This window comes from Microtus pennsylvanicus, chromosome 3, assembly GCF_037038515.1.
Source record: "Microtus pennsylvanicus isolate mMicPen1 chromosome 3, mMicPen1.hap1, whole genome shotgun sequence".
Classification (NCBI taxonomy): domain Eukaryota; kingdom Metazoa; phylum Chordata; class Mammalia; order Rodentia; family Cricetidae; genus Microtus; species Microtus pennsylvanicus.
The window spans coordinates 2,089,191-2,161,279 of NC_134581.1; the positions used below are offsets into that span (position 1 = coordinate 2,089,191).

The 72,089-nt window shown below is 46.7% G+C and overlaps 1 protein-coding gene across 3 annotated transcripts; it reads right to left on the reverse strand.

Moving 5' to 3' along the window:
* Positions 1-6,322: 6,322 nt before the first annotated feature.
* Positions 6,323-54,307, reverse strand: Snrk (SNF related kinase). 3 transcript variants are annotated; one of them, XM_075964072.1, is made up of 7 exons: positions 54,189-54,307; positions 39,002-39,059; positions 34,979-35,672; positions 16,368-16,509; positions 13,838-14,050; positions 11,622-11,756; positions 6,323-9,648 (listed from the first exon to the last, which is right to left on the reverse strand). In XM_075964072.1, exons 3-7 carry the CDS (start codon positions 35,565-35,567, stop codon positions 8,481-8,483), a joined length of 2,247 nt encoding a protein of 748 aa, XP_075820187.1. In that variant the 5' UTR covers positions 35,568-35,672; positions 39,002-39,059; positions 54,189-54,307; the 3' UTR covers positions 6,323-8,480. The 3 variants fall into 3 exon arrangements, with proteins under 3 accessions (XP_075820187.1, XP_075820188.1, XP_075820189.1); XM_075964073.1 differs by having other exon boundaries at positions 54,087-54,216; XM_075964074.1 differs by lacking the exon at positions 39,002-39,059 and having other exon boundaries at positions 54,189-54,276.
* Between the last annotated feature and the right edge of the window lie 17,782 nt (positions 54,308-72,089).

Genomic DNA, 72,089 nt, shown 5'->3' on the forward strand with positions numbered 1-72,089 from the left:
TGACAGACTGGCCGGGCTGTAAGTGTCCCCAGGACTGAGCACATGGGTGGCCTGTTGTACACAACAGCCATTCGAGACACTGTGGTTTGAATGAAAGGTGTGGGTGACCCTCTAGCTGTTCCCCATCCTGGTGTCTTTGTCTGGGAAGGTGCTGTCCCACCCTGTACCCTGCCCCGCCCCTTCCCGCCCCACCAGGCCACGCCCTCTTGACCCTTCACCCACTTCACCTCATTCCCCGCTAATGTCCTGGTCACTGATCCACCAGCCTATTCATTGCTGGTGTCACTCAGCCCTCAGACGAGCCATGGCATTGTCCTGTGAGCCTGGGGGTCCCTACCCCACTCCACTTGCCACCCTAAGTCCCCATGATGACTCACCCCAGGAGAAACCGTCCCATCTGCCATTCTCCTGGCTGCTGAGGAGCCCTTGGGTGGTCACCCTCTGCTTCCAGTTTCTTGACCATCCTGATTACCAAGAGCTGTGGGACTCCAGCTCTTCTCAACTGCTCAGACGACGTGATGTCGGCCCCCGCCTGGCGGGCTAAGGAGTACCGTGAGTCAGTGCCCAGGGCAGTGGTGGCTACCAGGGATGGGCCTATAAAGGCCAGAATAGAATTCAAACCATTTTCCTCAGAGCAGGGTGGTTGAGGCCCAAGGAGGAAAAGGGGAAGCTCCACCCTGGGAAATGAGAGGAGCCTTTGGACACCACACCTGGTCTTCTCCTCACCATCCAGAGGCTTCCACAAAGGTCACTGGGAGGCACACTGCATAGGCCAATCGTGGGAAAAGAACCTTGGCTTCAAGAGCCTCAGGCCCGAGGGAGCCAAGTGTCAGCCCAGTCTCTCACACAAGCCTGGTCCCACAGGCCCTGCTGGAAGGCTTCCCAGCAAGACAGACATAAAGCATGACATGGAGCTGAGCCTGGGTGCAGCCCTCACCAGGAAAAAGGCACTCCAGGGGCAGCTACCCAGTATTCAAGTCCTCGTACCAGCAGCTTCCAGAAGCGGCCAGGGCTGTATCCAGGGTTCCAGGCTCAGGGAGACCTAACCTACGTCCCAGAGGCTGTTGAGCCTGGGCCTCACTTTGCCATAGGAAGATTTGGAGGGCTGGTTCCTCCCTCCAGTGCAAGATACAACTGCCACCAAGTCCCACTGGTCAGAACTGGAGGGCAATGGGGTTGGCCCTAGGCCCAGTCACTCACAGTCAAACTCCATAGCCTGAGGTACAAGGCCAGCTCTAGTTCTGAGCCACAGACACCCTGGGCACCGCCCTCACACCCTTCCCTGGAGCTCCAGTGGGCGTTCCAATGCAAGCCAGAGCACCCCATGGTGGCTCCAAGGCAGACAATACCTGTGCCGGCAGCCCCAGGCGGCCCTAGGGCGGGAAGGGTGTCAGGTGGGGTGTCCCCACCCCCTTTTCCATTTGTATCTGTCTGTCTATGGCACACTATTAACCCCTCCTAGCAGCTAAGTATCTCAGACTCAGAACAAACTTGGAAAGAAACCCAGGCAGGCTTCAAAGTAGAAATTCAGCCCCCCCCCCCACTTCCCTTACACTGGCTCCATTCGATGGGCAAGGAAGCAGGTACACAGACCTTGAAAGACCCGCCCTTTGCCAGCTACCAGGATGGTGCCTTGCCCATAGCCCCCCACCTTACAGATCTCCTTCCCAGCAAAGGCCTGCAGCTCCTGCCTGCCTCCTTCCAGCAGGAAACAAGTATCAGGGCTAAAGATCACAGGATGAAGGCCAGACAGGCCTGGAGTTTACAAACCCTGCAGCCTCTGAGGACCATGCCTAGTGCAGTGTTTCCACCAGTGAGCTGATGGCATGGGCCCTGGGGGACTCCATGCTCCACTCAAGGGAGCCTCTGCCAGGCCAGCCATGTCCTCGGGTAAGGGGGCAACGTGGAACAGGTGAGCTGATAGAGGACAGGGAAGGATGGGGCGAAGAACCAACTGAGGTGCGGGACACCCAAAGGTGCTCACAGAACATTTACCAAGTCTTATACATTTCCAAAGACTGAAGCGATGGCATTCTGATGAAAAGACAGAATCCAGCTAGAAAATTCAGCAGGGCCTGTCATGGGAAATCCCCATACTTGAAAATTAAGCACTTCATAAAACATCACAGTTTAAAGATTTATTTTTATGTGTATTTGCCTACATGTGTTTCTTCACACCATGTGGGTGTCTTATCCAAGGAGGCCAGAAGGGAATGTTGGGTCCTCTAGAATTGGAGTCACTGATGGTTGAGAACCACCGTGTACCGGGTGCTAGGAACCCAGTCGTCTGCAAGAGCAGTCAGTGCCCCTAACCACAGTGTCATTTCTCCATCCCCGTGGTTTAGTTTAAAAGGATCTCACATTTCTGAGTAGAGAAAAAAACAAGAGAAATAGAAACCTGAAGGAACTGTCAGGGTGACGGTGGAGTCACAGACCTGAGCGACCCCAAAGGGCGAGAGCATCACACATTCATGGTATGCGGGATGATAGAGGCGTGTGATGGTATTGGTTTTTTGTTTTGTTTTTTATTGAGAAAAGGAAAAAAAAACAAGTTTCCGCCTCTTCCCAGCCTCCTATTTCCCTCTCCCTCCTCCCACCCTTCTCCCCCTCCCCCCACTCCTCTCCCCCTCCCTCTCCAGTCCAAAGAGCAGTCAGGGTTCCCTGCCCTGTGGTAAGTCCTAGGTCCTCCCCCCTCCGTCCATATCTTGGAAGGTGAACATCCAAACCTGCTAGGCTCCCACAAAGCCAGCACATTACGTAGGATCAAAACCCCATGCCATTGTCCTTGGCTTCTCATCAGCCCTCATTGTTCGCCATGTTCAGAGAGTCCAGTTTTATCCCATGCTTTTTCAGTCACAGTCCAGCTGGCCTTGGTGAGCTCCCAATAGATCAGCTCCACTGTCTCAGTGGGTGGGTGCACCCCTCGTGGTCCCAGCTTCTTTGCTCATGTTCTCCCTATCCCTCTATGATAAAAGTATTGGAGAGATTAGGGATACAAGGGTCATACCTAAACATAATAAAAGCTATATACAGCAAGCCGACAGCTAACATCAAATTAAACGGAGAGAAACTCAAAGCCATCCCACTAAACTCAGGAACATGACAAGGCTGTCCACTCTCGCCATACCTCTTCAATATAGTGCTTGAAGTTCTAGCAATAGCAATAAGACAACATAAGGGGATCAAGGGGATTCGAATTGGAAAGGAAGAAGTTAAACTTTCGTTATTCGCAGATGATATGATAGTGTACATAAGCGACCCCCAAAACTCCACCAAAGAACTTTTACAGCTGATAAACACCTTTAGTAATGTGGCAGGATACAAGATCAACTCCAAAAAATCAGTCGCCCTCTTATACACAAAGGATATGGAAGCAGAGAGGGAAATCAGAGAAGCTTCACCTTTTACGATAGCCACAAACAGCATAAAATATCTTGGGGTAACTCTAACCAAGGAAGTGAAAGATCTATTTGACAAGAACTTTAAGGCATTGAAGAAAGAAATTGAGGAGGATACCAGAAAATGGAAGGACCTTCCTTGCTCTTGGATTGGGAGGATCAACATAGTAAAAATGGCAATTCTACCAAAAGCAATCTATAGATTCAATGCAATCCCCATCAAGGTGTGATGGTATTGTTATGGGATGCGGGATGACAGAGGCGTGTGATGTAATTGATTGTTATGGGATGCGGGATGAAAGAGAGGCGTGTGATGTAATTGATTGTTATGGGATGCGGGATGACAGAGGCGTGTGATGTAACTGATTGTTATGGGATGCGGGATGACAGAGCCGTGTGATGTAACTGATTGTTAACACAGTCTAGGATCCGGAGGAGCCTAGAGAGCAATGAATGCCAGGTGACTACAGAAAACCAGGGCTGAGAAGTGGGCTTGTTGCTACGGTCCACCTGACAGTGTGCCGCTTAGGTTTCTGGGACTGCTCTGTGAGAGGAAGGCGAGTCTGGAACTTTGGGCCAGGAAATTCTGTAGGCAGAGATCAACGGGCTATTCTGGAAGGAACCTGGAAGACAGGCATACTGAGGGCATGTGGAGGCCCCTTCATGAGGCTCCAGAGGGACAAGGACTCTTAGGAACGGGGCTGGAGACCGATCAAATTATATTCTAGCAAAGCGTTCATTCTTGCTCTGTCCATCTCCCCAGATGTGCAGTGTGGGTAAGGATACGGACTGATGTGTTTGATGTGCAGTGTGGGTAAGGACATGGACTGATGTGTTTGATGTGCAGTGTGGGTAAGGACACGGACTGATGCGTTTGATGGAGGAAAGGTCAAGAACGTAGAGCACTCAGGCTATGGCCTGGCAGCTTTACCACTGTTAATGCAGACCCAGAGTGAAAAACCAGTACAAACTAGGCAAAAAGGTTTTAAAGATTCAGTTTGATGGGGAAAAATTCGGGCAAATTTAAAAGTCTCAGAGAAGAGCACGCACAGACAGAGCAACAGTGCTGGAGTCGAGTCCCACAGAGAAACTCGTGCTCCAGGTAAGGAGCCCTGGAGAGAGAGTGTAAGCTCAGGATCTCAGGATGCCCCTGGAGGAGGGGTTCCCTGCTCAGGTCCAGGGGCCCAAGCTGTGTACCTAGCTGGCAGCAGAACCTGGCACCATTGTCCGCACTGCACACCGAGGCCAGGTAGTCTGGCAGTCAATGGCCCTGAAAGCAGGCCCTGAAAGGCTGCTATGTGAAGCTGTGAAGATGAAACCCAAGGATGTTAGTTCAGAAGCAGAGCTGCTGCTGAGGAAGAGTGGAGGAATGGGATGGAGCCTGAGAGAGGCTGTCTGTCTGTGCAGCAGGGGCAGAGCAGGAGGCTCCTTGGAGCCCAGAGATTCCATCACAAGCCCCACTGCCAGGCATGGAGCTGCAGGACCCACGACCAGCCCCAGGCTTCTCTTCAGGTATGGGGACGTTCACTGGGAACCACTGTATGTCGGAAGCACGTAGTTGGTTTATAGGCACTCACAGCTAAGATACTTTGAGCCTCAGGTAAGACAGCTCTGAACTTTTGAATAATGTTGGAACTGTTAAAGACTAGGGGACTCCTGAAGTTGGACTCATTATTTTGCATTGAGATAGCCATGAACCAATGGAAAGGGCTAAGAGGCTGTGGCTTTAAATTCCTGTTTGGAGATCAAGTTGGCAGGGGGTAGACCCGTCATGTCAGAGTGACAGCATCCACTGTCACCTAGGAGACAGTCCTGTCCATACCTGAGAGGACTGTCTATACTTAGCCTTTGGGGAGGTCTGTGAGGAATTATGGGCTAGCTGAGGCAAACCCCTTCCCCAACTGTGGACAAATAAAAGGGGAGCTGAGCCCAGCATTCAACTCTGCTCCCTGGTTGTAGACGTGCATGACCAGTCACCTTGAGCTCCTGCCTCCATGCCCTCCCTGCCATGGTGGACTTTAGCCCTGAACCAAAATAAAGCCCGCCTTCCTCAGGCTGCCAGCCAGGTATTTTGTTGCTGGGTGAGACAGGTCTCTGATGCAGGCAGTTACCAAGAATCCTGGTTCACAGAACTTCTGCGACTGCCATCTGATGGGCAGGAGGCATTTCAAGGACAAGTCTGGGGCCTGGAGACTGATTCTCTCTGGATGTATCTAGGTGTTCAGTCGAAGAGGAGACTAAAATATGTCCCTGGCAGAGAGGTGGGTGTGTCTGGAAGACTGGCTGCGTGTGGTTTGAAGCCTGCATGAGTTGGCAAAAGTGAATATTGAGGCAGGGAGGAGTAAAGGTCTAGCTAGAAAATGGGGCTTTTCCAGCTTGAAGAGCCCAGCCACCATTCTCACAGGGATGAAGCCTGGGCCCCGGATGGTGACAGCCTAGGCCAGCGGGAAGGCTAAGGAAAAGGATATTGAAAAAAGACCTTTTTGGATGTGTAAAAATGGATTATGGAAATGGTGACACAAACCACTGAATGCTCGAAGACCCACTGAACTGTGTGAATGTCAAACAGGGCACCATGACAGGAGCTCCCTGGGTTCTGCAAGCGGAGGTGACTCAAGAGAGTCGCCTGTCCAGGACCCGGCGTGTCACCAGTGAGAGGGAGGGCTGCGGAACACAAAGGCTGACCCACTGAGCAAAGGGAAAGGGCAGACCTGGAACCATGAAGACTGCAGGGGCTTGTGGTTGGCGAAGTTGGGGACGAGCCAGGTGAGGAAAGCAGGTGAGGTAGTTACAGCTCTGTTCTCTTTCTGTCCAGGCAGTGTTAAAGGAAAGGCTGCCGTCCTGACACTGCGGCCAGGACCATGGTTTCAGCCCGCCCCAAGGACAGAGCGACACTCACGAGAAAACCACACAGACTCGGCGACTATTGCTGAACACCGTATGTCACTTTATTATTGATCACGTCCCGTCTGTCACACAAGGAGAAAGACTGGTCAGAACTAGAGGCAATGACCAATCAGCCAACGAGTTTGTGTTCTCAGTGCACACCAACTCTGACTCGGTAGGACATCTTTGTTCAGTCTCATGACTATTAAAATTGGTGTCAAGATTGTCACATCTTTAAATACAGATAGAATTCCAGAAGTACATAATTATATATATATACACAGAAAAATACAAGACTAACTTTTCCCACAATTTTTAATTTATACACTACTGTAACTCTAGGTGACTTCTGAAGACAGGTTAGGGGACAAGTCACTGGTTAGAGCAAGAAGTAGTTTGGTCCACTATTGGTGTGATGGTGTTCTGCTCCCGCCCCGTGACAACATCCCAGGACATAAGACACATGCACAGACATCCACTTGTCAACGAATGGGTAGACACCACTCAACAGACATGTATGTGCCCAGAGGGTCACCAACCACACACAACTAATAAGGCTATGATACAGCTCTGCAGCATAAATGGCCAACACTGCTGATCTAAAGTGAGCACCGTATATACACCTGAATATAAAACCACTGGAGACGAGGCGCCACTCCGAGGCTGGACATGACCACAGAGGAGTATGTACATTACTTGGAAAACAGCTGCGACAGAGTTTATTGCAATGCCCCTACAAACGTCTCTCCTTGCTCACACAGACACGGCTCTCACGGTCTCTGTGAACCACACTGGTTTCTGGCCCTTTGAAGATCCCTGCTTAAGAATTTCAAGCAAATATGTTCTATGGCTTCACCCACACATCTCTCTTCATCACTTTCAACTACATAAATGTCACACTGAATGGGACTGTAGCTTAAAGCACAAGCAGTTAGCCTAGGTCTAGGAAGTATCTTAAGTATCGCTTTTACTTAGCATAGTCAGGTTATACTGTGAAGTTTGGAGTAATATACATTAACCCTAAAGGAGCTGACTGAGTCTGAGCACTGACGAAAGTGACTGGCCTGTGCCCTGCCCGCTCTGAATTACACGGTCACTCAAGTCAGGAAAGAAAGTGGCAGAGTGTGTGGGAAGGACCCTGGGCCCAGTGACACACATCCCACAGGTCCCTTATGTACTGCTTTCAAAACCCCTAGGGCACAGTGTGAAAAACAAAACCAAACCAGCATCTGGGCTTCCCGAGATTAGGGAAGATGTGCATCGAGAAGATGCCTGGGGAGATGATTATCAGTCGGGACCAGAACTCTGGTCAGTGTGCGGCAGGAAGGCGGCTTGGAGCACTACCCTTTCCTGAGAAGTTCTCGTCAGCATGGAGAAACCAGAGGCCACCTAACCACCAGGCTCCTGAAAAACAATTCCAGGAAGCTGTTTTACTGTTGTTGACTCTGCTGCCATCTGTGGGCGCTGTGACCACTGCAGCGGGAACTCCAGTGTCTCCTCTCCACACAGGTTTGAAGGAAACCCCGCTGCGTCCTGCAGGGGGACTTACAGAGCCGCTTTTTGATCTGTCAGACAGACAGACATACACTCTAAGAGTTAAGACGAGAGTTCACCTCATCACCTCACAAAAGATTGTCTCCTTGTAATTCTACAGGGGAAGCTGCCTCACAAAGCTAAGTAGCTGATCTCACCTACTACAAACAAGAACATCTTTGTCAATGAAAACATAAGAGCCCCAACTGTTTTCACACTATCGCTTAAGACAAACAGGTGTGGGCGCTCAGACCGTGGCTCGGTTCTTGGTGCACAGGCCCTGGGGGGCTGGCAGCGGCTGTTGCTCCGCCCAGGCCTGTGGGCATCACCACGTTATTGCTTTGGTTCTGTCTCAGGCACCAGCGTGCCTCAGAGCATGGAGTTTCCCTATCACCGGAGGTCAGGACAGGAATTTGGGCTTTTCACAAGGAAACGAAAGCATTTTCCCTCCAGGTTAAGTGCAGAACATGAATTTCTAAGCACTCCGTTTACGTTGGGTTCCAGATAGACAATTTCATCCTGGTCATCCACACTGAAATCATGAATGTAAAATCACACAGTAGACTTTTCGGCTGGAAAAGAAAAGTAGCGTGTAGCAGCATGCACAAAGACCATGCATTGTCACGTCAGAACAAATGAAGTGAGCAGAGCGCGCTTTACAGGTCAGATGACGTGGCAGCAACTGGCGGGGCTGGAGGCGCAGAGCAGCCCTTCCTTGCGGCTGCGCTGGATGTTCACGGAGATGGTCTTTTCGCACAGAGGTAGCTGGAGCACGTTGTTCCGCAGCTTCTTGGTCCTCACGGGGTCCAGGTCAGCAGCGGGGCCAGGGCCTGGGGTGCTGATGCACATCTTCCACGTGGACTTCTCCTGCACCTTCACGCTGGAAAACAAGGCTTTCTGTGGGTCTAGAATGTACTTGGCGCCGTGCAGCTGGGAGCCTAGGCACAGGCTCACAAGTTTGAGGCTCTGCACAAGCTCCGCACCACGTGGAGCAGCGGAGGCCGAGGCTGGGGAGGATGAGGAGGAGTCGGGGCCTGCACAGCGCCGCGAGGAGCCTGCTGCACCTGATGGGGTCCCGCCTGAGCCACTCTGGCCGCCACCGCCCGTGCCCTGCTCGCCCGGGCTGGTCTTGTCCACCCCACCACCACTGCTAGGCTTGCTCTGGCCGCTGCCGTCACCCTCACTGCCCGGCGGCCCCTCGCTGCTGTCACGCCGGTGCCATGAGTAAGCAAAGCCGCTGTCCTTGTCCAGCCGCCTGCGGCTCTCAGAGTCATCATCGCTGGTCTCAGAGCTGCTGCAGCTAGAGCCACGGCCCTGGCTTTTCCTGCGGTGGTAGCGCTTGTGCACCGTGCCCGGCGAGGCGATGTTCATCTTCAGCCGGCTCAGCTTGGGCGGCAGGTTCTCGTCCATGTCGAACTCATCGTCGGACTCGCCCTCTTCGAAGATCTGGTTGAGCACCGGGGCACTCTTGCGGGATGTCAGGCGGTTCGTGACTGACGGCTTCCGGCGCAGCACCACCTGCGTGGACAGAGACACAGGCTTCTTGTCTTCCTCCTCCTCCTCCTCATCTTCTTCCACCCTGAACAGACACTTCCGCCCACTGGCAGCAGGCGCCAGGCTCGCGGGCGGCACAGTGGGCAGTGCTGGCCCAGCCAGCTCCGGGAGCTCGTCTTTCTTGGCCGAGTCACACAGGCCTTTGCTCCTGTGGCCATTAAGAACATTGTCAGCAGCCCGAGCAGGAGACTGTGGGACTGTGGCGTGTGACAAAGGCGTGGCAGTGAGGTCGTCCTCAAGGTCTTGGGGCACATCGATTTTTGTTGGCCATGACTGCCTGTGTGACAGAGGAAAGACAATCGTCATGTAGTAGCTGGCCTGTCCTGGAGAGACAAATAGCTCAGTGGGGAGTGTTGGCTGCCCAGGTGTGAGGACCTGGCCACCCATGGCACGTCAGATGTGACAGGCTGAGCCATCACAAGGTGGTGGACGGAGACTGGATTAGTTCCAGAATCATCGGCCAGCAATCCCTGCACACACGGCAGAGAAAACCTTGTTTCAGACAAGATGAAGATGAGGACCAAAACCTAAGGTATCCTTAACCTCCACACCCAGCCATAGCACGCAGGCCCTCACACACACAGAGCTAGAATGAAACCCACAGATGTAAAAAGCAGTCAGGTCCATCAGCAAGGATACCAGAGGGACATGTGGCAACTTCATCACACCACAGCCCCCAGAAAAGAACATGAGGTTCTCCCTAAACCTCAACACCACACACGTCTACACATACACCCATGTACACCTACACACACGCTCACACACACCCAGACACACATATATGCACAGCTGCATATATGATCTCACACACACGTATACCTTCAAACAAGCTCATCTACACACATGCACATACAAACATGTTCACATGCATGTGCTATCATCTACACATATACACATGTACACCTACATACAAATATCCAGTATACTCTCACAAATAAACACATGGACAGACTCATATGCACACATGTTCATCACATGTACTATCTACATATGTACATGTACACACATGCGCGCGTACACACACACAGACACACACACACACACACACAGACACACACACACACACACACACAAACTCTGTCTGGCTCTCATAGTGCAGATGAGATTCACCTAGTATAAATCCCCATACAGCATACTGGAGAGCAAAACTGTTAAACACTGTCTTTCAATCTGGAGGTCCCATGTGGGAGGCTGTAGAGGGCCTGAGTTCCTGACCGTCCTCTGCTGAGGATGTAAGATGTCGAGGGCATTCGCGATAGCTATTTTCATAGTGACATCTGCATTTCATACCAATTAAAACTGCAGTTGTAAAATATCTCAGCAACTTCACGGGAGGAAAAACTACTACTTGCCCCGGCCACTGCTGGAGGTGCAGAGCAGGCAGGTTTTCAGTGGGCACCAAGTGAGAAAAGAACCAGCCAGAGAGCACTGAGCGAGGCCCAGGGTAGGAGCTAAGGCACAGGACCTGCAGTCGGGCCATGGAGAAGGAGGAGCAGCATGGCAGGATGCAGGCTCAGCTCTTCTCCATCAGCTTAAAGCAAAACCCACTGAGTAGCCACACTCAGGGGTGGCCTTGGCAAATACCTGGTGAACAGTCCCACCCATGGCTGACACAGTTCGGCGTCTCACCTTTCCTGAGCATGTGACACTGGACTCACCTGTCCAAATGGTGACAACCGGGAGAGTCCAACAAGGGAAGAGCACATGTTAATGGGAGAGAAGGAAATGCTAGCGAGCACTGCAGGTGGAGCGGGAGTGTGTGTGTGCACAGAGGGGGCTGATTCCAACCCATGGCTGCTGACCCTCAGGGCGGGCTTCACTCCACCAACCAAGCCCGAGGGTCAACTTCAGGGAAGGCTCTGGTCAGTGGCCCCAACAAGAGTCCACCCTCCTCACCTCGGGAGGTCAACAGTGGTACTCGACCAAATCAGAGCTATGTGTTCCTGAGATTCCAATAGCTAATCAATCAACTGAAGTAGCTCTCTAATCTCTGAAACCCTAAATGCCCCATTTAAAAGTCTTCCAAGTAACTAAGGGAAATTCACACTGCTCTCGGGAGGAAATCTTTAAGGACCTAAGAGGTGAGGCACAGCCAGCACACAGCAGAGGAGCCTGGCGTTACCTCTGTGGAGGAAACTGTCATGGCCATGAGGGTGAGGAACCTCCTCCCTGCAGAATTATGAAGCATCAACAGACAGCTCCCTATTTCAAAACATTAACTTACTAATATCAGTGAAGGTATTTTCTCACCTAAACTGGGCCTTGATGTTGCTGGGGCTTGCAGACCTGGTCTGTATTTCCTTCTCTTGCTTTTCTCTCAGGATTCTTTCAGCGAGTAAGAAGTAAGTGGCTGTGATGTGGTTGTATCTGTTGGTTTCCAGGGCTCTGGAGAAACAAATCAAGAGTGATCAGAAGTTAAGCAGCTAAGTTTTTACAAGATTTTTTTTTTAAGTATAACCTAATGAAATCCAGTATCTGGGAAGCTTTTAAAATGAGACAAAAACACAAACTAGAGAGAACTAAACCCTGTAGTTTCTTAGGTTATTATCCAAAAGAAGCAACTGAACAAAAATGTGCGGATCAGTGAGAAAAGAGCAAACTGCAGTGTAGCTGGACTGGTATCAGCATCCAGACATAAGAGGAGGCAACAAGCGTCTAAGAGTGTGTGTATTTTCTGGAAACATGGCTGGTATGTGGAGCTGGTTTTTGCTGAGGAGGATCCTTTGCTTTCATGAGAAGAATGGACTAAAGACAAGGCCCATGCTACCTGGACAGTCCGTGAGCCAGGGTCAATCAGAATGGTGGGAAGCGTTTTTTACTTTTGCACGTACTGGCAGTTGAGGCACCGGACAGCAATGAGTGCAATCTAGAGGGTGCCGCTCTCATCCTGCGCTTGTTCATCCATTCAAACAACAAGCTCCAGGATACCACGTCAGGCCAGGCACCACGGTGGCCCTGCCACCTCCTGCAGCTGGCTGTCATGGGAAAACATCACATGACTTAGGAACACACAGCTCTGGTTTCTGGAAGCCTCTGGCTTTGTGAAACTACAGCGTGTGTGAAAAATGGTTCAAGATCACTCTGACGCATACAGGGCAGCTGGTGAGGTGAGAAACAGGGCTCGGGATCACTCTGACGCATACAGGGCAGTTGGTGAGGTGGGACAGCCTGGGGTCAAACCCAGGGAAGGGTGGGTTCTCGAGAAAGCCCCTGTCTGTGTTCAGGGGAGACCCTTTAAGACACTTAGGCCTTTAAACTCAGGAACTGCTCTCAGAATAAGCAGATTTCCGAGCATGAGCAGTCAACAAGAAGTATGAGTGGCTGGGAGCCATGTGCTTGGCAAGCTGCAGTCACCAGGGGTTTGCAAAGAGTGCAGGTCTGATACCACAGCACACGCGGCGACACACGCAACTCCAAAAATGAAAAAAAAAATAACGCTTCCTACACATCCTGACAGCGTCTGCAGAACCGGCAAGTGTCCTGCACTTGCTCAGGTTGTGGAGGTGGTGGACACCAACCAGGGGACACTCAGAAGCACCTGGGATCCTGCAGGAAACACCAAGATTAAAAGTCTGGCTTTATTTCTTCAAATCTTTATTTTTACTGTACTAAAACTACTCTAAAGGGGCGTGTCCTTTTTACAGATATGTTCTTCCCCAGAGACCAGAGCTCCCACCGGACATGTCTGCTAATAGACAACACACAAGGCCTCCATGTCAAGCCTGTGCCCACCTCTTTCCCAGGCCAGGGAACTGCGATCCACATGGTTACCTCTTTCTTGCTTCCCTGAGCTGGGGCATCTGTTTCATGAACACATTAAGTAACCTGTGGAAGGGCTCTACTATTTCCAGACAGACTGGTCCTGACTGACAGACTGTTCTGAGTTCCTGAGCAAACATGTACCGCGCAGGTTCCAGGACGCTGCAGAGGCCCCGGGGAGTAGACAACGACCGTCCTGGTGCGTACAGTGCAGCCAGAGGGACACACAGCTAAAGGATCCCACTGGAGCCACACGCACAGAGGTTGCCTGAGCCTGTCGTCATGCCCTGATCTCTGCACTTACAGGGGGACACTTCTACAGACACCAGATCCTGAGACGCTAACCATCCTATTCCATCCCACTTCTACAGTGCCTATCCACTGACACCGCCTGGCAACGGCCTACCTGTCCCCTAGAATAAAAGAAAACATGTTCGATCACGTGTGGATCCTGGAGGACAATGGCTGCCAACTGGGAAGTCCGTCTGTGCTGTGGCTTAAGTGTGGACTGTCCCCAGTGTCCTGTTCACCGTGTGCTTCCTCGGCTCCTGACCCTACCACCATGCCTTCCCCACCAGAGGTAACCACATCCCCTACACTAAAGCCCAGAATTAACTCCTTCCTCCCTGAAAATGCCTTTTGTCAGCACTCAGTCACAGTGACGAGAAAACTAAGCAGCCTGCTAGTGTCAGGAAGCCCAGACGTACTCTACAATGGCGTCCCGGTCTGCAATGTCCCCGAGAACCATGCGCTGGATGATGCTGTTGTGCTCCTCTTCTGAGAGGTTCTTGTAGGACACGAGGGGGATGTTGTACTTGGTGGCTGGTGAGGGGTCCACTCCCTGGAGCCAAGGGTGGCTCTCAATCTCTTCTAGAGAGGCTCTCCTTTTCGGGTCTCTCTGCAGCATCCGTGTGATCAGGCTGCGAAGGAAGGAAGCCCGTTACTGAAGCAAACTGTGTGCAAGGACCAGTAATGACGGAACGTCACCAACAAGCACTGTTTCTCACAGTCACAGCCATTTCCGGGTTCACTGACAAATGAGCATCTGGTGCCACTGTATTTGTAAAGCAAAACAACCTTAGCCTCCTGGTGTCCTGGTGAAGAACAGCTCCTACGATCAGATAACTGGAGATGTCAGCCTAACAACCTCAGCCTGCTGGTGTCCTCTGGTGAGGAACAGCTCCTGTGGTCAGATACTGGAGATGTCAGCCTAACAACCTCAGCCTGCTGGTGTCCTCTGGTGAGGAACAGCTCCTGTGGTCAGATACTGGAGATGTCAGCCTAACAACCTCAGCCTGCTGGTGTCCTGGTGAGGAGCAGCTCCTGTGGTCGGATACTGGAGATGTCAGCCTAACAACCTCAGCCTGCTGGTGTCCTGGTGAAGAACAGCTCCTACGATCAGATAACTGGAGATGTCAGCCTAACAACCTCAGCCTGCTGGTGTCCTGGTGAGGAACAGCTCCTGTGGTCAGATACTGGAGATGTCAGCCTAACAACCTCAGCCTGCTGGTGTCCTCTGGTGAGGAACAGCTCCTGTGGTCAGATACTGGAGATGTCAGCCTAACAACCTCAGCCTGCTGGTGTCCTGGTGAGGAGCAGCTCCTGTGGTCGGATACTGGAGATGTCAGCCTAACAACCTCAGCCTGCTGGTGTCCTGGTGAGGAGCAGCTCCTGTGGTCGGATACTGGAGATGTCAGCCTAACAACCTCAGCCTGCTGGTGTCCTGGTGAAGAACAGCTCCTACGATCAGATAACTGGAGATGTCAGCCTAACAACCTCAGCCTGCTGGTGTCCTGGTGAGGAACAGCTCCTGTGGTCAGATACTGGAGATGTCAGCCTAACAACCTCAGCCTGCTGGTGTCCTCTGGTGAGGAGCAGCTCCTGTGGTCAGATACTGGAGATGTCAGCCTAACAACCTCAGCCTGCTGGTATCCTGGTGGAAGTACAGGGATTAAAGGCATGTGCCACTTCCACCACCACCCAATGTTTTGTTTCTTATTTGAACACTCTTATAATTATTAAAAACAATCCTCCTGGGAGGGAGACATGGAGGCAACATCTCAGATCTTGGGAAAAGAAGCATCCATGTTGATTCTATAACCTGCAGGCTTTCAAATGATGTAAAATGAGACTTGTTTTTGTTTTTTAACCTGCACTTGGTGTACACCTGCTTCCTAGGGGGAATAGTAAGATCAAGAACCTAAAACCACTCCACACACACACAGAGAGCTTCCCTTGTCCTATAGTACGAAATCACCTACACATACAGCCCCCCATTTTTGACAGCCAAAAGTCAATACCACCACAACACATACAGCTTCACGTGTGCTCCAACCTAAAATCACCAGAGACATCAATATACCTCCAACCAAATATCACCACTAACACATACACACACACAGAGCCTCCTATGTGCTACAATCTACCATCACCACGACCGACACACAGCCTCCCCATGCTCCAGTCTAAACTGCACGCTCTACACCATCACTTCCTGTCATCCCACAGTAACCTGTTGAGTACACTGTGCCAAACTCACACGAGAAGTCAGCAGGAAAGCCAGGATTTGAGTACACAGGGTTGAATGCCCAAGCTGGACTCCACCTGGAAGAGACCCCTCCATCTGCCATCGCTTTCTTACAGCTGACAGGAAAAACTCAATTTATCTGGTAACTACAATCTCATGTATTTATTTAAAAATATCCTAATTTCAAACAGCCCTTTTCCACAACTGCACCTCTCACTGCACAGGCGATGGCACCATAATCCTGAAAACCCCAAGGGAGAAACCCCAGAGTGAGTCAGTGCTGGCTTCCCACGGCGGCGCACACCACAGCACAGGCTCTCCTCGGCTGCGGCAGGACGTGAGAATACAAGACAGTCAGGAGGAACCCTGCAATGCCATGCTCCTGCCAAGGACAGCCCAACCCTTTTCTAGAAACTCAAACAGTTCCAAATGGTCTTGCTTTTGCCACTGAAGAAAAAGGCAGCTGCCAGGAAAGGTCTTAACCATCACTTCTAGAGGCTGAAAAGGCAAAACGGATTTCTTGAAAATATGTGTAAGAAATAAGCAAGACTGTTTGGTGCTCTTCTGTTTGATTTCTTATCAAATATTACTGGGTGGCCCCAAACAATAACAGCAGAACAGTAATCTCATAAATTAAATGAACTCAAATCACTGCACGCTGAAGGCGTGTCAGGTGTTGGATTCGTGCTACGTGCCCATGCTTTACTTACTCCCTGCACCCTGCAGACACACGGGGCGGCACAGTGTACTTGCAGTCCATGATCATGGTCAGTGTCTCGCTGTCGTTGGCCTCTTGGAAGGGCGGCTGCCCACACACCAGCATGAAAAGGATCACACCCAGGCTCCATATGTCTACAAACGAAAGACAGCATTTAAATACTGGAGTATCTAGAAAACCAGGGAGGCTAACAAGTATTTTGTCCTTAAAGTAAAAATATACAAAACAGACTGCAAAACCTCAACAGAGCAGAGGGGTCAGTCTGACTAACAGGAGAACTAGGCCATCAGTGCCCAGGCTTCTGAGTCAAGGGACAAGGTCTGCTTTCCCCAAGACTACAGCACACCCAGCATTAAACACATTAAAGCTGTGAGTCTGGAAGGGTCAGCCTGTGGTCAGCATCATCTCCATTGTTTTCTCCTCACGCTGGGGTGGTAACTGGTCACACAGCCCGAGAGGTAAGGATGAGAAAAGTGAAGCTCAGAGACAAGAAATACGGCTGTCACACAAGCCAAGCAAGAGCCCACACTGGGTCTGACCACATTACATGGTGGAGCTGCGTCCAAGATTTAAGTTCTTAGTCTGCAAACAGTAAGAGCTGCTCCACAGAAGGGTAAGACATGGGGGCTGACAGCCTTCTATAACTCCAGCCCCAGGGGATGTGATGCCCCCTTTTGGCCTCCGAGGACAGTGCACTAATGTGCACACCCAACACACATTATTCAAAAAGTAAAACAAACTTTTTTTTTTTTTAAAGAAGAAGGAGTAAATTTGTCATTAGTATCCCAGGATTGCCCAGCTTTAGACAAACTGCTGTCCTGGCAGGACCCTGCCCATGTGAAGCTGCAAGAACTGACACCTGAGGACTCACAACAGCAAACAACTTCCTACCTCTTGTTTTTAAATAAAATACAAGCCTTTTAATTAGAAAAAAAAGTGATTTTTTTTTGGAATTTTTTTTTCAGATCAAAAAAAGGATTTAAGAAGGGCATCACAAATTAATTCATTCTAAAAATGAAAATGTACATGTGGTAATATTCTCTCTCTCTCTCTCTCTCTCTCTCTCACACACACACACACACACACACACACACACACACACACACGCACGCACACCACTTGAGGCAGCGCTCTGGATACACAGGCTCAGAGGAGAACTGACCCCACAGGGTCTGCCAAGCCATCACACCTGCTAACAGGCAGCTGCTGCTTTCATGTAAGCCTAAAACACCTAAAATAATGGAAGTTCCAACCTAAGAAAATTAAAATTTGTTAATCAAATACTATTTCCTTGGTTCAAAGGAAAAAGAAGGGCAACAAGTGAGACGCCACCATTCCTCACAACGTGGCTTTCTGGGTGTGTGGCACACTTTGCTGTGGGTGTCCTTGTGAAAAGCCACTGCAGTGAAGGCACTCACAAACATGCCTGGCCCTGCTCTCAACACGGCTGCCCTGATTTTGGGCCTCAGAGGTCTCTACTCAGATAACTTCAGTAACAGCAGTCGATTATACTTGTTCTTTAAATAGTCATTGAGAAGTATTGAAAATCTCGATTGTAATCAGACCTGAAGGTCTTTAAGGAAAATGTATGTAACTGATTTTAACTTAAACTCTGCTTGTACAACTTTTAAAAGATTTATGTGGATGTGTATGAGTGTCTTACCTGTATGTATGTATGCCACATGCATGCAGTGCCGTGGAGGTCAGAAGAGTGTGCTGGATCCCCTGGAACTGAAGTTACAAACAGCTGGGTGCCATGGCAGTCATGGAATCAGCCTCTAAACTGTCACCCACAATAAATCCTTTCTCCTCTAAGCTGCCTTGGTTGCCACGTCTCAGGACAGGCAGAAGCGTAACTAAGGCAAGGGTCATCTCCTCCAGCAAATGAACACTGTCCGTCGGCATGGTCAGAGGGGCAATGAAGGAGGAGATGGACACGAAGAGGAGACCCCACAGTCTGGCTAGAGCTCACACACGTTAGAGATGGTCATGAGCCTTGGGAAGCCAGGAGAAGCCCTAAGGCTTCAATCTGTACCGTCCCCCACTGGCATGTTTTGAGCACTTGGTCCTTAGCTTATAGTGCTATTTTAAAGGCTGTGGCACCTTTAGGAGGTTAAGTCTGGCAAAAGTTAAGTCAGTAGGAGCAGGCCTTCAAGGAGTACACCTGGCCCTGCTTTTAGGCTTACTCCCTCTGCTCTGAGCTCCACCACTGTGAGGAGCTCGTCCTGAAAGCACGACCTACAGAGATGACAGAATATAAAGGTCCCCAGGAGCAGACGTCTGGCGTGAAGGCCACTAAGGATGACACCAGGAAAATCACCTCTCACAAGTTGGAGAGGGAAGTGACATTATCTTAATAAGAATTCATTTCAGTACTATTTTGTGTTTTTCATTAAAAATTTTTATACATCTACACTATCAAGATGCAGATGACAGCCTGAGCTGAGGGGTTGGCACTCAAGGACCCACCATCCAGGGCCAGACACAGAAAGGACTCACTAGTGGGATTTTGTGCAGATTTGTCAAATAGCAAACATCCAACCAACCAAACCTAAAGATATTACTACTTCAAGGGACATTTTGACTTCAGATCCAGCTATAAAGGCTCTTGGCTAATAAACATGGAAAAATATGTGTTCATTTAGTAAATAGAAAAAAAAACCTTTCAATTCATGGTAACACATGAAAAGTGGACAGGTCTTAGTCTGATGTTACAGAGGATGGGAGTCCCACTGGCTGCTCTAAGGAGAACTAGAAATACAATTTCCAAATGAGTCCTGAAGTCTCCATGCTATACACACAGTAGGACTATCAGTCACAACACAGATAAAGGATGCTGATTCTCAGGCTGGTGTAGAGTTTATATTAGAAAGACTTTTTTAGGCAGGCTACCAAAAGATCAAAATGAAAACAAGAACAACAAAAGAACACACTAATTTTTAAAAAAATCATATCTAAAATAAAGACTAGAAAGTAATAAAAATGGGAAGAATGGAAGGTTTAAGGTAAAAACCTCTATTTTTCTCAAGCTTTCTTTTAACAGAATCAGTCACGAGTCAATAAATCAACAGAACCAGAATGGTCTACACCACTGTCAGTGAGACAGCAGCACCCACACCACCACCCACAGCAGCTGAGAGCTACACCCTTCTGACCAGTGTCAAAGACACCCAGGGCTCTTTTCAGAACTCTGTGGATCCTGGGGGCCTACGATAAATGCCAGGTCCCTTGTTTCTCGTATGATAATCTGCAACCTACCTGCCTGTGATTTACCACACTGAATTCCTATTTACCCAGCAAGAACTACTGGTCTGCATCCAAAATCACCTGGAGTGCTGGTTACTGAAGACTCTTTCCTACTCCAAACAAGGTTTGTGGTTAGTCCCAAGGATACCAGGGCTAGCGCACACATCAACTATCGGGTTATTTCAACAGATTGCTAAGAGTTAAGCTGAGTCAGGGCCGCAGCTCAGGGGTAAGGTACCAGGCATATGCAAAGCCCTGGGTTTGATCCCCAGCACCAAAGGCAAAGTCAAAGAGGGTGGAGGAACCCAGACAGGCTCTTCACAAAGTCAATAATCTGTCTCTGTCCCCTTAGTTTCGGCCATTCTCTAGTCTGAAGATGGTTTCAGGGGGAAACAGAGCCAAAAAGAATGTGTCCATTCCAGCCTGCTTCTCCATATCTCCTTTCCAGCAAGACCTGAATGCACAGAAATGCTCCTTAAAACTAAAAACCAGTGCCACCTGAGCTAAGCTAAGGACTTTGCCCCAAACTGTCCCCATCTGCAGCCCGGCCTCTCTCACGGCACTTCTACCTGGGTCTAAGCTTAGCAAACAGCACTGACCACTACTCTACAAGTCTGCTACCTGCTTAAATTCTCAAAGTGCTCCCCCATCTTCCCTGAGGTCCCTCACACTGCCCTCCAGCCTGGAGACCTAGCACCAGGAAATCTCAGCTATGGGTTGCCATTACAGTTTTCTACCACTGTGCTGAGGGCTCTGAATACAGGACACATCCCCTGCACCTAGCTGAGCCTGCTACTGGGGTGAACCTAAGATCATGGACAAGACAGTTCTGCAAATACTGTGGGAAAGGTAGTCCCAGACTGCAGGGGCAGGCAGTACCTATTCCTAGCCTCCAAAAAACACCAAAGAGAAGGAGTCTAAGAAGTCTGCAGCAGATGGAGGGGGGTGAAGTTTGCTGTGGTCAGCTGCTTACTGCCTTGTGCAAACTTGTTTGCTCAACTGAAATGGAAAAGTTCAAGAAGCCAAAGAGTTATCAGCCACACTGTGAGCACATGTGCGTGCACACACACACACGTGCACATACACACACACACAACGCACACTCACGCACACACATACACACCCCTACACCAGGCAGGCAGCAGATACCAACTCAGCATCCCCTCACACCCACTTTACAACCTACTGCTGTCAGGAAACAACTCCATAAAATGAAGATGAGATTGCTAGCCCTAAAACAAAAACAAAACCACAGCTCAGTTATTGCTTTTCGTATGGCTTCACGAGAGGAATGCGCTGCCAGGGCAACTTATCCAGCTTTCTGAGCCTAATCCTTCCTTCCACCACTTCTCTGGTAAGTTCTTGGTGAGATCAGCTGCCCCTGGCTACAGAGCAGAACTGGGGGTGCGGGTGACAATCTCTACAGAAATGAAAGGGGTAAAGAAGGCAGCCTCAACATAGTCTGTGTTCTTGGAGACGGGGAGTCTCTACTTGTGATGGGGCAATCTGTAGGATCCCCTCAAGGGACTCACAGATCAATTTCTCCATAACAAGAGAAATAAGAATTATTTCAAATTTTAAAGCAAGTAATTGCTTCAAAGATTAAGAAAACTCAGATGAGAAAAACAGCTATTTTCTACAAAAATATAATTATAAAACATTTTTTAAATCCAGGATAACGGACCATCTTTGTATGTATGTGTGTGTGTGTGTGATACTACCATGTGGAGGGAACTGATCCCATGCTCATGAACCAGGAAGGAGTCAGGTAGTGCTGGTGGCTGTTCTGACTACTCTCATTCCCCTTCTTCAAAGGAGACAGCAAAGTTAGAGCAAACACAGGCCACCCAGGTACATCACCGGACAAAGTCCACCCGAACGCCTGATCATCTCCAATTCTTTAACTCACCAGAACAACTCCTCACGGTACTCCTAAAGACTATGGTGAAGAATCAGTTAGTTACAAATTCATACCTTACAAAATTAGATCTTTGAGGGCTGAAGAGATGGCTCAGGGGTTAAAAGCACTGACTGCTCTTCCAGAGGTGTTGAGTTCAATTCCCAGCAACCACATGGTGGCTCACAATCACCTATAATGAAATCTGGTGCCCTCTTCTGGCCTGCAGGCAGGATACTGTATAAATAAATAAATAAGTCTTTAAAAAAAATCTAAATCTTCGATGACTACGTCCCTTTTACTAGCCCTAGGGGAAAATATCTAGCTACCACTCAATGTTGTTGTAGAACTGATCTCCAAAGTCTAAGGTGCCGATATTCATGGAAGTAAAAAGCATGAGCCAAGGGCACGGGCACATGCCTTTCACGGTGTGTCAGTGTGGATGCTCTCCAGGGAGGAACCACTGCAGAACGCTGTCGTCACACAGTGACTTCAAACCCCCACAGTGCACTGCAACATAACCGAAGCACACAAAACCGCCCTTTCAAGAGCATGAAGCAGGCTGCCATTTCTGCGGGGCAGGCAAAATTGGCCGTCAAGAGTGCCATGCTAGGTGGGTGTGGACTCTTAATGAGACAGGCCGCCATTTCCAAAGAGGTACCTTGATTCTATGGTTCCACCAAAAATGAGTTTGGGTTGTCCCATTCAACTGAACTTACAATATGAGTATCCCTGTCAGTTCTTGCTATTCTCAGTTTAAAAAAATGACAGCCAACCTAATAGGTGTGGTTTTCAGCTTGAATTTCCTGAGTGGCAATGGAACAGAGTACCTAGGTGTGTTCGCCTGGCATCAACTCTGGTTTGTTTGTTTGTTTGTTTGTTTGTTTTTAGATACAGGGTTTCTCTGTGTAGCTCTGGCTATACTAGAACTCACTCTGTAGCTCAGTCTGGCCTTAAACTCAGACCCGTCTGCTTTGCCTCCCAAGTGCTAGGATTAAAGGTGGTGGTGCCTTTAGCCATTTTTAAGTTAGGCTGCCTTTTATTACTGTCATAGTTTTGAGCCAAAATGTTCCTGTATAGCCCAGACTGGCCTCCAGCTCATGGTCCCCTGCTTCAGACACCATGCCCAACTGGGCTGAGAGTGTCTGATACATTCTGGAAACAAGTTCTTTAATAGATAAGTGACTTTTTCTCTTACTCATGCTTTTTGTTGTGACATCTAAACACCTCTAGCTAAGCTGAGCCTGCAAACATCTCCATGTTCCTTCTAGGAGTTCTCTAGGTTGACATTTGGTCTCTGAGCTGAGCTTACACAGACGGTGTCTGCAACCATACTGAGAAATTATCTTTCTCCACTGACTGACACCTTTCTTCCTGGAAAGCAGCTGACTATGTGTGTGTCGTGTCGTTTATGGACGCTCCACTCTCTCCTGTCACTGTGTTTTCCTTCACAGTCTTCATCACTAAAGCTTTATACTACATCCTGAATACTACGATCAATTGTAAGATTAAATGTTCTCTTCTACTATGCCCATTACATAAGTTAATGAGGTCCTTTTCATCTGCTCAGAAAGGCCAAGTATACATTAATGCTCACCTTCCCCTTAAATCTTCATATACAAACCCTTAGTTGAACTAGAATTCATTTGACAGACTGCAAACCAAGGGGGTCTGTCATCCCTTATTCCCCAAATAAACTATCCTTACAGTCAGCTTTTGCAGGATATTTGATCACACTGTGTGAAGGACACCTTCTGACTGTGTTAGTAAGATGTTAAATGGTCAACAGCTTGGCAGAAAGTAATAGGCAGCACTTCTGATGAAAGAGAAGAACTCTGGGAAGAAGAGAGTGGAGAGAGATGCAAAACAAGTCGAATATACAGAATGGAAAAAAGGTAAAATCCATGTGGCAAAATATAGATTAATAGAAACAGGTTAATTTAAGTTATAGGAGATAGCTGGGAACATGCCTAAGCTAAAGGCCAAGCTCTCATAATTAATAATAAATCTGTGTCATTATTGGGGAGCTGGCAGTCCCAGTCTGACTACATTTGGTATTCCAACACTTGGCATGACCTCACAGAAGAAGTCACACCAGCCAGCACCACAGTCACAGCCTGGGCCTCTCCACAAGCATGACAGGTGGCTGTGGCTCACAGGGACTCTGGAAAGTGGGTTCAGCAACTTCCCAGAGTTGGGATGGCTAGATCCAGCTAGGACGGTTAGGTGTGGCGACCACTGGTGCCCATGAACCTTAAGGGGGCAGAGTGCCTAAACAGCTCATGCTTAGAAATGAGCTTAGATGCTGAAGAAAGAAAAGAATATGGGCACAGATAGAAAAATAAATAATTTAAAATAATAAGGGAAATCTTTAAAGAAAGAATAAAGTATTATAAAAAGAAGCCATGTAAGGATGAAAATACACAGGGGTCTGGACCCTGGATGGTGCCTTGTTGACTGAAATTTTTAAATGCTAATGAACAAAAACACGCCAGCTGCTGAGAGATATTGGACTGTGGGAAAAAACTACTGAGTTAAATCAGTCTATATATTTCAAGAATGTCTTAACTTCAAAGTGGAAATCAGAAAATGTGTGGCATGGGGGGAGAGGTTATAACTTTGCTTTCACAGGAAATAAAGAGCTATGAATTCCTTCAAAATTAATAAAGATCAGATTTGATCAGGGGAGACCACCAGAAAATCTTGGCTGCAGACATGAAGGAAGAGACCGGGAAAGACTACAAGGCAGGTGGCGTGTGAGCTGAGCCCTTGACGTGGGGACAGCTCAGAGGCTGAGGGAGACGGGACAGATCTTATCAGCTAGAGTCCTCATGATTTATTACATGCCATCCTTTCATACAGCATGGCTGGAAAGTTACATTACAGTTGGTTATTCAGTCCAAACAGACTTACAAAGTTGACAGATGCCTCTTCCCCGATCAAACACAGAACAAAAACTTATCTTTAGTTGACCTGTATACACTGCACATTCTATATCTGTTAGTGCGGGCATGTATGTTACCTCTAGAAGCTTGTATGTTTTCAGAAAAAAAGCCCAGACACCAGTGAAGACAAGCAGCCCAGGTGACCCAGACTCACAATGCCTTTGCTGCAGTTTCCTCAAAAATATGCACCTAGGACAGCTTCAAAGTTGTCAGCCTCACGGACCATGCCAATCGGGACACGAGCTCTATTTCCCCATCACACAGAGACTGAACAGAAAATGATACAGCTAGCTCTCCCAGGACTTGACCATTATCTCAGTTTTCTCAGGGTTCCCTAAAGACATCATCATCCCCAGACAACAACAAGTAATTTTAAGAATATAACGCCCACATTCCCAAGAGGTGGGGTGGGTGATTTCTGGTTGTTCAGGGAATGTTTGCCCTTGTTTGGGGAGGAGATAGTTTCAAGTTGTTTCTGGTCACGGTCAGGGAAAAAAAAACTAAGCAAAGGTTAGATTTAGGGATCTCTTTCTAAGAAGAAAATGGGGGGGGGGTATAGGAATGATAGAATAAAAGGGTAGATTTTTAAATCTACTTTTAAATTCAAAATCAACTATTAATCTCAAATATTTTACATTGGTATGGATTTTTATATATGATACAAATTTAAGAATTTTTTGTTAGAACATACTGCATATATGTTTCTACTCTTGTTTAAGGTATTTTTATATATTGATACAAGTTTAAGGTTATTTTTGTTAGAACATACTGCATATATGTTTCTACTCTTTAAAGGATTATACCTATGCCACTCAATTAAAAATCTAATGTAAAGTTCTAATCCTTGAAAGTTATTTAGGATAATAAGAAATGCACATTAGTAGTTAGTCATCTATAACAATTAAATCTGTGGCCATGTTAGGTATGTTTTCATGATCAAGCAGATATATTTTAGATAGAAGGTCTCCAAACACTTAAGAGACCTAAAGAATATGGCATTTAAGATGTTAAGATGTTTTAATAACACATGGCTTTTCCTGACAGTGAGACAAATCTGTCCCTAGAAGCAACAATTTACTTCAAAAAAGAATTAGGGGCATCAAAGAACCTACATACAGAGTTTGCTTTTATTGTGGCAAAGTCAGCCACCGGGCAAGAACCTGCCCTTCACTCAACTGCTGACAGTGTGCTGTCCAAACTGGGCAGCAGGACACAAAAAAAGGTGACTGTCATATTTTGCCAAGATAAGGCAGGGCAGTCCTTAAAGGATTCATTCCTGCTTCACAAAAATGTCAGTCAGAAAGTCTCGGCCTGTAGGCTCAAGATGGACGCCCCATCCTTGCAGAGGAACCGTGGGTGACTGTCCAGGCAGCCAGCTGTCTCTATCATTTCTGTAATTTTGCAAGTTGTTTGTTCTGTACCTCCTGGTCACTCAGGTAACAGTATATCCTCCTTTGGTCTCTGATGGGATTGAAGTCTACATAGTTATAGTCACAGCTTAAATTCACAAAAGAGAAGTAAAATGTGTAAGTTTAGAGACATAAAAACTTAAATTACTTCTCTAAAAAAATGTTTTATGGTCTAAAAAGATATTTTTAGGAAGGTAATACAAACTATGATAGAACGTGGGTTAGGTATAAAAAGTTGGATTCATCAAGGTAGAATAAATAGAGTATTTACTCCAAATTTGCCAAATATCAATGGACTAGACATTGTAAATAGAATTCTTATCTGACAACTGTTCTTATTGTAAACAGTTTTACTATTTTGGAGTTAAAACCTTTCCTTTTTATGTAGACAAAAGGGGAAATGTTGCAGGATATTTGATCACACTGTGTGAAAGGTACCTTCTGATTGGTTTAATAGAGCTGAATGGCCAACAGCTAGGCAGGAGAGAATAGGCGGGACGGGAAGAGAGGTGGAGAGATGCCAGAGAGATGCTGAACAAATCAGATGTAGAATGTGAGAGAGGTAGAACCTACACAGCAAAATGTAGATTAATAGAAACTGGTAGATTTAAGTTTGAAGAGCCTAAGCTAAAGGCCAAGAAAGCCTTTCCCAAAGAAAGTCCGTCTATGGATGCAGATGCAGAGGAACCCTCATGGGCCACGGTCCCCACTAAAGGGCCACAGGCAGACACATATATTCACCAGGCTGTGCACCAAGATGCCATCAGAGTGAGGCCTGGGAGGTCCTTGAGCACTGCACTCCTCCCAACTCCTGCCCATAGGAAGCTCTCCTCAGGGTCTCCACACCACCTACCAGCCGAAAGCTGTAAACAGGGAAACATTCGGCTTGCTAGCATTTTATGTAAAATAACTGCAAATCTGTAAGAGATTCTAAATGACAGCCATGAACAAAACAAACAAAAAATGTGGTTTGTCCATTTTAGTTACCAAGAACTATGGGTTTTATTTGTTGTTTCTTGTTTTTCAGCTCCTGGTACCCTGGTAAATTAAGGCCAACTCAAAAGGTATGAGCAGGGAGTGGTGTTGCACACTTAGAATTCAGCACTGGAGACTGAGCAGGAGGACAGAAGTACAAATACCAGCCTAGACTACGGGGTGAGATTCTGCTTTTAAAAAGGAAAGAAAAGGAGAAGGAAGTTATATAAGCAGGTCTCCAGTGAACAGAGTGACTGACAGTTTAGGAGTCTGAGCATCCTCACCCCATCTGCGGCAGCCCCTGGACCACATGATGGCTCTCTCTCCCTCCCTTAACAATGCTAGAGAGTCAAAGGTTAGCCATAGGCTACTCAAATTCTCTAACAGTTAACCCCGACTCCCCTAATTCATGCTATCATTTTGATATTGAAGTTAGATAGTCAGTCGTAGCAATTTGTATAAGTTATTTTCTTATAATTCGATAACAGTTCTGCCTGTATTGGACAAACAGCAAAGTACCCACTGAGCACAAAATTAAGACTGATTAGTAACTGGGACTCTGCCCCCTCATGGAGTCATCAGTTTGGCTGGTCCCACCGTGCTAACTGAAAGTACATTTGCAAGGGCTGACTGCAAATGTCCTCAGATGAAGCAGAAAGCAAGCCAACACCTCAATGCCTCCCTGTGACAGCCAAGTCCAGTTAGCAAATGGTGTTCTTTAACAGAAAGGCTCTTTTGCGAAGTACCTGAAAAGCAGAGAATCACTAAAAGCCCCAAACCAAAAAGAAAACCCCAGGGTGGAGCTGACTTACACTTTATGTGCTTTGTTCACACCACTGATCCTGGTGTTCTGATGGACTCCTTGTCTTCTAAGAATCTGTCCCACCAATGTCAGTCCCTGGTACACAGTGACGGATCATACCATCTGGGCCTTCCCTCCATCTACTGAGCTCTCAGCCCATGGTGGGTCTTCTGAATCTTAGCAAATACTTCAAGATCCAGTGAAGGGCTGGTGCATATAAACTTAGTTAATAAAACCAAATGAGTTTAAAAACATACATCAGACGTGCTGACCACTTCTTCCAAGTCCATGACACCACATGCAGACTGGTTGCTGACCTCTTCAGGAACAGCTTTGTCTTGGTGCAAATTTCCCTCAGCATCTCCTACCCAAATCACAGCTGGGTAATTTAAACTACAGTAAGAAAAGGGGTGGAGGTAGAGAGATGGTGCAGTGGTTAAGAACACTGGTTGTACTTTCAGAGGACCTGGGTTCAGTTCCCGGTGCCCATACATTCATTGGTCCATAACCATCTGTAATTCTAATCCCAGGTTTTTCGATGCCCTCTTCTGGCTTCCACAGGCACTGTACACATGTGGCAGACATGCACACAGGCAAAACACCCAAACCCCTTCACCTTCTGTATTCAATGTCTCCACTAGCCCTCCTTTATTTTCACCACCACAGAAACATGCCCACTGCCTTGGCTCCAGGAGAGGACTTCTACTCTCAAGTCTCTAGACACGGAGCCACAAAAGCTGTCTTACTACAGTTTCTGCCTCAAGTTTCAGAGGCTAACATGATTCTAAGTTACATTTTAGGGACATTATAAAACACAGAATGTATCTGTGTGCACTTGTGCAGCAGGGAGAAATGTCCATGTGGAGGCAGAGGACAGCCTCGGGTGCTGCTCCTCGGGTGCGGGCACTGTGCTTATTCCTTCTCAGACAAGGCTCTCACTAACCCAGAGTCACCAAGGAGACTAGGCTGGCCTCAGGGATCCGCCTGTCTCCAACCCCTTAGCGCACACACTAACACATCTGACTTTTAAAAACGTGAATTCTGGGGATGGAACTCAGGTCTTCTAGCCATCTTGCCAATTGAGCTATCTTTCTAATCCTTAGTCATAATTTAAAAGCAACAAAAACAAAAATCTTACCAATAAAACCTGGGTAAATCAGTGTTTTAAAACCCAAGGGAATTATACAGGTGTGTGCAGTAAAGGAAGATGGGAGTGAGAAAGGAAAAGGCTGGTGAAGACACACTAGCTGTAAAGAAGCTCTGCACCTGCTCTTGCTCAAGCTCAACCACAGCCAGCACAGACAGGTGAGCGGCTGACTGAGCGACAGCAACCACACCACTCAAAGAAGTAAGAGACCTCTGCAAGGCCATCCTCAGCTACATAAGTCAGTCTAGAGCCAGCCTGGGCTACAGGATACTTCATTTCAAAAAACAGAAAGAGACTTTACAAGCCAGCTTTTCTTTGTCAAAGGCTTACATTTCACACATAGATAGTTTTTAAGAACCAACAACAGAAAGCACAGACCCTCTCTTACCACCTCATACTCAGAAAGCGGAGGCAGGAGAATTCTGAGCTGGAGGTCAGCCTGGACTACATACCAAACCCATCTCAACAAAAGGTGTATGTGTGGGGTCACTGTTTTGAGCACGTGACCCAAATGAAGACAAGTCCATCTGCACCTATACTCATTTCTGAGTTAAAACGGTTGCTGCCTGTCTGTTCTGAAAATGATTCTGAAGTTTTGGCCTCCCCCGTGTCCACAGTGATAGGAAGAGAAATATGGGGTGCAGAGGTTATGACCTTTAACTTCTGAAACCCACTTTCATCTCACGAGTCCTGGGGTTTCAGAGCACCTGGTCAGGACAATATCCAGTTTTACGTAGCACTAGGGGTTGAAACCAGGGCCTTGTGCATGTTGGGAAAGTGCTCTACCAACTAAGCTACACTTTTTAACACAAAGACGAGTCAACTATGAAATAAACACCAGCGCTTTATTTCTCAAAGCGGAAGAGAGATCCCAGCTTTAGAAGCTGATCTAGTACGCCTATGTAAACAACTCCTGAACTAAAATACAACTAAAACCAGCATGTGGGAAAACATGTGAGCAAAGGTCCCGGGCTCACCCTTTCTCCCCATTTTCCCAAGGCAGCCAGCATTGTAGAAATTCCCCGAGGGCAGGTTCCCAAAGTAGACAGCACCTTAAATACTCTTTCTCCCACAGCAGAGGCAGCCAGGAACTAAGGCCAAATGTCCCCATGGGACAGCAGCCTCAGCACAGAGCAAGGCATTCTGGGCCTCTCCAGAAGAGGAAGCACTGAAGCAATTATGTCAATGTCTGCAGGGCTTCAGTGTCCGGAGCTGCAGGCGGTAACAGAGCCCAGGGACTGGCCATGCAGGGTCTCCACTAGGGAGTAGTAAGGGCCTCACAGACCTGCTGACATATGGGGAGAATCCTAGACAAGATTATTCTGTTCCAGGCAAAAGAAAAGGAGATGAGAAAGTCCAGAAACAGACTTGGGCCCAGAGTGTGGTCAATAGCAGTGATTACAGCAGAGCCAATCAGAACACCTAACAAAGACATCGAGTCAGGAGGGCACAGGAAACCAATCCTGAAAGTTGTGCTGACTACAGCTCAGGCTGGTCTCAAACACAGCACTCCAATCCTAGGGACTACAGGCATGAACCATGATGCCCAGAAGCAGTCCAGTTTTGTTTCTGACTGAAAGATGAAGTCTCTAAACAATACCCAGGATCTAACACATTTTACAAGAAATGGATCACATTGTTTCCACATGACTGGTGACTGCCTGATCCAGCTTCAACCCAGATCCAGGAATCCCCTCCCTGTGAACGCCTGCCTTCACCAACTGATTATACAGAGGCTCAGGGAGACACACATACATACAGATTCACAACAACACAGGCCATATCCTCCATGTAGAGAGACAGGTGTCATGTGGTGTTTCCCCGTGAGCAGAAGATCAAAAGCAGAAACGGACACTGGCACCGCTCAGAACTCAGTGTTTTACCCATACCTGTGTGCAGTTCTGATGCAATTTTATCACAGGCAGACACAGAAGTCTCATCATAAGGGCCCTCCCTGCCTTGTGTTGCCAAGCTACCCACCACCACCTTTAGCCCCATGCAATCACCAACGTGCCCCTACAATTTCACTTCAAGAGAATTACATTATAGAGTCTACAATGTTCTGAGAGGAGGTGAAGTTTTCTTGTTTACTTTTGTTAGAGACAATTCACTCCGTAACTAAAGCTGGCTTAAATTCCTCATCCTCCTGCCTCTCCCTCCCTAGGGATAGAATTAAAGTATGCACCTCCTGACCCTGAAAACAGACTCAAGTCACGTCAGCAGTGGGCATCTTTTATTGCTGCACATACCCATGGCGTGGTGGTACAGCTGTCCTTACACTGGTGGACTTGAGGGTCCACGTGAGCACAGCTGTTTTCTCTGGGGCACACCAGGCCGCATGGGTGAGGGCACTGGGAAAGAGGATGGGATGGCATCTAGAGGACACACTGAATCCGCCACACAGTAAGTCCCCAACCCGGACTCCCACTTAGGTGCACACCCTGCTCTTCTTGACCCACTCGGAGACCACAACACCAAGACAACATATTCACAGGTAAACTGTTTGAAAATCTCAGAAACAACCAGTCTCCCCACAAACCCAGGAAAATGAATGTAAGAAGAACCGAGGTCCCAGAGCACAAGAATAAATACCCGGGCCAATGCCCTTAGCAGTGCTCACAGACAAGTGAGGGCACGGAATCAGCGACAAACACACCAGACTGGGCACTGCAGAGGCAAAAGGATGGCAGAGATGATCTAAAAGTTAAGAGGAAAATTAATTAGAATGTGTTTCTATATCCAGCAAAAGTATCACTGTGAGTACATTTTTAGATAGATTTAAAAAATTTTGCAAATCCTCCATAAAAGGATGAAAAAACAAAGAAATATGAAAAGAGAAACAATCATTCAAGTGAAGGACAGGAAGTCAAGACAGTTATGAAAATAAGTAAAAGTAACATCAGCCAAACGGAAGCAACTCCAAATCCCACCACTGACGTGTCCTAGCTGCAGGGGAAGAGAACTACTCCAGACACAAGAACTCTGGGTGCTGAGAGCAAAGCCAATGAAGAAAAACCAACTGCACAGACTGCAAACAACTGGGAAAGAAACCTGGGTAACCTATCAAAACCGGGAAAGAGGACATGTAAGAGAACACACACACACACACACACACACACACAAGTAGATTAAAATATTCCAGCAATACCCATAGACTAAATTCAGCTCCTTAAAACAGACTCACAGATTATATGTGAAAATAAAAGCTTTATATTACTGGAAGGGTATGAACCTAAACACCAATAACTAAACTACAGGTGACTAAGCAGAACTGAGGGATAGCTGAATAACCAAACAAGTTGTTTTTATATTAGTTTATTTCATGGGAAATAAACTTGTAATTCAAACTTCACGGTTTCAAAACAGCATGCACAAAGCAGAAGCTGATCACAACAGAATCCACAGACCAGAGTGGGAACAGCATCGTTCCTTTGGGAAGAGACAGCGGTTACAAAGGAACAGGTCACAGGATGAACAATCTCATGTATAAAGTTTCTTCACCCAAAACACAAACACATCAATCACACGGGGAACACTCAGGTCACCACTGTAAGAATCACTATGATCAAGCCAATGGGGAAAAATCCAAAAGTATTTCCAAAGCAGAACGCAACTGGGTACATCTGTTAACTTCAATGAACTAAAATTAGATATTAAAAATCAATAAGCAAAATTTATGCCCTTTGAGTTAAAAAAAGAACTCATTCTAAATGGCTTTAGAGCATAACAGGAAATCAAACAGTGAAGACAAGCACGGTCAGGAGCAGTAACTCCACAGGGAGATGCTCGGGAGGGGCAGAGGCTGCAGCAGAGGCAGCACCTGTCTAGTGCCTACTAGAAGTGAAGACACCATAAAAGAGGGGACATCAAGCCTAGAAAGGACAGGGAAAGAAAATTCACAGAAAACAAAGGCATAGTTAATAACTAAAACCAAAACCTGACTCCCTGAAGAATACAACGACAACAGAACTAAGCCTTAAGGCGAAAGTCACGTGACATCAAGGACGGCACAGAGCCCACATCTTCACCCAGCAACACCTGCCAATTTCATAGTGACACCGTTTTTCTGTTCATTTTGCCAAAACATCACTAATTTTGACATAACAGATAGCACGTTAACAGAGAGAAGAGTGTTGGTTCATTTAGATTTTGTATTTATCACAGAGTCAGTTAAAATCAACACAAATGACAAAGATAAAGAAATACCCTGTGAACTCAAACCACTCTGCACTTCACCGACACAAGCCAACCATCTGCCAGTTTGGTCAACATTCCCCAACATTTTCTTTTTGTTTAACTTTTCTTAAGTTTCATTATGCAATATTTAGGATAGAAGGAGGAGAAGGAAGGGAGGAAGATGAGAGGGAAGAGAAGAAGAAAACACACAATGAAAATACCAGAACATCAGTGTAGAAATGCCAAATACCAAATAGAACAGAAACACAAAACTTCCTGGCAATAACCTCCCTGTGTTCACTCTGTAGATGCACCGCCCCTCATCACACGCCATCACACTACGCTTCAGACATACACAGAGCTTGTGCTGCACGTGTTCTTTACCGCTTTGCTTTCTGCCCTAAATACACGTAAGGAAACCCATCACTAAGACATGCATGCTGCCTTTTAACCAACCTACAAAATTCAGTAGGAATACTGAAACAATTCACTCAACAGTAATGTAATCTTATGCTTGAGTAGGGTGGGGATGTGCTTAGGCCAAGGCTATGTCCCAAAGACTCCTACCCCCACCCCACCCCAACAGAGTTTCTGTGTAGCTCTGTAGACCAGGTTGGCCTCAAACTCACCGAGATCTGCCTGCCTCTGACCCCCAAGTGCTGGATTAAAGATGTGCACCACCACCACCAGGCCCGTTTTTCATCCCCCTGTGCATACACACACAACACACAACACACACACACACACACACACACACACGAGCTAACGAGCTATTTGGTCACATGATGTGTATATTTTTCTTAACCAGGGTATTGCCAAACGGTCTTCTAAATTGTGTAACAGTTCCTGATTTTCACCACACTTGACTTAGCCTCACTGTAGGTGTGGAAAGCAGGAAGGTGTCTTATATATTTACATCCATGCCTATGTCAACCAGGCTTTATTTTCTGATTTAAATGTTTTCATTCACCAAAATCTCTGGCTCAAATACTCTAACAAAAAATTGCGGTGGAACCTGGTTGGCTCTGAAGGCAGAGGCCAACCACCGTCCCTTCTTTTCCAGAACACAACAGTCCCACAGTGTTTTACTATGACATCGCGACCTAACATGTCAGCGTGCTGTTGTCATCACTTACCTGCTGTGTGTAGTTCACACGCAACACTCTAGTCTAGAAAGTCTGATGTCACGTACATGTAACATCAGAACTTCTCTGAGAGTAAATCAAATTTAAAGCTGACAGCACCTTCAGTTCAACAAGTCCTTTCAAGCCAAAACAATTTCTTGTATGACCCCCACAACTGGCACGGTCCCATGGGGACAAAGCTGATCTCCCCTGAGAAGCAGCAAGCGCTTCCACCACAGACAGGGACACGTATGCTGGGAAGGCACAGGCAGCTGGGATGCTAGGCTGCTGTCCACCGCCCCCCACAGGCATGCGGCACAGCAGTTTCCTGTTCTATCCTTTTTGCTCCTGTGGCACTGGGACAAAGTTCCCATCTGAACAATGAGAAAGCAAACAGAACAGCACAGGAAAGCAATCCACTTTACAAGTGAAGAATCAGCAGGGCAGTCAGTTAGCCTGAGTCCAATTTCTAATTCTTGAACACTGTACATTCACTTTATTACCACAGTGTGGGTGTGACATGACTGTTAAAGGGTGTCCGCGGGAAAGGACAGCCAGGGCCACTGCCAGAAAAAACCTAAGAAGACAGAAGGAAATGAATACAGACTTTAAGAAAAAAGCTACAATGAGTTCCCTGAGAGGTTCCTTCAATAAGAGTCTAATTACCTTTGTTTAAAAATACTCTTAGACATTTACCCTCGTAAGTTTGAAATAACCTGCCTGCTGGCTTAGGAACATACCATGTTATTCATAAAACCAAATCTGTTAAGTAAAATACATATAATCAAAATTCTCTTTTGAATTACTTTCAGTTATAAACAACTGACTCAACCAATACCAGCTGGCAGAGCTCCGACGGGCAGCCCTGGGCAGAGCACCTACCTACTGCGGGGGCATCATACTCATCTCCGAGCAGGATTTCTGGAGCAGAGTATGCAAGAGAGCCACAGCTTGTAGTGAGCTTCTTTCCTGGCTGAAATTTGTTGCTGAAGCCAAAGTCTGTCAACTTCACAAGACCTTGTTTTTCAAAAAAGACTACATTCTCTGGTTTTAAGTCTCTGTGAACCACATGGAGTTTATGGCAGTAAGATATAGCATGAACTATCTGAGCAAAATACTTCTTGGCCAAGTCTTCATTAAGACCTTCCTCATGTTTCATGATGTAGTCAAACATATCTCCTCCATCTCCAAGTTCTAGAATAAGATACAGTTTGGTCTGGGTGTCTATGACTTCATAGAGACGAACGATGTTCGGGTGCTGCACTAGCTTCATGCACCGTACTTCCTGGAAGAGATGACCGGTGGCTAGGGTGTCTAGCTTCGTCTTGTCAATCACCTTCACTGCCACCTTTTCACCTGTAAAGACATGCCTGGCAAGTTTAACCACTGCAAAATGACCTCGACCCAAGGTTTTATCCAGATCGTATAATCCAGCAATTTTTCCATCATATCCTCGCTTGAACCCTGCCATGCTGGTAGGACAAAGGGAAAATACTTAAAGTGCTTGACTTGAGTCTTCTCATATAAGCGTAGCTGCTGGAAATAAGGCCTTCACTGTCAACATAGCAACGGATACCTGCAAAACAAGAGAGACAATGAACACACGGATTTTCTTTCTAATTATTTGTTTGTTTTATTTTGAAAGCCTTAAGTCAATTGAGATACAAAACAAGTCAGGGTCATTATTAAAAACCTGTATACTTAGAGTATACAATTCAAAACAGTTTGAGAAGTAAGCACAACTCCACAACAGAAAGTAGCCTCTTACTGAAACCACTGCCTTCTTCTGCCTCCTGTCTGGGCATCTCCAAGTGAAATCTCTAAGTGTCTAAAGGTTCCTGAAGACCCACGTTATCCATCTCCCCAAATCTAAATCAATACTGATACAAAGAGGGCAATCAAAACTGCCTTAATACATTTGCAATGCAACTTATTTCCCAAAATGTTTTCCAAGCTACTCTCTGCTCCATGACAGCAGGGATGCGACAGTCCTGGACCTAGCAGGACTTAAACAGCTCTGGCTGGAGACCACTCACACTTTTGCTCATTACCACGGGCGTCTCCTAACTCACACACACACACTTCCCAGGGCACACAGGCACGCACTCTGACAGACCATTTAAGTCTCAAAGACGGTTTGGTTTTAGAAGCCATATTTCATATCATACTTAAAATTTTCAGGCTTTCTAATATAAACCTCTAACGTAAAAATATGTTCTTATAACTGACCTTGTCTTAGGAAAAAAATATATAAAATTATACCACTTAAAATACCACTTTGAATCACAAAAAATGAACAACCACTCTAGAAATGAGTACTAGAACCTGTGAAGTGTGCTGACCTCCCATCAACCTGTGGCCTATGGGTGTGCACACACTATTTTGGGGCTGCCCTTTCGCACATTCCCAGCTCTGTGCTATAAAAGCAGACACACTACCTGTGCTGTTTTGTGATGGAGATGCACATAACCTCAACTAAAGCTCAGGCACACTGGGGCTGTGACGCATCAAAGCACGAGCACTCCACTCCCTGCATGTCAGTTATTCCAGGATCAGAAGGAAAGTCCAGACTCACTGACATGCTACCACAGACGTTTGCAAAGGTGAGCCTGTATTGGGTCACTGGTACCTAAGGTCAGGTGGTCTCACTCTGAAGTCAAGGGAACTCTATGTACAAGTGACAGATGGCATTAAAGCTAAACTTCAACATAACTGAGATGTCAACGCCCATACTGGAGATCAACGCCAAGGTTGGACAGGCATTCCTGCCACTGAGCTACACCCTCAGCCATCGAGGCTGCTCTTGATGGGTCTGACCACTCGAGTGACGCTACAGCTGGAACACTGACACAGCAGGAGTTTAAATGCAATTGTGAACAAGACGCATGGACTCATTATCACATCATCATCGCTTCCAAAATTACCCAAACCACTTACTTAGGGCCACCTCCAAAATCCACATCAATAAACTTAACAGGCCAACAATAACACATTCACTAGCATGTTCCAATTTTAGAAGTCACTGTGCGCACACACAACACTGCCACTCTGGATGAGCACTGCACACCAGTCACACACCAAGCTTTACACTATCCTTTCCCAGCTTTCATAACTGCCTAGCAAAAAGACTACTCACCCCATTTTGAAGCAAAACAAACAACAACAAAAATGAACAACAACAAAAATGAAGTAAGTTGCCTAGGCTGCAGGGCTAGGATAAGGAGGAGCTCTCTTCAACTCCAGGGCATCTGACATCTGTCAATGCTCTAAAACAACCTGTTGTGCTGTTTGACTAGTTCTCAAATCAAATTAGTCCTGTTTCTACTAAGATTTTTAATTAATAAACCAGTATAGAAACTTGGGAAATGGCTCAGCAGTTAAGAATACTTACTGCTCTTGCAGAGGACCTTGGCCCAATTCCCAAAACAAGTGTTAGCTCCAGTTTCAAGGGGATCTGACACCCTATTCTGGACTTCATGGGCACCTATACCCAGAGCATGCACAGGCACACGCGCGTGCGCACATGCACACAGAGAGGGAGAGAGAGAGAGGGAGAGAGAGAGAGAGGGAGAGGGAGAAGGAGAGGGAGAGGGAGAAGGAGAGGGAGAGGGAGAGGGAGAGAGAGGGAGAGAGAGAGAGAGAGAGAGAGAGAGAGAGAGAGAGAGAGAGACCAACAGGCAGACACATACACAAAATAAAATAAAATATTAGTTATTTATATATTCTATGTATAAGAGTGTTCTATCTGCATGTATGCCTGCAGGCCAGAAGAGGGCACTGGATCCCACTATAGATGGTAGTGAGCCACCATATGGTTGCTTGGAATTGAACTCAGGACCTCTGGAAGAACAACCAGTGCTCTTAACTGCTATGCCATCTCTAAGCCCATAAAATCCTTTTTAAAAAAGAAACTAGTATGTAAAAAAAAATATGTTAGAAAAGGAGACAATTTCTTCTGTACTCTGTATTAGCCTGGCTCATCTGAACTAATAATTCCAATGGCCAGCATAAACAGGAACATCTAAATTGAAGTGTTTCTGCATTTGGACAGCAGGTTCTCCAAAGAAATTTTAATTCATATATATTAGGCTAAAGAATCTGTTTAACCTCAATTAACTCTGCGACTTCAGCTGTTCCTACCTATGTATGTATATGACACATAATTTTGTAAATTCAACTTTCACCTTCCAACAGACTTTGTGGGCTGCCTGCCCCATGCTTTTCATCTTTGTCCTTTCCAGCTATTATTTCTGTTTAGACGTATTCCTGGAAAGTGGCAAACAGATCAGATTAGATAAATGAGTCTGAGGATTTTTAAAGTTAATCCTGGGGCTGCGGAAATGGCTCAGTGGGTGAAGTGCTTGCACACAGCAGAAGGGCCTGCCACAACCCCAGCACCCACATAGAAGTTGGACACGGTGCCTCCCATTTGTATCCTCAGCATGCAAGGCTGGGGAGATGTGGGCACAAGCAGGAGAATCCTGTGCTCATGCGCAGTGAGACTGTCTCAGAAAGGAAAGTGGGGGAGGGCCAGTGAGATGGCTGGGGGGGGGGGAGGCTCTCGCTTGACAACCTGAGCTCTATCTTTAGAACCCACGTGATAAAAATAAAAAACAGACTCCCAGAAACTGTCCTCTGACCTTCACAAGAGACAGTCACGGAATGCATGCACACATACAGAGTGAATAAATGTTTAAATTCGGGGGGATCAGCTGGATCATGATCAAGAGGACACTAATGATGAGCTCTGGCCTTCACACATGCGTACAGCAAACATATACATATATACACACAACAAATAAACTGTCATTTGATCACTGAGATCTCAGTGCCGGTCATGCCAGGAACCGTGGCAGTGTTGAAAGTGAGAGGTGTAGGTGAGTCTGCGCTGGCTCTAGGACATACCTTGCAAACTGCATGCCAAATTACTCTGTTACCACTATTTGATAGTTGCTTCTTTCTCCTAAAGGAAAATACAGAAAATGATTTCAGTATATTCTATGTTTCAATTTTGCTTAAAGTAAAACTATATTCTAGCACACGACAAACCTAAAAGCAGCAAATCTGTCCTCGGTGACCCAGTTTCCTAGTCTCTCTCCTCTCTATTCAATTTTCCCCTTTCCCTTCTAGTCCTGGAGGCTGAAGCTCATGCTAAGCAAGTTCTCTGTCAGTAAGTCCAGGCCCCAGCCCCCAGGTCCACGCCGGCAGCCCAGCCCCCAGGTCCACGCCGGCACCCCAGGCCCAGGTCCACACCGGCACCCCAGGCCCAGCCCCAGCTTTAATCACAGCTCTAAGGAAATAGTGGCAATGAACACCAGAATACTAGTCGTTTTCTATAGACTTTCTGGGTGGCATCTGCTGAATCCTGACTGACTGAGCCGTCTCTGACGAGGATCCTCTTGCCGGCCTACGAAGTCCACCCCACCTCCAGCAGCCCCCAAACAAGCTCACCAAGCTCCCACTGCAGCAGCTGAGGAGAGGAACCTGCATAAGACACTCTTCTTCAAAGCAAGGAGAAATGCATTATGCTGCCTGAAACAAGTAGCACACAAAACACCTTCATGCCTGCTACCAGACAGTGAACAAAACTATCACTATGAGCAAAGCAGCTGTACTGTCCCCAGTTCCTCGCACAGTGAGGGGTCCTTTCCAAGGTGGGCTCATACCACACAAATAAGCAATTGGCCGAAATACCCCGGGCAGCCAGCGCAGCCCACGCCCCAGGCTACAGGTAATGAGTGTCTGGGCAATCAGTGAGCCCACATTTAAGTTCTCTAGGAACAGAGTCCAGGGTGTGGAGAAGCAGACACAAAAGATGACATCTGGATGCAAAAGCAAGTCTACTGCTAGAGTGAAACCAAAGAGCAAAGCCTCACAGTTGTGGGCAGTCCCTGGCTTACTGACAGGTAAGCCTCAGCTTGCCTGCCCCCCTCCCTTCCAGACCCTTCCCCTCCAAGTAGGACACGGCAGCTCCGCCCACTACCCTTGCCTGCTTCTGTCTCTAACAGCCATTCACAGTTTCTGTGGCAAACAGCATTGTGGTCAGTGGTTAAACACTGGTTCTGAAATACATCCAATATGAATCCACCACCAATACAAGCCACAGGCCCTCAGCAAGTTACCTGACCTTTCTGTGCAGTTAATTTCCTCACTAGACAATGTTAGTAACAAACATAGCCCTGTCTGTAAGACCCGCGCTCAGAGGCAGAGGAAGAAGGATTGAGAGTTTGAGGTCAGCCTGGTTTGAATAAAATACCACTGTTTCACCCCCAAACCAAACTAACTCAAGCACACAAACTTTAAAAGCTGTGAAGGGGCTGGAGAGATGGCTCAGCAGTTGAGGGCTCTTACGGTTCTTGCAGAGGCCCTCAGCTCAGTTCCCAACAACTCACATCACATGGTTCACAACCACCTGTAACTCCAAAACCATCTGAAACTCACGCTCTCTGTGGCACCTGCACTCACACGCACACAATTAAAGGCAATACAAATAACTCTTTTAAGGGCTGTTTAGATCAAGTGTTCAGCGTGCTGTGCTCCTGCTATTCCCTTCTGGCTGCTCGTGGACTCCAAGAAAAGAGCTCCCTGAACTGGTAGCCCTCTCTTGCTTTCCAAACACATAAAACTGAAAAAACAGTGCTGTAAAATCCTGAGATACAGAAAATAACAACTCTTAACACTGAAATCTGATTTTCAATAAAATTCCTTTTTAAAAATCTAAGTATTTGATTTCCCTGCCCCAATTTTTGATTTAGCATCATTAGTAGCCCAGGCTGGCCTCCACTCAAGATCCTCCTGCCTCAGCCTCCCACATGCCACTTTTTTTTTTTTGGTTTTTCGAGACAGGGTTTCTCTCTAGCTTTGGAGCCTATCCTGGAACTCACAGAGATCCGCCTGCCTCTGCCTCCCAGTGCTGGGATTAAAGGTGTGCACCACCACCACCTGATCACTTCACCATCTTAAAGTAACAGACTCTTCCAGCATAGCTGTACGTATGGAAAGCTTCAGCTTCCAGAGTGAAGGGGGGGCCCGCATGGAGCAGCAGCGCCAACACTGTTAGCTGAAGTGCTCGCATGTTCATGCAGCTCCGTTCCCCACTCGACCCTCGGTCTGCACACTCACCTCTGTTCTAATATCGTGATTTCAATTATGAAAAAATATCTGTTTGGTTTCAGAAAACAATCACCTATATCTCTCCTCTGGTAATCAAGACAGCACAGCTGTGGAGTTGTTCTCTAGGTACAGAGCCAGACACAATTTTTAAAATAAACTGGCAGAAATACACAAAGCAACAGATGATGATTAACAGGGTTAGAGAGGGGTTTTTAAATATTTAAATATTTCTCTCCCCAAAACAAGCTGAATATTTTACTTCATCAAGTTTGGAAAATGCAAACCTGACACAAGGAAAAACTCACCTGCAACCTGTCTTGGAAGATGATACCAAACCTGACACACTCTTATAAAGCCAATGCTTTAAATGCAATTACTAATTGTTCTGTCTTTGTAGAATAAACTTTTTCTGATGCTGAGCTCTTCAAAATCAGTACTTTAACAACTACATAACTGAGCCAACGTCTTTCTGAAGAGCAAACATCACTGAAACCAGCCCTTGTAAAGCAGCCTGTGACAAGGCACATTGCAACCACATGTGCACACCTAAGCTAGACCTAAATGAAGCAGGCTAAGTCAACAAGTGTTTGGAATACGGAAACTCCTTCTGAGAAACGAGGGCTGGTAGGTGTTACAAAAATATACTGATGCTCCCCCAGCTCAAGAGGGCAGAAATGACTGAGCGTGTGGGTGTGGCTGGAGGGAGGAAGGAAGTGTGGGTGGCCCTACACATGATTTGCAAGCTGCTGAAACAGTGGTAGAAGCAGCCTCTGCTAAAACTACTGTCAGTTTGGAAGCCACGGTTCCTCTCGCTGAAACTCACATCACCAACTGCTGCAGTGGGGTCTCGGTGTCAAACATACCTCCTCCATCTCTTCTCCCCTAGGAGAGAGAGGTGACCAAAGATGTCTCTGCGCACAACTGAACAAACGCAGCCTGCTGAGAAATCAAACAAAACAGCTGTGTGCAAAAATCTAAGTCTCTCAACATTTTGTTCAGAATATAACATTCCCTCAAATGAGACACTCAATATTCTAGTACACTAAATCTCCCTTAAGTACTAACTACCAGAAAAAAAAAAAACAAACAAACTAGGCCAACAGTTCTTCACATTATACAGAAAACCAAAAGTTCCGTTTCTGCAAAGCTAACCTGACACTGAATTTAACCTTCTTTCCCAAAGAAACGGCTAAGGTTTTTTTTTCCCACAAATATCAAAAACTGAAAATTATAATCCTTACTCATAGGAACAAGCAGACTGAAACACACACCTATAAAGAGACACCTGAAGTCCTGGTGCAGGTAACACTCAGTGAATATTTCCAAGGTGATCTACCTGTTTGCTAAAACCTCATCAACCGAAGTGATACAGCGGCGAGAGGAAGACCGTGACGGAACCCCAGTCAGCACAGTGATCACAGCCCCATCACACACTCTCGACTGCTCTCGTCACCACAGCAAGCACCACTCCAGGAGTGTACTTCCTCCTCCTGGGAGTGACCACAGCCCACAACAGCTCAGCAGGCCCTAAGTTATGATGGAGGAACTAGAGTTCTGTACTGGGGATGACATCAGGTCAGCAGGCCCTAAGGTACGGGGAACTAGAGTTCTGTACTGGGGGGATGGAGGGTTGAGGGTACTGAAACTTACTATGGGGTTACAACAGCTTCAGTCTGCACTCACTAGATGGAATCTTCATGTCATTAAAATTAAGAGTTAAGCCAATAGCTCCTATTAGAAATGTCCTAACAGGCAGTTATACCTCCAAATCTAAGGACATTTGCAAAGGAAGGTAATGCCTACTAAGTCTGTTCTAAGTTTTCTTGTTTTAATTAAAATACATTACAACATTTCCCCCTTTCCCTATTCTCCTCGCAACTCTTCCCATGATTCCCTTATTTCCTCTCAAATCCAGAGTTGTTCTTCTTTGTGATGGATACACACATTATACAGACACACACAAAAACACAACCTGCTGAGTTCATTAAGTGCTACTTGTATGTGTATGGAATATGATTTCTGGGCTGAGCACTTGGTAATAGACAACCAAGTAGGGGTCTCATCCCCGAGAAGATAAATTCTCCAGCTCGTTTTCAGCACTCCTTAGTTGACTGTAGTTCTTCCTAGGGTCGGACCCATGAGATTTCGGAGACCATAACAGAAAATCACCATTGGTCAAACTGCACAAGGCTCAGGGAACAGCACAGGAAAGAGGGCAGAAAGCCTGTGAAGACCAGAAAGTCCACTCTGAGAGTATGTCTGGAAACAACTGGGGAGCTTCACTTGTGACACCTTAAAAATATAGCTGCTAGCATTATCTGTAAGAGCCAGAACCTGGAGACAACCTAGATGCCCCTCAACCAAAAAATGGATAAAGAAAATGTGGCACATTTACACATTAGAGTATTACTCAGCAGTAAAAAACAATGACATCTTGAAACTTGCATGCGAGTGAGGTAACCCAGACTCAGAAAGACAAATATGGTATGTACTCACTCATAAGTGGATACTAGCTATAAACAAAGGATATTGAGCCTATTCATAATCCTAGAGAAGCTAAGTAACAAGGTGAACCCCAAGAGAAAACATACATAGATCCACCTAGAAAGTCAAAATAGACAAGATAGCCTGACAAAATTGGGAACATAGGGGTTGGGGAAAAGAAGAAAGAGTGGAAGGGGAAGAGGATGGGAGAAAGGGAGGGGTGAGGAGAACTTGAGGGAACGGGATAGTAGAGATGGAGGAAGGACAGAGATGAGAGCAAGAAAAGAGATATCTTAATTGAGGGAGCCATTAAAGGGCTAGCAAGAAACCTGGCTCTACCCAGGAATCCACAAGGATGACCCCAGCTAAGACCCTAAGCAATAGAGGAGAGGGTGCCTTAACTGGCCTTGTCCTATAGTCAGACTGATGAATATCTTAAATATCACCATAGAATCTTCATCCAGAAACTGATGGAAACAGAGGCAGAGACCCGCATCGGAGCACTGGACTGAGCTCCCAAAGTCCAGTTGAAGAGTGGGAGGAGTGAGAATGTGAGCAAAGAGGTCAAGACCATGATAGGTACACCCACAGAAACAGTCTACCTGAGCTAATGGGAGCTGACCAATTCCAGCCGAATAGGAAAGGAAACAGCATAGGACCAAACTAGTCCCTCTGAATGTGGGTGACAGTTGCATGGCTGGGGCAGACTGAGGGGCCACTGGAATTGGTACCAGGATTAATCCCTACTGTTTGTACTGACTTTTGGGAACCTATTCTCTTTGGATGGATGTCTTGCTCAGTCTAGATATAGTAGGGAGGACTTTGAACCTTCCCCAAAGCAATGTGCCTTACCCTCGCTGAGGAGTGGATGGGGGGAGGGGTAAGTGGAAGCAGTGGGAACTTGGACTGGTATGTATAATGAAAAAAGATAGTTTTTCTTTTTAAAATAAAAATAAATATATATAGCTTCTAAGCAAGACCTGAACAAGAATGGCACCAATAGACTTTTTTTTTTATCATGTTCTAAATTTCCTTTTGAGTAGGGCAACTTTAATGGACGCTTAGCCCTTGACAAGACAGCAATGCCAGCCCAGAGGCTTTTCTCAAGGCAGCTACTGTGTGGTTAATGCAGATCAATCTCCAAAGTGCCAGCTTGAGTAATCTTATTCTTGTCTAATCAGATCAAGTTGTAACTGGAACATACAGAGGAGCCAGGCCAGTGCCAATAACACTGAGCAGTGAGGAGGGCAGAGTCAGTACCTGTGGAGGAGGCTCGGACACCAACAAGCCTGTGAGCTACAACACGGGTAAGTTCTTCCACCTCAACAGAACCTGCCTCTTGGCTAAGCATGCTACCCCTTCCCCCGAGGGTGAGTGAGCTTAAACTGGTGTGGTCACGGATCTGGTACAAATAACAACTTAGACAAAAGCTCACACGTGGAAATTATTACAAAATAAAAAAGTCAGCCACCATTACACACCTATCCCAGGAACACAGAACGTAAATTAGAAGTCATGGAAAATTTAAAACAATATTCTAAACCTCCTCTGTTTTAAAGCCTGTATACACACTATCAAACTCATTTAAGGATCTTCCTCTGATTTGGGATGGAGATGGCCATTTAAAGACGGTCATAAAAAATGCTGGAGCTGGATGGTGGTGCACACCTTTAATCCCAGCACTTAGGAGGCAGAGGCAGGCGGATCTCAGTGAGTTCGAGGCCTACCTGGCCTACAAAGCAAGTTCCAGGACAGCCAGGACTGTTACACACAGAGAAACCCTGTCTTGAAAAACCAAACCAAACCAAACCAAAAAATGCTGTATCAGAAAAAGAAAACTTATCCGCAGACTAAAAGCATTGGCTGATTCTGACTTAAAAGAAATCAACCGAGCGGTGGTGGTACATGCCTTTAATCCCAGCACTCGGGGAGGCAGAGGCAGGCGGATCTCTGTGAGTTCGAGGCCAGAGTGGTCTACAAGAGCAAGTTCCAGGGCAGGCACCAAAGCTACAGAGGAACCCTGTCTTGAAAAAAATACGAAAAAAAAAACCCACTAGATTTTTCTTGCAGGGGTAGACCTAAAAGCTAACTTTCACAGTGTATATATCAAAAACCTTAACAAAAATGAATATCCTTGATTCAATAGCCTTACTACGAGTTGGACATCCGTAGCCCCACAACCTGAAGTGCTCACAAGTCATTCGAGTGGCACGGGAGAAATTTCACACCATGAAACTAATTTCCACAAACAAACCTTTGCAAAATTATCTTCAGGATGTGTGTTTACATTGTGCAAGAAACATAAATGAGTTTTAAGTTTAGAGTTGGATCCCACCCTTCAAATATGATATTTATTCAGACATTCTAAAAATCCTCAAAAAAACAAAGGGAGTGAACTCCAAAGCTTTTCAGATGAGGGGCAACTAACTTGTTCTAAATGTGTCGAAGATAAAGATAACAACAAATATTTTATATTTAATAATGTTGCAATACGTCAAGACTCAGAAATAACATAGAAGTCCATAAACACGGAAATGGTAAAATTAACCTACACAGTAACAACATCATACTGCACAGTACTAAGGACAAGCAGCCCGGAGGCCACGCAGCCAGCTCAGCCAGTGCGCACTTCTCACATAAGCACCACCGATGCCCAAAACCCAAGTAAAAAGCCTGGTGACTGCACACACATGTATTCCCAGCACCAAGAAGGTAAAAACAAGTGGGTTACAGGGTTTGCTGGCCTGCCGAGCCTAGTCTAACTGGCATGAACCCAAGGCTGACCTCTAGCCTCCATATGCATGCATACACACACACACACACACACACACACATATACACACACACAGTTCATTCACTCACAGCCCACATCCTAATTTTTTAATAGCTATGGGCTTTGTTTGAATGTATATACTGTAAGAATCTAAAATGTTAAAACAGTAATATACTCTTTTAAAAAATTTATTTTCCTTCTTTACAATTTCCTGTTGTTTTAGAATTTATTAATGAATATGTACTGCTTTTATAACCCAAGAAAGATAATTATTAAAAATTTTATTTTCTGTATGTAATTATTCATTCAATGTAGCTTTGCAATGAGACAACTATGAACAGGCCAAGTTCCTTGAAAGGCATTGTTGAAGGCTGGTCTGCGCTGTGATTTGAGCAGGTACGCAGCTCTTCTGGGCTGGAGGCAGCACCAAATCACTTTTATTAAGCGACGGTTTGTGCCTTAGAGGAAGACACCACACCACCCGTCATTAGGAACTTACAAACCAGTAAAGAAAACGATCCTCCAGAATCCCACCAGCAGTTTGCCACAGAGTGAGGAGAGGAACCAACAAAAGGCAGTGGCAACCTCAGACCAAGGCTCCTGCAGAGGTAAAGAGAGAAGCAGAGAGAATGGCATTTGCTTGGCTCCGGGAGGGAAACAGCGTTTGAGTCAAGTTATGACTGGGAAGAGGTGAAGTTCACTTTGTAAGCGAAGGAGAAGGAGATGCTCAAGAGTCATCAGTGGCAACCATTTACTCTATTTGTTAGTCCAAATGTCAGTAATTAAAATGCTGAAAATGCCCAGGAAAGACAACTTGTCAAGGAGCTGATCTGAGGTCTCAAGAAGTAACCAAGAATAAGATCATCAGAGATTTCAAACTAATTTCAAAACTTCCTAAGCATTAATTTTTGTTACTTTATTAGCTCTTCCATCACCACCATAGATAGTGCTATCCTCTGCCCCCTCATTCTGTGAGGACAAAGTGAAGTGAATTTTATGGGAAAACCAGGGATGTCTTTATTGTTTCAAATTTTAAAACGTTTCTTCCTGCAACAAATTGCTCATGTGATTCCAGTTTGTTTGGAAGTGGCATAAAACAGTAACCCAAGAAGCGACTGAAGAGGTTCAGCAGGTAAGGGCACTTGCCACCAAGCCTGACCATCTGAATTCAATACTAGAGACAGAACCAACTTCTGCAAGCTACACTCTAGCTTGCACACATACATGCACAAGTATGAACACAGATGCACACATAAATGTAATTTAAACAATCAAAAAGAGGAACCAGAACTGGGAATTTACGTACATAAGGGTCTTTTTACATCTGTTGTAAAATCCTCACTCTGGCCATTGAATGGGAAATAAGACAGCAGGGCCACAAAGGCAAGTGCAGGCCCCTTTGCCTCCCAGCTGTGCCAGGTGAGGGCTGCCTGGGTGGACCCCACCCAGGACTAGAAACTTCTCTACCATGATGCAGTGCTTCCCTTGTACCCAGGCTAATTCCCAGAGGAACCAAAGTACTAAAGTGGACCTCTGGGGGTTTCTGGTCTCCTCCAATTCTGACATGCCATGGAGAGCTGGTCCGAGCACTCCACTAACCAGAAGAACGCCCAGTGCCACCAAAGGCTCACCTGAGAAGCATTATTAACAAAGTAATTTGTGAGCTGTTACGAATGTCTGTTTAAGTTAAGAAAGGAGTTAAGGGCAAACAACTCTGTAGAAGATAGACTTAGGTCATTCCTGGGCACCTAAACATGGAGCAACTTGAAAACAACATCCTATGACCTCGTGTACATCTGTGCACCAAGACTCTTCCCAAACCAAACCAGGCAAGCAAGTCAAGAAAAATTCAAGCAAGTTTAAGTTACTTCTTAAAAACTTTATCCTTAACGTACTTTGGAAATCACATTTTTCTGGTTGTTTCAAAAAAGCAGTTCCCTTCTTAAAGGGAGAATAAATCAAACTCTGAAAGCAGACTAAACACGGCCACTAGGTTTCTCTAGCACTACCATAATCCTTCCCGTCAACAAAAACTACTTAACCTGCAGAAAACCATGCAAACCAGGACACTAACTTCCCAACCCAGTCTCTCCGCTCTTCTTTGTGCTGCACGTCATCATCAGAGATAGATCCACAATTCTCTACGATACAGCATCACATCTACCTAAGAACACGTCGTCATAGAGATCCACAATTCTCTACGATACAGCATCACATCTACCTAAGAACACGTCATCATAGAGATCCACAATTCTCTATGATACAGCATCACATCTACCTAAGAACACGTCATCATTAGAGATGCACAATTCTCTACGACACAGCATCACATCTACCTAAGAACACGTCGTCATAGAGATCCACAATTCTCTACGATACAGCATCACATCTACCTAAGAACACGTCATCATAGAGATCCACAATTCTCTACGATACAGCATCACATCTACCTAAGAACACATCATCATCAGAGATCCACAATTCTCTACGATACAGCATCACATCTACCTAAGAACACATCGTCATCAGAGATCCACAATTCTCTACGATACAGCATCACATCTACCTAAGAACACGTCATCATAGAGATCCACAATTCTCTACGATACAGCATCACATCTACCTAAGAACACATCATCATCAGAGATCCACAATTCTCTACGATACAGCATCACATCTACCTAAGAACACGTCATCATTAGAGATGCACAATTCTCTACGATACAGCATCACATCTACCTAAGAACACGTTCGCACACTGTCCTAGATCCAAAATGAACTTTCGCAGACAAGTCATCCTAAAAAACCTAAACTCCACTCTCCCCAACACAGAACAACACGTCAGATGGTGAGCCAATCCCACAGATCACTCGACCTTACCTTACCCCCAGCTAGCCACACAGTGAGCAAAGACAACACAAAAGACAAGGAGCTGGCAGTGGGTTTAAGATTCCATATTTCAAAGCGTCCCTTGGTAAGGTCTTCCTTCCTGCCGTCTCCATGGTTCACTTTAGGGTATCTGGTAACTACGCAGTTCACTCAACACTGTCTACACAGCCAAGTCCCCACCTGGACAGTTCTCCAGACTAGCACAGTAACAGGGTGTGAGAGGGATCTGAGCCACCCAAGGATCCCCTCCCACTTCTCAGCTTCCTCCCTAAGGAGGACTGTAAAGTTAGTTCCCTAACCTACTGTTAAACTCCATAGCAACCACAACAAACTACCCCTAAACAACTCTCCGGGACACCAACCTGGAAGATCTCTGCCTCAGGCCGTTTACAGCCTCTTGCAGGGGAAGACATAAAATAATAATAAAAATAATTGGTGGGTTCACAGAAGGCATCCCAGAGAAATCTGCTGTACTTGAACTACAAACTAAAACCGTGATGTGGGAAAGAGGCTTTCAGAAAGATACCTGAGAGAGCTTGCTGTGATGGTACACTATCACAAGCAGAACCCAGATCCAAAGGGCTGGGTACCAAATTATCTTTTTCTCAGCTCTGGTTGGCCCTAATTCATGCTTTACCGCCAGCTTAAAGGTCCCCACCCCGTCACACACTAGCTCCCTATACACGCTCACTGACAACATCCATCATCACCACAACTGTGTGTCACAAATTTGTATGGCTATGTAGTCATCAATCTGCATCCTCACTGATTAGGTACTAATTATATGTGTTTTACTCAGTTCTGTACCCAGGCATAGTATCTGTACCTACAGTAACTGTTAGGTGTAGTATCCACCCAAAGATACCGACTCACTTTATTACACGAACAAACGAGAACAGACATGAGCTGTCAAAGGAGTCTTGGGTGAAGGAACAGCAATCAGACGACAGCTTCAGAATTAGTCCAGGTGCAAAATGAAGATACAACTAGAAGGGCAAAACTGAGCTGGGAAACAGCGAGGAAGACTACTAGAAATGTCTCCAGGTAATTATTACCGATGGCTTAAAACTGAGTGCCAGCATCTGGACAGCGATGGCGGGGACGAAACAGAAGAGACTCACAGAGACAGAACCCAGGAGCACAGTGCTCAGAGGCAAGGCAGAAGACACGTGGAATGAGGGGAGCGAGAGGGAGGTGGTGCCAGCGTCAGAATGGGAATGGAGGACAGCATCTACACATGCTGGCAGAGTGGAAGATTTCCTTCTAGCTCCAAAACTGTAAGACTGAAAAGCAAGTAAAATCCAGTCTAACCATATTTAAACAAGCGTGTTTTCCATTAATAGGCTTATGAAAGTCATTTTAATTGACCAGTACACTTCTTGAGTGCACATACTGTATCAGGCATGACTCCCAACCTGGGGATATAAAGACCAAAGCAAAATAACCACATGTCAACAACTGAGAAAATCAGGCCCACTGAGGCTGTGATCTGACCAATTACCGTATGTAGTCAACGCTTCTAGACTGCTAACTTCACACGCAACAATGGTTCAGGCAAACCTACGACGGACAGATGAATAGAAATGGATGGACCCTCTCACTTTGCATCTGGGGACACTTACTGCATCGTGTCCCATGGACAGATCATGCCCTGTCACGGAGTTGTCTGGACTGAGCTGCTATCAGCAGCACACTGAGGGTCTCAGTCCAAGAAAGGGACAGAGGCCTGATTCACACACAAGAGCCTAGGTGAGCACAGGGCAAATTCTGGAGGTGCCAATGCCAATTCTTAGGAGGCTCTCAAAGTGACAATGAAGAGGTGAGCATTCAGGACGCAGGTTCTCTCCTACCAATGGCAAGAAATTGTTTCCCAGGGGGTACAAGGCCACAACCCAAAACAGATGTGCAGAAAAGCAGATGAGGAAATGATTCTGTGAAAATAACAGTTTAGATCCAGTCCATCCCAAGCAGACCACACTCCCAGTGCTCACGGATATGACAGCGTGGCTCTTCCCAAACCATAACAAAAAGCAAATATACCCCAAGCTGGTGGCACGCCCTCCTTCCTCAACAAATGCCTTGAAGAATGTGCAGTTGTGTTGTGTCTGCCTCGACTCCCTTCCACACACTCAGTCTGAGTTCTCTCACAACCGGCCTCCTCCTCAGCCTTTGAGACTGGCTCAGCCGAGCGTTCTGTGAGGAGCACCCCCTACTGTTCAGGGCCGTGCTCTGTGCAGCTGTCAAACTCCTGTCAAGAGCAACCCCACTGTTGGTTTACCTTGTTGTTCCACAATAGTGTACCTATGAGCAGAAACAGCCTCCCAAGCAGATAAAGACCCAGGAACACATGGTCAAAGCAAGGCTTGTCCTCCCAAATCTACTGCACATAATGGGGAGCCCCTGCATTCTAAACAGACAGAAAGGTCTCACTGTGGTGGCAACTGCTAAGAAACCTATGCCAGCCAAACTCATGATCCTCCTATCTCAGCCTCCCAAGTGTGGGATTACGTGTGTCTGTTACACGCTCTTTTGTTCTTGAGAGGTCACACTCACTAAGCAGCCTAGGCTGGACCTGAACTTTGGCCCCTCCTCCTCTGACTCCGAAGTACCAGTACTACTTGGTGCTGAATTATTTTCTTACAGAAACATCTCAGCTAAAAACTCTTGTTTGTAGCTGAGACGCTGCAAATTAGGCCGTTATTATCTCTCACCTATGTGTTTAAGTCAGAAAATTCAGGCCGTTGGTCCCCTTTTCAGCCTAGACAGTGTAATGAGCCCATCAGTGCCCAGGAAGGTGCAATAGGGAAGAAATTTAATGTCAGTGGTTAGAACCATAGCCACTCAGTATCTCCCCAAAATTACCATTTTCTATTTAGTTTCACTTTCAACATGAGGGAAGCACCCTCACTGGTGTGGACGTGTCCGGCAAAAACAACGTAAATGCCCTTCAACTTTAACTAAAAGACATTTTAAAGGCTTCCTTTTAGGATTATGTTATTAAAGGCACACGATCACTGAATAAAGACTGGCTTACAAAAGCAAAAAAAAAATTAATACAACTTTTGAGTTTTTAGATATTCTAAACCTTAGGTTCTCAACCTGCAGGTCGTGACCTTTTGGGAGTTGAACACTCCTTTCATTGGGTCACCTAAGACCACTGTTTAACACAGAATTCGCATTACGACTCTTAACAGTAGAAAACCACAGTTATGAAGTAGCAACAAAAATAATTTTATGGCTGGGGTCACCACAACGCAAGGAACTGTATTAAAGGGTTGTAGCGTCAGGAACGTTGTTTAAACTAAGGTGTCATACTGCAATCATTCATTAAAATTTACTCAGAACGATAAAAAAATTTCCTAACAGGGTGAGAGAAAATTTTGTGCCAAAAGTAAAACAATGGCTGGCTGTGCAAAACTTTAAAGACCCAGAGTGGCACGCAGAGTTCCCGATCCGAAAGCCCTGAAGGTAGGAAGTCCGCGCTGTGCTCGGGACTTTTTACCCAGCTTCAGTGTGTGACCTTGGGAATGTCCTGCAACTTCTTTCTTTCCTAGTTCTGTAAAATGGGTCAATTTTACACCGACAGACAGAACTGCTATGTATCTGGTGTTCTCTCAAAGAAACTTGTCTAATTGGTACGTTCCAATCACTACACACGTACAGAACATTCCACTTCAAGAACCCAATTCCGAGAGAAATATTTAAGCAGACGCTGAAGACAGATTTTTCTGAAGGGAACGGTTTTATAAATGTGGAAAGGGACTGTAACACGATTAGAAATTAACAAGCTGATTACATAATACGTGACAACCTGGACGTCCAATACACTGATGGGTACAGTGATAAGTTGAGGACCAATTTGGGACAGTGTCCCAGTCCCCACAAAGAATCCAAACTGAGCCTTTTGATGTTGGACAGGAACCTGGGGGGGCGGGGGGGGGTGAGTCCTGCAGAAGGAGCCTTACACCTGTGGGTCCATCACACTTTTCACCTTAAACCTCACAAGACGCTTCAGCCCTGAGGGGCTTCACCAAGGCTCCCCGGACTTGGAGAATACGCTCACCTAAATGGAAGGGAAAGTAAGAAACCAGACCGAGAGGCCCGATATCCCTTGACTTCCAGTCTTAGGAACCCTGAAGCTGAATTGTCCTCCAATGCGCACCTGACCCGAACTCACAGCGAAGCTCCTAGACTGTAGCTGATCCGACTGTTAAGAATAACACAACAGCTCGACCAAGCCTAAGCATAAAGGGTTGCCACTTTACTGGTTCCCGAGTCCAAGCAAAACGCAGCAAGGTGTTTGTTTTTTTTTATTTTAAATGCTTCGGGAAGAAATCAACAGGCGATGTCTACGGAAAAGAACGGCGTCTCCCAACCCGAAAAAAAAAAATCCTAGCAGTCCCCGGGGAGCCGCACTACTGCCCCTTCCGCAGCCCGGCGCCCTTCGCCACCGACAACCGCGTCCCCTTGCCAGCGTGAGGCGGGGCGGCCGCTCGGCGCAGCAGCCGGACCCCGAGGCCCACGGGGAAACTGAGGCCCGCGGAGCCCGTGCCGCCCGGGGCCCGCAGCGGGCGCGGCGACGACTCCCGTGCTGCCGCAATCCCGCGGCGGCCGCAAGGGCAGGGCCGGACCGCGCGAGGCCCGCAGGCCCGGGGTGGGAGCTCGGGGCCGGGGTGGCGCCGCGGGCCGCGTCCTCCGCGCAGGGCGCCCCGGGCCGAGCGCGCAACTTACTTTCCGCCTGCGGCGGCGCCCGCCCAGCCCCTCTGAGGCGGCCACTGAGGAGAAGCGCAGGCCCGACCCACGCTCCCGCCCGGCTCGCCGCACTCGCCCTACCTCAGCCGGCAGGCGGGCATCGGTCCGCAGCGGCCGCGGCGTCGACAACTCCCTCCCGACCGCCGGAACCCCGCACCCAGCGCTAATCATAATACCGAGCGAGCGGCCGGGGGTGCGGCCGCACTGCGCACGCGCGGGACTTACGTCACCGTGACGAGAGCGACGGGGTGGAGTCTGGTGTGGGGGCGGGGCCTCGGGCCGGCTGGGGCGGGGCTGGCCGGGCGCACCTGCAGGCCGGCACAAGGACTGCTGGAGGGCGGCCTGGCCCCCGGGCCTGAGCACAGCCCACTCTGGCCTCTGGTCTGGGGTGCTGGGGAAGAATAGGGGTTGCACAGGAGGAAGCACCAGGACGATGGACAGCGACAGGATTTAGCAGCTCCAGCTGGAGCTTTCAGGGGACATCTGAGGGCAGGCACTGCATCTCCGGGTGGAGGGCAGGGAGCACACGCGCTGTATCCCGCTTTATCCCTGAAGGTTCACTCCATCTCCCGTCTAGCTTTAAGCAAAAAGAGACAACAAAACAAATATACATATGCACATGCATATATATGCACATATGCACAAACATGCATACACATATGCACAAACATTCATACACATATGCACACGCATACACACACACTGTTTTTTTCTTTACTGTTTCTTCTCTCTGGGAATCCATTTGAAGAATTCTGTTGATTTTGCTACTATTTAACGTGAAGGAGCAAAGCCCAACACCTGAATGCAGGCTTGCCTCCAGAGTCAGCAGAAGACCCTGGCCAGGCCAGATAGCCGCTGGAAACAGCATGGAGAAGCACACATCAGACATTAGGTGGGTCATCTGTGGTTCTGTTCCGAGGTGACTCAGGAAGGGACCTCAGTGGTAGCAGGACCAGAGGGTGGGGACTCCCAGCTGCCTCTTCTGGAAGGATGGTTAGCCACAGAGACTTGTCCTCTGGGGTTCCTGAAGAGGAGTGCAGAGAAGCCAGGCACCAGGCTTCTCTCCCCGTTGCTGTTTCCGCTGCTTTCCTTCATCCCCTGTAATCCCAGCACTCAGGAGGCAGAGGCAGACGGATCTCAGTGAGTTCGAGGCCAGTCTGGTCTACAAAGCGAGTTCCAGGACAGGCTCCAAAGCTACAGAGAAGCCCTGTCTCAAAAAACAACAAGAAGAAGGAAGGAAGAAAGGAAGGAAGGAAGGGAGGGAGGGAGGGAGGGAGGGAGGGAGGGAGGGAGGGAGGGAGGGAGGAAGAAGAAAGGAAAGAAAAAAGAAAGAAAGAAAAAAGAAAGAAAGAAAGAAAAAAGAAAGAAAGAAAGAGGAAAGGAAAGGAAGGAAGGAAGGAAGTCCCCAGTAAAGAAAGACATGAGCAAAATGAATGTCTTATGTGTCCAAGGCTGCCTCAACTGACCGTTCAAAGAAATCTAAATGGCTTTTAGCATTCTCTCTGTTGATCAGAGGATGACAAAAATCTTTTTCCTTTATTTATGTATTACTACAACATCTACTTTGCTTGCTTGGAGACAGCTGGGAAGTGTAGTGGATGGCAAGGTGGTCTCTGGGTAATAAGATTTTCTGATGAAATGGGGATGTGTTTAGCACATGGGAAACCCTCACACTTGGCCTCTGCTCTTTCAGGCTCCACCTCAGCAGAGCTCTGACTTAAGACCATGGAAGGACAGCATCATTTTGACATGGAAATTCTTTCTTTTTCATAACTTTTCTCTCTCTCTCTCTCTCTCTCTCTCTCTCTCTCTCTCTCTCTCTCTCTCTCTCTGTGTGTGTGTGTGTGTGTGTGTGTGTGTGTGTGTGTGTGTATAACAGCATCCATGTAGGAGTCAGAGAACAACTCGTAGAAGAGATGAGCTCTGTCCCTCCATCCCTTCACCATGTGGGTCTCTGGAACAGAGTTCGGGCCATGGCAGCAGGCCCCTCCACCTACTGAACCATCCTGATGGGAGATTCTAATTTAGCTACACATTGAGCAAGTGCTCCTAACCCCCAACTTGTACTTGCACAACTCAATCTTTTGCTGAAATACCATGACCTTTCATCTTTGGGAGCTATCACTTTGGGGACACTGTGGCCAACAACAGAGTAAAGTATCACTCTAGAGGGACTTCCCAAGGGAAGTCCAGTGACTTTTACCCTCAAGTCTGTACACCAAAGGGACGTCTGTGAGCACAGGACAGTGGCCATAACACATGAGACCTTTAAAACGGGGGTATTTGTGTTGTTGCTGTTATAACACAGACTCTGACCAAAACAATATATGGAAGTGAGAAATTATAAACTGATTTGAATGAAGTTGGCATCAGCTGTCTTCGTGAGATGAGCATACAAGGCTGCCCATGTGGCAGTCATTTACCCATCTGCAGGGTTTTCCGGGAGTCTGGGCACTGCTGACGAGAAGGTGACCCATTTTCAGTCCCATACCTTCCATGTGTTAGTTAACATGATATGATTATGCTTGAGAAATATTTTTAAAAAAAATACTTAAATACTACCTTACTTGGCTTTTAATCACATTTGCTTAGTTTAATGAAGAAACCCCTTCTCAAGTCTGCCCCAAGGCTGTCTTTGATATACACTGCTTTTTTAATGTTAGGTCTTTTCATGGACTAGCAAGAAGCTTTAATTAGATACACAGTACAAAATGACAAGACGGAGCTTGCAAGCCTGTGTTAGCCTCTGATTCCGATCTCAAAAACAACAGAGTGGCAACTATTTAAGGAAGAAGCTGTTTATTAGAAGAAAAACAGAGAGTTGCAATGAATTAGATCGAGATGTGAAAACCAAGCACATTCAGGAAGGATCACTGCTCTATTCTTGACCCCCAAAAGCAGCGTGTTTAACAAGGTTGCCCTATCCAGATAGTGTTATTTCCATCAATTACAAAAAGAACATGTTGAAAGTAAGTATATTTAAAGCAACGCATATTGATTATTCACCTAAAGTGAATATTTTGAGTTGTGATTATTGATTTTTCTCTCACGTTTTCAACTAGTCATTTCGTACAATAATATATTTCTGAATTTCCTAATGCATTTGTAAATCCTGGCTTCATCCCAGTTCACAGAAATACTTCTTGACTGGGATGGCCTTAAGAGCTCCCCAAAGATTCCTTCCTCATGCTTCAGCATTGGTTAACACTACGGAACTCCTATCCCAGATGTGAGTTAATGCCGTGTGTGTGTGTGTGTGTGCGCGCGCGCGCACGTGCGTACATGCTTGTGATCCTGTGTATGTGTGTATATGGGTACATGTATGTGTGTGTTACACATCAGGTGTCTTCCTCAATCACTCTCCTCCTTGTATTTTGAGGCAGCATCTCTTATTGAACCTGGAGTTCACCCACCCATTCTGCTATTGTCCAGGAGGCCCCAGGGATCCTCCTGTCTCTGCCTTCCCCAGAACTATGCACTATGATGCTTGGTTTTGTGCACGGGTTCTGAGGATCCAGACTTAGTATCTCGTGCGTTCTAATACTTACCGACTGAGCCATCTCCTTTGCAGTCATGGTAACGGTAACTCTCTCAAAGGGTGATACAAAACAGTGATTCTTTTTTATTATTATTATTGATTTTTATTGTGCTCTACATTTTCCCCTGCTCCCCTCCCTGCCTCTCTTCTCCCCTATAGCCCTTTCCCAAGGTCTCCATGCTCCCAGTTTACTCAGGTGATTTTGTCCTTTTCTACTTCTCATGTAGATTATGTATGTCTCTCTTAGGGTTCTCATTGTCTAGGTTCTCTGGGATTGTGATTTGGTTTTCTTTGTTTTATGTTTAAAAACCACCTATGAGTGAGTACATGTGATAATTGTCTTTCTGTGTCTGGGTTACCTCACTGAAAATAATGTTTTCTGGCTCCATCCATTTGCCTACAAAATTCAAGATGCTGTGTAGTACTCCATTGTGTAAATGTACCACGTTTTCTTTATCCATTCTTCAGTCAAGGGGCATTTGTTTCTAGGTTCAAAACAGTGATTCTTAAACCAGGTTCCATGTAGCAGCAAAATCCACTTCTCCTGGGAACCTTGGCTGAATTTTAAATTCTCTCAGATTGACTAAGTCAGAAATTCTCATTTTTCTGTTTGCAGACTGCCAGGAGCTTTCGATGGAAATAAAATCTGAGAGCCACTGTTGATGGGATTGAGGTTAAACTTTAGACAATACTAACATACCATAAGCAGTATTTCAATGAGAGTTTTATTAAAACAACACAACATGGTGTCAAATACAGTTTTATGCCCCCTAAATTACATGTGTATTTTTCTCCTGTAGCAAATAATCACTTGTCCAAAACTTTTATATAGCCTACAAAACCCCTTATGTCCTAGCCCCTACCCTTCTTTTCCTTTCTTTTTTCTCTAACTCTTCCCTGCCCCGGCTCTCTCTCACATCCTCAAACCGTGTTAAGTTGACCTCAAACTCACAATCCTCTCACCTCAGCCTCAGGGAGAAATTATACGCTCCTGTGCTCACTGCAGTTTCTGTGTGCCTCCCACTTTCCCGCTTCTCAGAAAGAGGTCTGCCCTTTCACACCAAGCCATCGCGTCTCTGTTCCCTCCACCTACTTTTTCTCCTGCTTCCACCCTTTGGCTACTTCTAAATCCACACGTAACTTCAAGATCCAGCCACTCCGGGATGGGATGGCCACCGCTGCCCTGCTCCAGTCTGAACCAGGAGTTCTCCGGAACTGTACGGCCTATGCACACACCACTTAGAGATACTATTTTGCTTTTCCAATCCAGATGTCTTTGGTTTCTTCTGCTTACTTAATTGGCTGGTTATAACTTCCAGCACAATATTAAACAGAGCTGGGGAAAGGGAGGGCAGTTTTGCCTTTTTTTCCCCTCAAACCTACACACACCTGTAGGTTGTCACTATTGGATATGATGTTTCTTTCCACAGAAGCCTCTTATCTGGTTGATGAATTTCACAGTTTGTTGTGATTTTCATCATGAGTGGAATATTGGGTTTTGTCAAAAGACTTTTCTGTGTGTATTCACTCAGCCATTTGGTCTTTGACATGAGACTTAATCTCAGGGTCATGGATTCATGCCCCACATTGGGCACCATTATGTAAATTGAGATTGTTCATTTGTTTCTTGGCTGCCCAGACCCAAATAATCACACAGAAACTATATTTTAATTACAGCACTGTTTGTTCTATTAGGTTGGGCTTCTTATTAACTAACTCTTACATCTTAAATTAACCCATTTCTATTAATTTATGTATCACCACGAGGCTTTGGCCTACTGGTAAGTTTCTGGCATCTTTATCCTTTGGCAGCTACATGGGGTCTGCCTGACTCTGCCTTCCTTTTCCCTGCTTTGAGTTTAGTTTTCCCACCTAGCTCTATTCTGTCCTGCCATAGGCCAAAACAGCTTCTTTACTAACCAATGGTAATAAAGCATGTTTATAGCATACAGAAGGGAATTCCACCACATCGTTTGTCCTTTGTTAATGGTATGTAGCATTGATTATCAAATGTTAAACCAACCTTGTGCCCCTTGGATAAATCCAGCTTGATTTTTTCTAGGTGTTACTAGATTCAGCTTGCTGATACTCTAGATGTAATTTTTTTGTATGTGTTCATGTGCTATTTTCCAATGTCTCTGGTCTCACAGAATCAGAAAATATGTGTCTCCTTTTTTTTCTGAAAAAAACTTGTTAACATTAGTCATTATTTCTTCTTTGACTGATCAGTAAAACCACCAGGGCCCAGACCTTTATTTATGGAAAAACTTCGAATTCAGTTTCTTTACTTATTCGGTTCCATGTTTCTGTTTCTCCTCAGATTAGCCTAGATTGTCTGTTTCTGAGAGTGTCACTTACCGTTCCCTGAAGGTATCTAATTTGTTCTTCATGTCATCTCTTAGTAAACCTCTTCACCTCTGCTGGGCTGAGGTGACATCACTCACTCACTTGCTAAGATTTTTTTATTTTGTTTTCTTTGTTTTGCTTTTACTTTTTCCTCCTCATTTCAAGTTTTTATCAATTTCCTTTTTGACTATTATCATCATGATCTGTTAGGGGTTTAATTTGTTTTCTTCTGGGACCCTTTCTTTTCTGAGTTAGTCATTAAAAAGTGTATTTACCTTGAAATTCTGCTTAGCCACATCCCTTACATTTGAGGGGCTGTGGTTCTGTTTCTAGTCCTTTCAAGGAATTTCTACGTTGCCGTGTGATCATCCTCAACCCATGGTTTATTTAAAAGTCTGCTGCTTAGTTCCAAATATTTGAGACGTCATAGTTACTTCTGACCTCCAGTTTTGTTATTTTGTCATTCTTAGAGAACATGCTATGGCAATTTTGATTTTCTGAACAATATTGGGCCTACCATTGATAATTCCTTCCTTCTTAAATATGAATGAAACCTGTTACATGAGATGTTGCTCCTAGAATTCTACAATGTTGAAAAGGAAATTTTTTAATGACCCTCCCATTCCCACGAGTCCCCCGCCAACAAGTGGGGGAACAGAAAAAGCTTCCGTTTGTATGTAGAAGGAGAAATCAGAGAAATTCAAAGCACAAGAAGAGATTGGTGTATCCTTGCTTTAAAGATGGAAGAGCCACATCGAAGGGACCGAAAGAAAGTCTCTAGAAGCTTTGTGATCCCTAACCAATAGCCAGGACTCCTGACGTCATTCTTGCAGCTGTGAGGACCTGAATTTCTTCAGCAACCTGAATGAACCTGGAAGCAAACTCTCTCTGGAGCCTCGGACCCCAATCTGATAGCTTGGCTTCAGCCTGGTAACACACTAAGCATCAAATATGTGTTTTTACACTGCTAAGTTTGTGGAAATTTATGTGCAGCAATAGAAAATTAATATAATATCAGGAGGCATAGTGTGCACACCTGTAGTCATGGCACTTGGAAGACACAGGAGGATCAAGAAGTCTACAGTCATTGGCTACATATCTGATGCCTTCCTGAGCTACATGAGAGCCTGTCTTAAAACAAAAACAAGGTGAGAAGAGAAAACAGAAGTAATTTTTTAAAGGCAAATATGGTTTTACTCTGTCAAAATTAGAAGTCCTACCTCCAGCAGAATTCTAGATTCTAGATTCTCTTTAGGTCAAAAGCCCCATTCTTTGAGATTTAGATTTCTTGCACCTGCAAGATCTGAACAATGACTGCTCTCACCTCCCTGTCAGCCAAGCTCTGATCAGTGGCTTCACACCACCCCTCTGACAGCCAAGGTCTGATCAGGGGCTGCCCACACCCTTCCTGTTAGCCAAGGTCTGGGCTTCTCAGTTCACATCTGTGTATCCCCTGGACATTTCCTAAACCTTGCTCAGAACACGGACCACTACAACATCTAGCAAGTACTCAGTAAGCTTGATTTAGTGAGCAAGCAGCATGGGGGGCGAGATTTCCACATGAGGACAGGAATAAGCCCTTGAGATGGCCAAGTCCTACATCACCTAAGCCTGAAGGGTGTAGCCCCAAAGCTTCTCCAGCTCAAGGAGATAGCTGTTAAGTCCCACCAAGAACTTTTGGTTACATCTCATTGGTCAAGTATGTCACATGACCAAATCTAATCTCAAAAGAGACTGAGAAATGTATTTTCAGGTAACCACACACTCCCTCAGCCCAAGCAAGGAAAGGGGGGTTTTGACTAGAAGAAGAGAAGAATGGACTTTGGGCTAAGTGACTCACAGCCTTAATTTAACTTCTAAGTCATGAAAAGGACCAAGATAAGCTTCCAAGAAACTCTCAAGGCCTTTTCCACCGGAACATACCCCAGGCAACTGCCTGACTTTACAGAATATGTTTTATATATGTTGCCTCTTTTTCAATTTCATACGAATGAAATCACTCAGCAGGTTCTCCTGTCGTCTGCTTCACTTACAGACTGAATACTGAGGGCAAAGAAAATGAGATCAGAATGGCTTAAGCTTTCTAAGAAGGAGCTTAATAATTAGACTTCAGGAAATCAAGGCTAACAGTGTGATGGTTGGGCAGCCCTTGTTGAGTCCAAGGTCACCGGGTACTCTGTCATCCTGAGGAGCCACTGCAGCTCGAAGGCCGTGTCTATCAAGATGACTGATCTTTCCCACTACAGACAGGAGGTGACAGAGTGCCTGGCAGTGCAGACCCTGTGGCTGGAGTTGGCATCTGATGAGTGAACAGAACTGAGCTGAGCCATCTGGGCACAAATGTCATTTCCCGAGAGTAGTCTTGCAAATACAGCTTTACTCATTTCTCATTCATGATTGTGTGCGTGCATTCCAGTGCACATGTATGTCAAGTGTGCATGCAAGCGTGTGTGAGGCCATAGGACAAGCCAACCTGGCATTCTTCGGGTCCTGCTTGCCTTGGTTTTCAGACAGGACTGCTCACTGACCCGAAACATGCTAAGCAGTCTAGGTATCTGGCCTGTCTCTGCCTCCCCACCGCTGAGGTTACAAGCATGTGTTAACACATCTAGAGGTTTTTTAAACATGGTCCTAGGGAGTGAACTCATTTCACACTTGGGAGGCAAGCACTTTACTGACCAAGCAATCTCCCAAACCCCAAAAAATCTTTCTTAGCTTTCCTACTGTACCTCAGAATCGGAAGCAAAGATATGTAAACTTAACAACAATGAAAAGCAGAATAAGGGAAGCGGATGCAGGACTTAAGAACAGCCTCCCAGACCAAACAGTAGCCGTGCATCTACCATCAGCACTAACTCCCCTGCCTGCTGGGGCTGTGCCACCAGAATAATTAATTAATTCATCCTCTCTCTCTCTCTCTCTCTCTCTCTCTCTCTCTCTCTCTCTCTCACTCTCTCTCTCTCTCTCTCTCTCTCTCTCAGCCTCCTTTTCTGGGCAGCACATCTAGGTGGAATTCAGCTGCCGGCCAAGGCGGTGGGTTTGGGAATAGCTTTTGTTTTTCTCATACAAAAGGACAGCTGCCGCTGGCTCTGGCCTTCCCTTTTCCTTCCTCCCTGGCTGTGGGCATGCTGCCTGGAACTGGGGCTGCTCTCCTGAAACTGTGAGAGAGGCTGGGAGAATCGCAGTGATGCTGGCTCAGGACCTCATGAGCTGTTGAACAAATGCTAACAGCTGCCTGCTCCAGACTTTGCATTCTGCGTTAAATGGAAAACTCTGTCTCTGTGTTGGCCTATATCTGAAAGCAGTTCTAACCACCACGGCCAAGATGAGCCGCCGTATGTTGTGGAGAAGCAGGATAGTGGTACAGTAAGGGTCTCCAGGTCTCGGTCATGTGTCGTGGAGAAGCAGGAGATTGGTACAGTTAGGGTCTCCAGGTCTCGGTCATGTGTCAGGAAGATGACACATGTGTTTATAGTTCATGAAAGCAAGGGAAATATCAGATGACTATGGCTAGATCAAAAAGACATGGAAATGACGTAACGGAACTTCAGTTGGCCAAGAAGGAAACAGGAAATAGTTTGAGCATGAAAAAAAATTGATGATTACGATGTATTGCAAATTAGTCAAAAATGGGTATGGGGGGGGGTGAATAGAAGCCTTCCCTGATTTTCAAAGCAAAGGCCTCAGGAGATGTTCAGTCTATAAAGTGCTTGCCTTGACAACAAGAAGACCTGGGTTGATCTTCAGAGCCCATGTATAAAAGCTGAGTGTGGTGGTGTATGCTCGCAGTAGCAGCACTGTGGAGACAGAGACAGGAGAGCCTCAGAGCTCACTGGCTTCCAGCCCCAGACCAGAGAGAGAAAGAGAGACAGACAGACAGAAACAGAGAGACAGAGAGAGAGAGAGACAGACAGACAGACGAGAGACAGAGAGAGACAAAGAGACAGACAGAGTGAGAGAGAGAGAGAGAGAGAGAGAGAGAGAGAGAGAGAGAGAGAGCCTCTAAGCTTACTGGCTTCCAGGCCCAGACCAAAGAGAGAGACAGAGAGAGACAGAAAGACAAACAGAGAGACAGAGACAAACACAGAGAGAGACAGAGAAACAGAGACAGACCGACAGAAACAGACAGACAGACAGACAGACGAGAGAGATAATGAAAGATGGCACCTGAGGAATGACACTGAGGTTGTCTCTGGCTTCACACCCATGCACACTCGTGTGTACCCATCCCTACACACCCTTCACACCCAGGCACACTCGTGTGTACCCATCCCTACACACCCTTCACACCCATGCACACTCGTGTGTACCCATCCCTACACACCCTTCACACCCATGCACACTCGTGTGTACTCATCCCTACACACCCTTCACACCCATGCACACTCGTGTGTACCCATACCTACACACCCTTCACACTCATGCACACTCGTGTGTACCCATCCCTACACACCCTTCACACCCATGCACACTCGTGTGTACCCATCCCTACACACCCTTCACACCCAGGCACACTCGTGTGTACCCATCCCTACACACCCTTCACACCCATGCACACTCGTGTGTACCCATCCCTACACACCCTTCACACCCATGCACACTCGTGTGTACCCATCCCTACACACCCTTCACACTCATGCACACTCGTGTGTACCCATCCCTACACACCCTTCACACCCATGCACACTCGTGTGTACCCATCCCTACACACCCTTCACACTCATGCACACTCGTGTGTACCCATCCCTACACACCCTTCACACCCATGCACACTCGTGTGTACCCATCCCTACACACCCTTCACACCCATGCACACTCGTGTGTACCCATCCCTACATACCCTTCACACCCATGCACACTCGTGTGTACCCATCCCTACACACCCTTCACACCCATGCACACTCGTGTGTACCCATCCCTACACACCCTTCACACTCATGCACACTCGTGTGTACCCATCCCTACACACCCTTCACACCCATGCACACTCATGTGTACCCATCCCTACACACCCTTCACACCCATGCACACTCGTGTGTACCCATCCCTACACACCCTTCACACCCATGCACACTCGTGTGTACCCATCCCTACATACCCTTCACACCCATGCACACTCGTGTGTACCCATCCCTACATACACATGAACATGCTCACACACACCACAAAAATTACAAGTTCTTATAGGAAAACTTCAACTCTCAAAGACAGGAGGAGTGACAGATTAGGAAGCCACTACTTTGCAACACCTCCTAAAATGGTCAGCTGGTCATTGACCATCACCAACCACTGGGTGAAGTTAGCTGTTTAGAACAGACGGGACAAAGCTGGGAACTGAACTTGTTCTGTTGCTGTTTGTTCCCTTATCTCTTAAAGCGGGACATTCACAAACTCCACAGCTTTCCCATGGCATTTCTTACCAAGCATCAAATCTCCTTTCTAGGAAACGGAAGCATGGGGCAAATTACACCAGAGGGAGCCCGGTGGTGGGGGCACATGGTCAGGTTGGGAGTGGGGAGGAGGGGGTGAGAATAATTAAAGAGACTCTTGATAGGGGGCCAGTATGGGGTTAGGGAGAAGCCTGGTGCCAGGGAAACTCCCAGGAATCCACAAGGATGACCCCAGCTAAGACTCCTTGTAATAGTGGAGAGGGAGCCCAAATGGCCTTCTCCTGTAATCAGGTTGGTGACTACCCTATTGTCATTATGGAGCCTTAGTGGAGTATCTGATGGAAGCAGATGCAGAGATCCACAGCCAAGTACTGGGCTGAGCTCTAGGGGTCCAGTTAAAGAGAGGGGTGAGGGATCATATGAGCCAGGCGGGGAGGGTCAATATCACGATGGTGAAACCCACAAAGACAGCTGAGCTGAGCTGTGGGAGCTCACAGATTCTGGACCAACGGCTAGGGGCTAGGGAGTGGGCAGGGTACCGACCTAGGTGACAGTTGTGTACCTCAGTCTTTTGTGGAACCTGAACCTGTCTCTGACGTGTAAGCTGGTTCTTCGGAACCTATTTCCTGGGTGGGATGCCTGTTCAGCCCTGATGTAGGGGGAGGAGCTCAGTCCTGACTCAGCTTGATAAGCCATGCTTTGTTGACTCCCAAGGGAGGCCTGCCCCATCTGAATGGAGACAGAGGAGGAGAGGATGGGGTGGGGATAGAAGGGAGGTGGGGGAGGAAGAGGAGGAGAGGAAGGAGGGGAAACTGTGGTTGGTATATAAAATAAATAAAAGGATGATGACTAAAAAAAGAAAAGGAAATCACAGAATCAAAGGAAAAAATTATACCAGAGGGAAAGAGTCAAATCCAAAAAGAGATCCTACAGGAAAACTGCACAATGGGCAAACAGAACCCAAGTCACCATGTCTTATATCCAAAGAAGCACAGGGCCCCAAAAGATGATATTCCTGGTCTAGAATAGGAACATTTCCTGTGACCCAAAATGGCAGCTCCTTCTCCTGTATCTGCTGCTTCTGAATCCCATGCCTGGCCCAGGGAACCAATGCCTGACCCAGGGAACCCATGCCTGACCCAGGGAGCCCATGCCTGACCCAGGGAGCCCAGGCCTGGCCTAGGGAGCCCATGCCTGACCCAGGGAGCCCATGCCTGACCCATGGAGCCCAGGCCTGATCCAGGAAGCCCATGCCTGACCCATGGAGCCCAGGCCTGATCCAGGAAGCTCATGCCTGACCCAGGGACACCATGCCTGACCCACGGAGCCCAGGCCTGACCCAGGGAGCCCTCAGCCACAAGCCTTGTGAGTATCCTTTTTAATGCCTCCCTTCACCCCAAGCCCAAACACCTTGGTTTTCTCTAAGTCATGTTGGTCCCCTGAGCCAAGTGTTGGCCTGAGGTCACCCTCAGTGCTTTGTGTCACCTGCCTTTAGGAAGGACTGTTTTCTGAGGTCATCACGGAAATCAAGCCTACCTGTCTCTTAACTCAGTGGCTTAGGTTTTAACTTCCTTCACGTCTTGGCCATCAGAATCACAGTTAGGACTTCCTATCCTGATTAGCGGCCTCTTCGGAACCTTCTGCTCTTGTAATGCATCCCCAGCAGCTGCCACGCTGTTAGGGTGGCCCCTTAACACCACTCTAGCTTCTGAGCTCCTCACCAGGGTAGGAACTGCCAGACACTCAGCTATGAGTCCCTGGGACCTCGCACTTGGTAACCGCGGACTAAACATATGTTATGCTTTAGTAAGTGGACTGTGAGTGGACTGGGCAGTTGAATGAATAACTCTGAAGTTCAAACACCCGGCAGATGACACCTCAACTTCCCCACTCGTCCACAAGTCTTAAAAGAGTTCTGCTGGAGACCACAGAATTGTCTTCACAGAGTGATTGAAAGGCCTGAGTTATGTGGCCTCCCCAGCTCCTTTTTAGCTTCCTTTCATCAAGAAGCTGCCTTTTCTGGAATGAGCAGCCTGAGGGCTGATTGTCCCCAGCTAGTCCCCTTTTCCCTCTAAAACCCAGAAGAGGGTTGGAAGGATAAGCCAGCAGTCCAGATTACAGGCTGCTCCTGTAGAGGACCCAAGTTTGTTCCCCAGCACCAACACCAGGCAGGTCACTGCTGCCTGTGACTCCAGTTCCAGGATGGTCTGACACCTCTGGCCTCCAAAGGCAGCAGCACCCCACATGCAGAAACAGACACATAAATAAAAGTAAACAATAAATCATTTAAAAATCCAGTAACGCTGAGGGAAAGGGTAGAGGTGAGAGGGGCAAGGACAGGAGGCCAGGGCCAAGGCCTTTTCTAACACTTCCCACCTTAAGGTGCATGGGAACCTGACTCACCCGAGGGTGACTAAGCTCTGATCCCAGCCAGTGCTTCGGCCTCTGCAGACAAGGGCCGTTGCCTGGACCTGGCGCTAGCTACTAGAGTTCACTCTGCAAAGAGGAGGGCCAGAGCTATTCATGACAACTCCACAATAAGCTCTCAGTGCTTCAAAGTGAGTGAGTGTTTAGGGGTGGGAGCTCAGACCCAAGAGAACGGGCAAAGTTCAAATCCAAGGTGATTGAAACGGAGCTTTTCTTTTACATGCAGAGAACTCCGTCTAAACCCACACCAAACGAAAACCGTCAGCTGTCCCAAGCCAGAGCTCTCCAAGGTTGTTGTTCCCAGTGTAGGCTAAGGGAGGAAGGGGACTTGCTGGGACTGGATGAAGGTGGGATGTCTCCACACCTTTGTAAGCCCCAGCCTGAGGAGTTCAAACCGTTACCATTGTAAAAAGCATCTGTTCCACAGATTCCAACAGTCGCTCATTGTTAGTTTTGTTGGGACAGTCCGTCTTCCCATTGTCATTTTAGTAATGTCTACATACCTGTCCCGTTACAAGGAGATCCTGGGGGACTCATGGGCTTAAAGCCACACTCAAGGCTCACCGCGGCTGCTCCATAGCGCTAAGCACTGGAGTATGGCAGCTCTTAGCTGTCTACCAGATTACAGTCCATGCTGGTTCATCATACATGCCAACATACAGTGTAGAAAGGTAAAGGCTTTCTTTGTGAATGGAGAGGGAAATTTTCCCATAAGCAGGCATACCTGCTGCCTTTGATGGACACCTCAGCGTTCTTGGCTCTGCAAGGCTTGCATATGGGCCTGGAGACCAACGTTAAGAGGGTATGTATCAGTTTGTATCTTGCTGCTGCGACAAATACCTGACCAGAGCAACCGAAAGAAGGGCAGGCTTGTTCTGGGCCACGGTTGGAGGGTAGAGTCCATCACAGCAGAGGAGTCACGGTGGCAGGAGTGTGGGGTGGCTGCTCGTGTACCCACACAGTCAGAAAGCTGTAAGGGAAGAATGCTGGCGCCCAGTGCCTTCCCTTTCTCCTCAGTCCACGGGATGATGCCATCAGGGTGTGTCTCCACCTTCACTTAAGCGTCCTGGAGATTCCCTCATAGACTTGCCCAGAGGTGTGCTCCCTAGATGGCTCTAAAGTCCCCCCAATCGACAGTACAGGGCGACCATCACAGGCAGGACCCAGGGTAATTTTTTCATCGCTTCAACTCCACACTTCTCTTCACTGGTGGCGAGCTCCGTAAGTACGTGTGGACTTAAGAGACCAATGTCAGAGGTAGACATGAATGATTAGCACTGTGCCCTTTAGATTTGGGGAAAGGAAACCAAGGTGGAGAGAGTTAAACTGATTGACTTGAAGTGACAGCCACCGGCCTAGCGTGTGGCATGTGACTCTGTCTAGTTACTCACAGAACACAGTTGGACTCCTATCCCAGTGGCCCTCTAAGATTTTCTAGGAGGTAAGAAAATGTAAAAATACATGATTCGATGGCATAAATGCATAAACTAACTTTGAAATTAATGCCCCAGGGGCAGTAACTACTCTTCACAGAAGTATAGATTCCATAGGAGGAGCTAAAGTGGGTGTGGCTATCATTTTCTTCTCCAGTATGAGAATAATCCCCAGGTTCCTCTCTGCTCTTTCATGCCACGTCCTTGCTCTGCAGCCATCATGTTCCTAGCTCGCTCCCCCATGCTGACAGAGGGCATAAGAAGCAGCTTATATAGGTCAGGGGATATTTTAAAGCTCCACCGGCTAATTAATTTGGTTTAGAGTGTCTCGCCACCAGAAAAATGACAAGCCTTTCCCAAACACCTTTGGCTGTTTGCTCATCAAGAAAAGTCACACATTTTTTCTTGGTGTAAAAAGTGTCAAAGGAAAAAAAAAATGAGTGTGTCTCTGAAGAGCCGAGGATCAGGACTGTTTTAGAATTCAGTGCATGGCACGTGAAACCCAGAGAACCAGAAAGAATCTCTTCTCTGGAAAATGTACATCAGGTCAGTGTCCCTTTGTCCCATGTCACAGAAATGTCACATGGTAGAGATTGGAATGCTGAGGCCTGAGCACAGTCTCAGCCATGGGGCCATGACAGCAACCACAACAGCTGGCCTGTGCTTTGCTCTGTTTTAATAACACTTACGATATTGTTCCAGAAATTTGTACTGTGGCTGTAGAAACTCTTGCCTCTTTGCAGACCTGCAGATGAAGCTCCTGAAATGTATTTTAATTATATACCAGGACTGCCACAGTGCAGACCTTACCAGATATGTGGAGGTCAAAACAGCCTTGAAAGCCAGCACGATGGCGCATGCCCATAATCTCAGAACTCAGCAATCAAGTCAGGAAGAGGGTGAGTCTGAGGTAACCTAGGCTATATGTTAAGACCCTGTATGGAAGATCCGAAGTTTGGGAAAACAGCTCAGCGCTTGCCTAACCTGTGAGAGTTTCCAGGTCTGACCTCTACTACTGCCAACGAAATTCAGTTTGTTCATTTTTTAAAAATATTTCTTTCTAATGTTTTAATTATGTATGCATGTATATTTCTATGTGGGCGTGTGCACAGGAGTGTGAATGCCCACTGAGGTCAGAAGCATAGAACTTCACTGGAGCTAGAGTTACAGGCAGTTGTGAGCTGCTTGACGTGGATGGTAGGAGCACAGGCCCTCTGCAAGAGTGGCCTGTGTTCTTAACCACTGAGTCGTCTCTCCAGTTCTATATACCTGAAACAAAGCAGCTTTATTCCAGTAGGTCCCTGGCCCCTGAGAACCGTGAAGAAAAGAAAGATAGGGTTTCTATTGCTGTGAAGAGACCCCATGACCACAGCAACAGTTACCAAGGAGAACATTTAATTGGGGTGGCTTACAGTTTAAGAACTTCAGTCCATTATCATCATGGTGCAACCTGGTGGCGTGCAGGCAGAGACGATGCTAGAGAAGGAGCTGAGAGTTCTATATCTTGACTCAGAGGCAACAGGAAGTGGCCTCACTCACTGGGCATGCCTTGAGCTTATATAAGACCTCAAAGCCCACCTCCATAGTGACACACTTCCTCTAACAAGGCCACACACCCCAAGAGTGCCTCTGCCTTTGGGGGCTGTTTCCATTCAATCAAAGGCAGGCATCAGACTCTGACCATGACAGACTTAGGTCTGTTTTATTGCTGCCTGGCCTCAGTTCAGAGGGTGCTGATGAGACGTGACTCTTAGGACTGCAAGGTCAAGGTTAGATAAACAGGAGAAGCACTGAGGAAGGTCAGGGTGAGCTTTCCCAGGTCCTAGCGAGTGAGTCTAAATGTGCTTGGAGCAGAAGTTCTGATGCCAGATCATGATGTCCGATGCCAAAACACGAAGATTAGACAGGAAGGTACGATGGTTTGAGGACTGTCAGTCACTTCACATGCCACACGAAATTCTCACCCCTCTGTGGTCAGCAGCTCTGCTCCGGCTGCCATAGTCTTAACCTTAAAGAAACCCACACACCTTGGCACGATGGAGGCGTGTTTGAGCACATTCACTAAGGTGCTACTTGTGCACTCAGGAAAATTGTAAATACCTAAACCCTCATGGCGTTAGCCAGTGTCCCATCACCGTGACAAATGCCTGAGATCATCAACTTACACAGACACTGGGTTCGTTTCTCAGAGTTGTTGGAGGTTCCAGCCCCTGTCTGCCTGGGCCCGTCACTGTTGGACCTGCAGTGAGGCGATGTTTTTGCAGTAGGGAGAACCTGGCAAAGCAAGCACTCTCACTTCTCAATGCGGGCATGAAAGAGAGGAAGAGGCCCGGGTTCCACACTTCCCTTCAAGGGGACTGTCAATGGCTGAAGACCTGACATTAGGCCCTACCCCTTGAGGTTTGCCCCACATCCAATACCATGTCCCATCCACAGGAAGATTCAAAACCAAACTGTGTAATGGTTACACAATGCCTACCCATGTAAGGGAGCGCCACCAGCAGAAAATAATAAGGCAGGCCTCTGTTGTTATCATAAAGGGATCCTCAGCACATGTTACCGGCTTAAAAACAAACCTCAGAATAACCAACACCACCAGCACCATTTGTATAAAAACCTCAGTACAAAGTAATTATGTATTCATGTATGATCTCTCCAGATGATGTGTCTATATAAATTAAGCAACAATGCTCCTAGAAGAGACCAGCAACAGAGCAGGGAGGCCAAATGAGAAGTCAGTCGTCTTGGGAATGTTGACCCTCCTACAACGTACTTCCTGTACAAAGTAAAATCACCACATAAAATATCCAATATGATGACAGTGTTTAATAATTAATGATCAATATAA

Bases quoted from the DNA above. Each gene is read 5' to 3' on its own strand.
- Snrk (XM_075964072.1), bottom strand. From the start codon at position 35,567: ATGGCAGGGTTCAAGCGAGGATATGATGGAAAAATTGCTGGATTATAC. The intron at 16,510-34,978 runs GTAGGTGCTCTG...TTTCGTTTGTAG, and splicing joins GTATGATGCCCCCGCAGTAG to ACATATGGAGCCTGGGTGTG. The intron at 9,649-11,621 runs GTGAGAAAATAC...TCTGTCACACAG, and splicing joins AACATCAAGGCCCAGTTTAG to GCAGTCATGGCCAACAAAAA.